Raw genomic sequence first — 72089 nt, 5'->3', positions numbered from 1 at the left:
GATCACTGTTTTATTATGTTAAGGCCTACTTTGCTTCTGAGTGTAAACTGTATGACCTTTTTGTATTAACTAAAGCAGTAGTTCACGTTTACTGACAAAAAAGGAAAGCATTTAATGCGCTTTGACAGTCAGGACAACGAAACACTTCTTCAGCTGTCAAAGATGAGTTGAAATCATGTCTGTTGTCACATTCTGAGAACGGAACCGAGCTTACAATGACTGTCCTTTTACTCTCTGGTTTTACATAGTTCTTCTTAGTCAGGTCCTTGAAGATATTAAATTCAGCCAATTAAAAGAAGCCTCAAGGAATAGTAACTAACATTATTTTCCTTAATGCACCTGTCTTTATGGACTGCAAAACCCTCTGAGATGTCATCAAACCCATCATGGGTTTGATGGATGGACCACTCGGTGGATAAGGAATTGGCTCAATGGCCTCACTCAGAGAGTAGTGGTCAACGGCTCGATGTCCAAGTGGACACCGGTCACGAGTGGCGTCCCTCAGGGGTCCGTGTTGGGCCCGGCCCTCTTCAACATCTTTGTCGGTGACGTGGACAGTGGCATGGAGTGCACCCTCAGCAAGTTCGCCGATGACACCAAACTGTGTGGTGCCGTCGACACGCTGGAAGGGAGGGATGCCATCCAGAGGGACCTCGACAGGCTGGAGAGGTGGGCCTGTACCAACCTCATGAAGTTTAACCCGGCCAAGTGCAAGGTCCTACATCTGGGTCGTGGCAATCCCAGGCACAAATACAGACTGGGCGGAGAATGGATCGAGAGCAGCCCTGAGGAGAAGGACTTGGGAGTACTGGTGGACGAGAAGCTCAATATGAGCTGGCAATGTGCTCTTGCGGCCCAGAAGGCCAACCGCGTCCTGGGCTGCATCAAGAGAAGCGTGGCCAGCAGGTCGAGGGAGGTGATTCTCCCCCTCTACTCTGCCCTCGTGAGACCTCACTTGGAGTATTGCGTCCAGTTCTGGAGTCCCCAACATAAGAAGGACATGGACCAGTTGGAGAGGGTCCAGAGGAGGGCCACGAAGATGATAAGAGGGCTGGAGCACCTTTCCTATGAGGACAGGCTGAAAGAGTTGGGGCTGTTCAGCCTGGAGAAGAGGAGGCTCTGGGGTGACCTTATAGCAGCTTTCCAGTACCTCAAGGGGGCCTACAAGAAAGATGGGGAGAGGCTGTTCAGGAGGGCCAGTTGTGATAGGACAAGGGGTAATGGTTTTAAAATAGAGGGAGGTAGATTCAGGTTGGATATTAGGAAAAAATTTTTTACCATGAGAGTGGTAGAACACTGGAACAGGTTGCCTAGAGAGGTGGTGGATGCTCCATCCCTGGAGACGTTCAAGGCCAGGTTGGATGAGGCCCTGAGCAACCTGATCTAGTTGGAGATATCCCTGTTCCTTGCAGGGGGGTTGGACTAGATGACCTTTGAAGGTCCCTTCCAGCCCTAACCATTCTATGATTCTATGATTCTATGATTCTATGATTCTATGATTCTATGATTCTATTATTCTATGTCTGTTCCAGGATCCTAGAAATAACTGAACGCGTGCAAAGAGTTTGCTCTGTACAAGTGGGCTATTCCACCAGGGAAATATTGCCCAGGAGCTGGGAAGTGCCTGCAAGCTAGCTGGAGGAAAGGTTTTCGCCATCAAGGACACCATCCTGCAGCAGCCAGACCAGAAAAGCAGAGCAGTTCAGGAACAGCCAAGTTTCTCGTGAGGAGGCAGATCCAGGTCGAGCCAGGAAAGTTGGGACAGCAGGTCCGGGTGATGATCAACAAGGTGTCTATCTGGGCTCGGTGATACCCGTAACAGACCCCAAAGGCCTGGAGTTAGAAGCAGCGACCTGGCAAAGGTAGGAAGGGCACTGGCAAGGCACCCTGAAGCTCTCACCCCGTAGCCTGGTGCACGCCCCGTGGCTGCGGCATGCCAGAGGTGGCCACCAGCACCGGCAGCCAGCGGCCCAGGGAGTGCAGCCGACAGAGCCTGTTGGTGCCCGCAGGGTTTTGGCACAAGGTCTGTAAGTGTGTAGCATGAAGCGTGAAGCCCAGCTTGGGTGAGTGTATCATCAGGTGAGCAAGTTAGCCTTTAACCTTTAAAAATACAAAAAAGTTATTTAGAGCTAAACTCCATAGTGTTAATTTAAATATGACTGAGTTCTTGCCCTCTGTGCTCCTTTCATGTGAGTAGCTACCCAAATCAATGAGGTGCTCCTATCACATTTTGCCTTTGCGTTTTCTTTTGACACGCTTTCCTCTTTGGCATGCTTTCTGACCCATGTTGGAAAGCGTAGCTCAATTCTTAACGATGTGTAACAGCAAACTGTAGTGCAGAGGAAATTATTGGAGATTTGTAAGGAGAAAAGAAGTATCTTCTGTCTGCTCTTTAACCATCAGCATTCATCTTCGTTGTATATATTTTTAAATCAATCACCCCAGTCCTTGGTTTCCCAGTTCTAAATATTTTATTTTGAGGATGTAATTTACTAACTCAAGAGCTCTATCAAAAGCTTTCTAACTTGATTACTGTCATTTGGAACATCTGCCTGACAAACTTCTGCATTAGCAGCTACTGAATGAAATGTAGGTTTTGTTCTTCAGGAGATTCATAGATTTAATTCCAGAAATCCTTAATCCATGAGTGATTTTGCATTAACTAAAGAATTATCCCTTTCCTCTTGTTTCCTTAAAATTAACTACTTTTTAATTTGTTTTTGTTTGTCTGTTTGTTTGTGGTTTTTTTAAATGACATAACAGAATATAGGAGAAAGAAGAGGTCCAGAGCACAGATATTTTTAGCTGGAATCTAATGTCAGTATTGTTGAGAGATCAGAATGAATAGCCTCATCGTTGCTTCAGATCTGGCGACACCTTCACAATTAATAGACTGTAGTCACTACAGCGAAGCTGTGTGGCAATTGACCTATTTTGCAAACAAATACATAAATGTGTCTGAGACATTTACAAGTTACAAAACTGCTTCTTGAGTTGGGCTTTAGTGCTGTAGCATCCAAAGAAAAGCGAAATATGAAAAAAAGCTGAGGGAAAAGAAAAGGTGCTTTTTCTTTTCCTTAAAGTTCTTTGTCTTTTGAGGGATTTCTACTACTAGAAGTAGGGTTTGTGTGACTATCTGTTCAATGATGGGCTGTAAAATGAACAGTTGTTGAAAGCTAGGGCCAAAAAATCAGTAATTTGAAAGAGTTTTATTAATAAAGAATGATGCAATGGAATATGCAGGGCCAAAATTATTCTCTGTGCATTTTCAGTGGGTTCAGCTGAACGGCATTGGCAGTGATACTAAGAGTTTCAATAGCTGAAATCCTTTCCCTTTTTCCTAATAATTCTTGGGGGTTACTTCAAAGTGGAATGACCATATGCATTATTCAGGGTTTAGAAAAGGAAGGGGAAAGCAGAACTCCAGTGCCGACTGCAGAATTATGGCTTTGAGCTGTCCATGTTATTGGGCACAATAACCTCTCCTCTGCAAAAATTTACAGGGAGAAGCATCATGATGACCAGCAGTTGCCAGATGTGTGAATTAGCAGTTGTAATATGAATTCTCATTGTTCAGAAAAACTTGTAGCATCTTTATTTATTAAACAGAGATAGGATGGTGGTGACACGAGGCAAGATACTGGGATTTATGGGAGGCAGAAAGAGTGATTTCCATTTAATTCTACAGATCCCCGAATATACACATTCTGAATGTAATTGTGGGAATTGCCAACAGAAGATGTATGGTTTACCTAACATGAGTGTAATTGTCACCCACTGCCTGGCTGTGTAAAGAGACTCATCTGAAAAAGCTGCTAGTGATTCACTGATGGTCCTCATTCAGTCTTGGAAACTGTTTTTACCTAGAAACAGTTTTAAGAAACTCCTTTTCTGACACTGGTCTTTGTCTACCAAAGCAAGGCAGAGATTATTTTAACTAGGTCACATGTTTTCCTGAACATCATATGGAAATGTTCAAGAAAAATACAGGCTGTAGGGTAAACATTTTATTTAGGGAGAGCTTCTTTTTTGTTTAATGTTATGAGCTAGCTGAACAAAGCGAGTGATCTCAAAAATATTTGACAAAATTTTGCTTTCTTGTATGCCATGTTTCTCTAAAGAAATTTAGTTTTTGTATAGCACAAGAGGAAGACAAAAGGTCTTTAAACATAATATGTACATCTGGAGAAAACTTACTACCTCAAGCTAGTTCAGAATACACCTGACAAATGGCATAGGGACTCCTCATCATAACAGATATATGCCAGTATAAAAATGGACTAAGACAATGGGGAGTCATACTTAGTGTTGTTTTGTATGATGAGTTTTCCAACAAAACCAGTTTGTTAATGGCAGATTACAGCTATTTGGGTAGAGGTAAGTTTCTGTTTACAAAAATTGGATTTTTGTGGCCAGCAAAACGGAAATGGGGTCTTATTGCTTATGCTCCAAAAGAGATTTTCATAGATTTCATAGATTTCTAGGTTGGAAAAGACCTTAGAGATCATCCAGTCCAACCGTCCCTAATCTCCCATTAAACCATATCCTTAAGTAGTTCATCCACCCAATATTCCTCATCTTACGACAGAATACGTTTTTGTTTCTGCAGAGGTATATGACTGATTACAGTGCTTTCACATGCCATCATGCCATCAGTAAATAATTTCCTCTCCTTTATTTAATTTATAATTCTAATGAAATGCTTGGGTAGAAACTGAGCTGAATGCATATGGCTATCTTTTTGCTGACAATCTGTAGAATTACAAGCATTTGCAAGAGATTTGTTTCTGTGTAATTCCAGGAGAGAGCTCAAATATCTCTGTGCTCCCAGCAAATGAGAATTAGATTCCTACGTGGTAGGAGACGGACTTAAGACATAGAATCATAGAATCATAGAATGGTTAGGGCTGGAAGGGACCTTAAAGATCATCTAGTTCCAACCCCCCTGCCATGGGCAGGGAAACCCTCCACTACAACAGGTTGCCCAAAGCCTCATCCAACCTGGCCTTGAACACTGCCAGGGATGGGGCAGCCACAACTTCTCTGGGCAACCTGTTCCAGTGCCTCACCACTCTCAGAGTGAAAAATTTCTTTCTTATGTCTAACCTAAATCTGCCCTCTTTCAGTTTAAATCCATTGCCCCTTGTCCTATCACTACACACCCTTGTAAAAAGTCCCTCTCCAGCTTTCCTGTAGGCCCCCTTTAAGTACTGGAAAGCTGCTATAAGATCACCCTGGAGCCTTCTGTTCTCCAGGCTGAACAGCCCCAACTCTGTCAGCCTGTCTTCAGAGGTGCTCCAGCCCTCTGATCATCTTCGTGGCCCTCCTCTGGGCTCACTCCAGCAGCTCCATGTCCTTCTTGTGTTGGGGACTCCAGAGCTGAACACAGTATTCCAGGTGGGGTCTCACGAGAGCTGAGTAGAGGGGCAGAATCACTTCCCTCGACCTGCTGGCCACGCTCCTTTTGATACAGCCCAGGATACGGTTGGCTTTGTGGGCTGCCAGCGCACATTGCCGGCTCATGTTGAGCTTCTCATCCACCAGCACTCCCAAGTCCTTCTCCTCAGGGCTGCTCTCAATCCATTCTCTGCCCAGCCTGTACTTGTGCATAGTCCTCTTCTCACTGCTCCCCACTAGTCAATCGATTTAGGCAGTTATTGCTCTTTGAGCTGACTTTTGTGGATCCTATTCTTGGGCATAAAACTCTCCTCTTACATCTTTTAAGGCACTGTCATCCAACATGATTCTGTTCATTTCACTAAGCATTTGAGCTCTTGAGCTAGGCACAGAAACAATGCCGTAGCAACTTTATTTCCTTCAGCTGTCCAGCTTTGAAGATAAGCAACATTTGCTCCTAGGCGTGATGGCTTCAAATGAAGCAGGAATTTAGATCTCTCTTGATTTATATACATACAATTTAGAAAATGGTAAAGGAGGAAGGTTATAAGTGAAAGGCCTCCAAGTAGCAGGACTTCAAAATGTGCTGCACCCTTGGAATTTAATCCAGACTTTTCCAAAATTATAGTCTCTCGGTCTCTTTGTATCCAAAATCCTGATTTGGATTATTACCAAAATAAGGATCCACTTACAACTGTGGAGTACGGTCTAGATTTTCATAGCTAATGTTTTGATTCTTGTTTTTGTTTTTTTTTTTAAAGAGTTTTCACAGACTTCATCCCACTTTCTTATAAAAGCTTACATAGCCAAGAGTAAGTGCTAGTCTCTACCAGAAAACGGTAAGGGATTTGAAACCTTCTCTTTCTTCCCTGTATCTCCCTCTATCTGGTTGGCTTAATGACCTACTGCAGTGGGATATACCATGTTTGCTGCCAATTTGCAGTTTCTTTAAAAACTTTACTGTAAAAAAAGTGGGAAAGGTATCAAAAGTTTGTAGTATGAAATGCAGCTAATGGAGATATTTAAGAGGTGTCTTTTTCAGCTACACACATGGTGTTCATTTAATTAGAACAACAATAGAATTATACTCTAGAAATATTGAGTTCTATTGCAATGTTAGTGAAGTGGAAAGCAATCTACAGTTCCTGCTTGCTGTTTTTTAGAAGCTGATAGACATAGATAACTTTTCATTTTAAAGCTCTACTTTGACATTTGAATGAATGATGTCATTAGCTTTTTATGCATCCACTGAAGATGATAGCTGGTAGTTTTCTGTGATAAAAAAGTTAGATGTCAGATGACGATTTTGATGTTCATGCCAGTTTTGCTGTCAACTTATCGATAAGTCTTGTCATTCAAATGTAATTGAAATACAGACCTGAGGGGGCTCTCACTAATGTGTATGTGTAGCATACTGTTCCTATGTACCTTTAGGACAAGAAGCTGGTAGAATGAGCTGATGCTCAGGCATTCCTCTCCAGAGATCTACGATCAAATTCATGCTTTTACAATACCAGTAAAAATGAATCCTCATACATTTGGAGTACAGTTTGGCACTAATTATTCCCTCTTGACAGTTTGCTTATGAGCTAGGACTGGTTTACTGCAGATGTTTTTGCCTGAGCTGGAAAAGCTGTGTAGAGAAACATGTCCAGTGCTAAAAAAAAAAAAAAAAAAAAAAAAAAAAAAAAAAAAAAGGCAGTAATATAGATCAAGTCTTTTACTATTAAAGTGCAGTTCACTCAGTGCAGAAAACTATTAGCATATAATATAACACAGGTGTGTTAATACATAGTTAGAAAAGTACTGCAAGGTGCCTAGTAGCAACGATTTTGGAAAAAAAACCCAAACATTTTGGAAATACCTGGCTAGCTAGACGAGTGTTTAATGATCTGATAGCTATCTGTATTTTGTTTAATTATGCTGGCATTCGATAAAATTTTTTAAAATTAATGTGCTTATGTCCTGTGTTCGGAGAAAACTTTTAAGTCATTCACCAGATTTTCAAAGGCAGCTATCTGGTAAAGCGTGCATGTTTAATTTTTGTGCTTTCAGTGAAGCCATGAACCTAACTAGTCCAATTTTTTTTTTAAAAAAACCTCTGAATACATTTTCACGTATCTAGTATAAAAACGTGTCCAGATTTTAAAGTGAGTACCTATTATTGGGCCCAAGAGAATTCCTATGTAACATGACCAGTTTCAGCATTAGTATGTCCCGTTCCAAACTCATTATTATAATTGAAAAAAAAAAGATTTAGAACGCAAGTATATTTTGGTATTAACACAGAGAAAAGAATGAATGAGAAAGGAAGAACAAAAAGAAACTTGAACGAAAATTGTGCTGATCATTACAATATGTTTTTCTTGAATCACAAGTAACCTTCTAGCTGGCTCACAAAGTCATCGATTAGTTTCTCTGCCATCCATCATCCCATACAGGCACCTTTTGCTCTTTACATTTGTATTAGTTTAGGTTCAGTAACTTCAATCAGAAAATATTACCTTAATGCCCGTGAACACTTTCATTTTTAAAGCTGTAAAGATCTGCACCCGTATATAACCATCTGATTAATATTGTTAACATAAATAGTGTTGATGTCAGAGTTTGACAATTACAGGTACCTTCCATGTAAGCTAAATTGAATGAGTTTATTAGATTTGGAAACTAATCAGTACATTTTTTTCCACATATAGTTAACAAAGATGCACAAATACCTGGCAAAAACAGATGAGTAATAAATTTTACCAGACAAATAACAGTATACCAAAACAAGTTGTCTGGTTTGGGATAAAATCGGTTTTTTTAGACAGTGTTTTAAACCCAAAGATATGTCCTTCCATACACTAAGTACTGTAAAAGACTGACAACTCTGTTTATCTGTACTCAGCATGTTGCACTGAATAAGCTGGACTCTTTTAATACTAGAATTCCCACCAAGGCATTCACTCCTTTCTTGAAAAACATGCTTCAAATAATTGAGTACTCAGTATTCAATTTGTGTGTTTGTTTGTTTGTTTGTCTGTTTTTTTAAAAGTGAACTGAACCATTTATTTGAGTTCAAAACCCAGAACCACCACAAAGAGCAACTTACCAAGCTTGGCCAGTCCTATATTGGTAACACTGTCCATACACACTTGCAAGAACGATTAGTTTTGTCAGCGTAGCAGTGTCAGTTATTTGAAGAAAAGGAGACGATGACAACAACAAAAGCGTTTTTTTTGCCAGTCTAAGCGCCCTTTTACAGGTAAGAGTTATTGCTGTATATGGTACAGCTGGCATAATGCAAAACCCCCTATTACTTACGTAATAACTATGCAAATGATACCTGAAAAGTTGGTGCGAAGTTGGGTAACACAAACCTCACGGTGTCAGGAACAGCTCCAGATAGAAACAGGTCAGTGCATCGCCTGCCGCGAAGCAGCAACGAAGACTGCTTTGTTATATTGCAAAAGCAATTCCTGACTGTTTGATTTGAACTGTGTCTTCTGCAGTCTGTGGAGAAACTTAAGGAAGACTATTTTGGTAAAAGATTCTCAGACTGTGGAGAACTTGTGGACGTTAGTGGTTCAGGAATTTAATTTCATTCTGATAATGACCTAGTTTATTTAAAACTAGCATTGCTGTTTACATCTTATAATCTGTTTGCCTAATTAAGGGTATAATGTATAAGGTATCATGTCCTGAATACCAGGACACAATCTGATGATCTTCTGATGTTACTCTTATGGTGAAATTAGTTATCAGATTATGCTGTCAGCTATTGACAGTACTGCTAAGAATATAGACACTAAATTTATTCCTAAAATTACTACTATTCATGTGCAGCTTTCTTTGGCTGTCTGCTAAATCTGTGCACCTAGTTTCACCATAATAGCATTTTTTAAGATGGCAAATTTTAAATGGAAGGACATTATTTGATTGAAATTAGTTTTGGCTTAATGAATAAATTTCATAAATACTGGTATGTGTCTTATAATTTCTTCTGTGTGTGAGAATGCCCATCAGATTACGAGTTTCATTGTTAGCTGGAGACAGGATACAAAAAAGGAATCATCATCTTTTTTTTTTAAGTAGAGAGGTTTTTTGTCTTTCCTCCCATTGCTATCCAGTATTTTTTAATTTTGAAAATGCAAACAAGACTGGTCCTTTCTTTACCTCTTTTTTCCTTCACCAAAACCAACAGTCGAAGACATTTTCTATATGTCATCTGCAGGGAATTTGTAGGTCAATTGAAATACATTCTTTACAGTGCCTGTTACAGCTATGGGAATGCTGGCGGGAGTCTGAGGGACAGTTTAGATGCTTCATGTCCTGAAAAGCTGTACCTACCTGACTTGGGGGAGGAGGATAAAATTCAGGCCATGATCTGCTTAAGAACTTTGCATTTTTTAACTGTTTCCTGGGGATCCTGAGAAAGATTTATGAAAATTAATCCAGACCCTAAATGTATTAACTGTACCAGATTCAATAGGACGAGAGAGTGGATATGTGTTTACCCTCACAGAATTTTACCTTCCTTAAATGATAATTCCAATCTCATTTTTTCAAAATAAATATTTCTTTCATCATTGACCATCCCCAGTTGCAGAGGAAAACTTCAGGATTCATATGCTAAATCTCAAAAGTATTTACCTTTATTTATTTTAATATCTCTGTCTCTTTTTTTAATACATGAGGTTAGCAGTGCAGCTCTCCATTCAGACCCCAGCCACTCTCAGCTGTCTCTTTACCCCTACTACAAGAAATGAAACTTCCCAGGCAAATATTGGGGTATAATTTTGCAGCAACACTCAAGCCCTCAGCCCTCAGGCATTCCATATGTTCATCTGGGTATGAGGGTAGGAAACGAACAAGATGGTCCAAATATTTTCTTATTCTGAAAGAAAGGCCCTTCCTGGTGTTCGACATGAACATCATTATCATTCAGCCTAACTCCAGTGCCAGTTCAACAACTCACATGTCTGTGGGAAATGTGGCATTTTGCTGCAACATGCTTCAGTGCATCTGCTGGCACCTAACCTACTGGCTAAAAGAAAACAAGCTACTGGATTGAAGGCAACACATTTCCCCTTAGGAAATACAGAGCCTACAGTTCTGTAGATTTTCCCTTTATTATTATCTTGATGCCATAAGCATCCTCTCTCTTGAGAGGACGCATCGGACAGAACTCTCTTGCCAGCCTTTGAAAATAGGTGGATTGCCCAGGCTGTCTTGGTTACACTAAAGAATACAGGGGAGTAGCTGGACTTCTGTATTTCTCTAGTGTTCACAGCTGGGAAACAAACACCTGTAGGCTGCTCAAGCCAGCTGAGTTGGAAGAGTCCTGCTGCTCCTGAAACATACTGCAGAGCTCAGGAACACCAACTGGCTGCCCTAGTAGTGGACAGAGCATGAAAGATAGCATGTCTGCATTTTCAATCCTCTAATGCTCTCTCTGTCTTAACCGCTCCACACAGAAACAATTGTCTTCATTCGAGATACTTTTACGTAATAAGCCACCATTTGGTGACTTGGTGACACTCACAAACAGGTTTTCGTTTCCTTTTTTTTTTTTTTTTTGTGTGTGTGTGTATGGAAAGGTATTTACTTGTTTCCTTATCTTTTTTTCATGTTGTTTTTACTTTTCCCCCCTCTCAATTCTGTTGCATCTAAGTGGTAGAATCTTTTCACTAGTTGTAAATAGTATCAAATAGTGTAAGGCAAAATAAATCAAAAAAAGGGGTAAATCGGATACCAACGCTCAGCATTTGATTTTATTATATTCTTTTATATTCTACTACAAGATTAAACATGCTACTGTGAATCTCAGGGTACAATTTTTTTGAGAATTATTAAAAAATGTGTTATTTACCATAGGAACTGCATAATTTTTACTGTTGAAATAAAAGAAAAGGGATCCTGAAGTATATTCAGCGCTCACTTACGATAAGATGGGCTCAAAATTATAACCTAACTTGCAAATACTTGATTCTTAAATTTGCAGTTCTTGACTAGGAAAGTGCAACTATCTGCAGAACAGAGCAACAGTACTTCCATCTGTTTGAATAAGCACTCCGCATTCCTCGCCACGCTTCTGTCACAGACAGTCATTTTGGGAACTGCATAAAGAAACAGATAAAAAAACTAGGACTGTTCAGGAGGTGCTAGACTGTAGTGATCCCTTTCATCCTTACCCAGCAGTCCTCTCCTTTCCTCATTATGTTAACTACATTAACATCTACCATAAAGCATGATGCTGGTGTGAGTGCTGTTCAGTCTTGCTGCTTTGCAAAATTGCAAACCTGCTTATTTATACTGGCAGTCCCATAAAGAATATGGTATTCAGAAATATAAGAAAATGATGAATCTTCATTTCTTTTTTTACTGCATCCTTGGTTTGAGTTTTTAAGGAAAGTCAATGAAAGTGATAATCAGAGAATCAAAAGTTGACACAAGTTCTAACGTCTTGTTAGAAAGAAAGCAAGAAAAGACAGTAGAAAGAAACAAAGCAGAAAGAAACAAGAAAAGACAGTAATTTTTTAAACTGTGTTACACCCTACTCTTTTATGCAAGCTTTGTTTCAAACCACAGTTATGACAGCAGAGAGACTTAATGATGCCCAGTGTTGAAAAAGAGTCGTCCTTTCACTATTCAGTGATACTGCTTCTGGCTGATCAAAGCTGGCATCACAAACCATTAGAGGAGGACACTGTGCAAGGAGTGTATCGAAATAGACTACAAAACAGACTTTACACAATCAGACTTAAATCAAACTCAGACAGTATGGAATTTGGTTTAAATAATCTTATACTTTATTCAAAAACTTTTTAAAAAGCAATGCATTAGAATATATGACTTAGAATATTAAAATTTCTGCTATGCTTTATACTTATAAAATGATAACCTCTGGCAGTCATTAATAAGAGTAAGAAAGCTATTTGTTAGTCAATATGCATGATATAAAGTGCTTTAATAATTCTTTTTATGTTATATAAGCGATTTTTCCTTTTAAGTGTGCACATTTTCTCTCCCTATAGTTGATCTGCTGCTAAACATTTCACAAAAGTTTGCCCTTTTCAGAATTTGACACTCCAAACAGCCAGTTTAACAAATGAAAGCATGGATTATGACAAAAAAAATCTCAGCAGTGAGGTTAGTATAAACCTCCTAGTTTTGGCTTTGTTTGGAGGGCTTTCTTCTGCTTCACTCTCCATCAATCTTGTGTTCCAGAACATAATACAGAGAAGTCCTCTGAAGAAGAGTTGTTTTTTCTTCCAACCACTATCAAGTCTTTATTGCTTAAAATATATATTCAGAAGTATATATGAAATGTAAACTACATTAAAAAAAAGATGTTACTGGCATATTTTCTCTCTGTAGAAACAACAACTCGTATCACAGTATCTTTATATGTTGAATCTTTTTTCACTATGTTTCATTCATGTTCATTTAGCACTAAGAAAAACTATCAGACTCAGCATTTATATTCCAAAATAAAGATAAAACAGATTTCAGTCATGTTTTACAGGTCATTTACTTAGAAATTGGTCTCAAGAGGTAAAAAATTATTATTCAGCAATAATGATCAAGTGAGAGAAGATACAATAATATCTGAATGTAAATATCCAATATATAAAGTATTATTCTAGATAATCACATATAAATACTGGTAATTAATCTTACTGTTTTCTCATACAGTAGTTTGCATAGACTGTCCCTTAATAGCCTATTACTAGCTTAATTAAAGTTTAATTTTCCCAGAGAGGATCATCTCGTGTATTTCTTTGGTTAACAAGACATATGCTTTCTTAGAATTATCTAAAAAATAGAGAGGATCAGTAATCGTAGATGGATTAAAACCTTCATCCACCAGTCGAAATTTTTGTTGTTTGAATGTTCCAGTAATTTCCATTTTTTCCTATAGAAGAGAGAAAGATTTCTTATTCAATAGAAGAGCTTCTTTTCTTTTTCTCACGTTCACATTTGCTTTTGAAAATGTTTCCTGTTACAAGGTTAATACTGCTTATTCTCATTAGGCTGGGCAGCTAGAACTTTTGTGCTGCTATGTACCAACACCCAGAGACGTGGTGGGAAAAAGTTACACCCCATTGCTTTCTGCATTGCTGTGCAGTGTCCCATCACACTGTCCCATTTGGTGTAGCCCCAGCCTGCTCGCAACAATCTAGCTTCTTCACTCGTGCTCATCATAAAACTACACATCATAAAGAATCTGAGAGTAAAAACTGTCATGATCAAGAACTCCTTACTGATAAAACTCAAGAAGTTATAGAATGGTTTGGGTTGGAAGGGACCTCAAAGATAATCTAGTTCCAACCCCTTTGCCATGGGCAGGGACACCCTCCACTACACCAGGTTGCTCAAATCCTCATCCAGCCTGGCCTTGAACACTTCCAGGGATGGGGCATCTACAACTTCTCTGGGCAACCTGTTCCAGTGCCTCACCACTCTGAGAGTGAAAAATTTCTTCCTTAGATCTAATCTAAATCTGCCCTCTTTCAGTTTAAAGCCATTAAAGTTCTCTATATCTATTATTATTGTCATCTTAAATAAAGAGTTGAAAGAAATTCATACTAAATCAGCCATGCTTATACTCCAAATAAAGGCGGATCTTAACCATACATTTTATAATGTTTTCCAGCTTCTTTTCAGTGTCACTGTGTCCTTCAAAAAAGCAGGGGGAGGCATTTCTAGTGAGACTCTTTCCTCTATCCTCCCTGCCTCTTCTCAGCTCCACTTTATGATTTCTCATTATTATCTTATTTTCTTTATGTTTTTATATATATGCAAACAATCTCTGAAAATGAAAAATTATTTTCTCGAACAACTTCAGAGGGCTCTTTTATCTACTCCAGATCTGCCTCTAGATTTGATCTACCTGCTTTGGTTGGTCTAAGAAACATTCTGACACTTTCTAAAGTACAATTACATGTCAGATCAAGCTCAATATGTTTTTAATTTTTTCACTTGAAGTTCTACCTACTACATTTTTTCTTGGTTAGCGACAGCAGTACTAACAGCAATTCATCTCTAACGTAGGCATTTAAATTCTAATTGAAGTTCCAGACACTTGATATCCAGGCTATGTCCAAGATTCAGATTCCCTCTTCCCTGTATGAAAGGCTTTTTTGTACATCTGTATAGTGATAAATTGACTACTGCAACATTCTCAAGTGTAATCTTGCTTGCCCGTATCAGAATGCTGCTACAAAAGGCATCTTCCTGGATTCATGAGATAGACATATATACATATTCATATATTTCAATTTCAAGGTCTTTCATAGTCCTTTCCTTTTCCCCCCTTTATTCTGCATCAGTATTCAACCTCTGACTGACCCAGGGAACCAAGTTTCATAAATTATCTTCTCTTTTCAAACAATGATTTTTTTTTTTCATATTCTCCTCAGACTTCCTTCATAAACATCTTCAAAAATGTTTTTTGGTTTGCCTTCATCATGATGTTTTCAAAACACTTACCAGAAATGAAGATGCTCATCAGACTTCACTTACAGTGATGATCAGTATTGTATGTTTTCTATACTCTCCCATTTTGTAGTCCATTGTATTACATTCACATTTTTAACTCAATAGGGGAGGGACTATTTTTTTCCCCGAACTGGACAGTTACTACAGCAAAGTACTAGTACACAAATAGGGATGACCGATGATTATGGTGGTGACAATAATAATGTACATTTTTAATTCAACTTTTCAATTTACTTAGCACTTTTTCAAATGCTTTTTGTCATTATATTACACAGAGAATAACATTTCATTTATTGTGCAGTGTCTCCTGCTTTAGCTCTACTTCTCTCGTTTCCACTGATAAAATGGGTTTGAGATTATTTTCTCCAGATGCAACTGTTCACATTTTACTCATCTCAATCTTGTTGTTTTCCCATTTTCAAGCTTCTAATCTCCCTAAATCCTTTTGTATGATCTCTTTCCTTACCCATTTGTACAATTCCTTCCATTTTAACATAATCTGCAAATTTTATTGACTTTTTGTGTAATTCCTTTCCCAGGACACCATTAATGAAGACAGGAAACAGGACCAGTTCTAAAACTAATCGAATTATATACAAACAAGCACTTCCTGTTACTCATTTAGCCATGTCTGTGTTCAAGTGATGTAGATGTTTGTATGCACTATGCAATAATGCAGCTTACCTGGACTCTTAAAAAAAGAGGACAAGCATAACTTGGTAGATAGGTCACTACTTGCTTATACATTTGCTCCAAGTTTAATGACGTATTCTGCTTTAAAATAAGAGAGGCCATTCCTGCTTTTCCTTCATGATCTGGGAAAAAGGAAGTGCAATGAGAATTTTGAAACATGAATAAAGTTGACATTTTAGTGATGAACCTTACAAAAAAGAACTGTAGTGCATTAATAAACTGACAGTCATATATCACCTTCTGAGTTTCAGTAAAAACCAGAAGATTACATTCATATTTTATATGGTATTATGTATATTTGGAGATCACTCAAGTGATCAATAAAGCAATAATGCTGTAAATGAGTTTGGCAGGTAAGAGTAAATGGAGTTCCACGCTCAATAGTAATCCATAAAAGTGGATAAATATCAACACCATTCCTCTCTCAAAAACAAGAGTGCTGAGCCTCTTCTCCGGATTAGCCAATTATGTCTCCTCTTCAGTTTTAGCCTTTCTCTCTTGCCAATATCTTCTCTCAAAACTGTGGATCTGAATGTTGTTAATGGAGAGAGAAATTAAAAGTTCTTATCTTTATAAGAAGATTTCTTATCTTTCTTTTAAACCTTTAAAGGTTTATCTGGAAAGAGAGAGAATTGTAGATCTATGGGAAAGACCAAAATGGGTAAAATATAAAAGCAATGAACTTCAACAATCAAAAATAACTGCAAGCTTTAACCATCAGCTAGTAATGACAGCAGAGACAACCTGCCAACCTTATCTTTCATCTCCTTTCTGTATTTTTTCACCAATGCTACAAATCTGTGGGGAACTTGATTTGTTTATGATTAAGTGCAATTATTAAGTATTATTAAGAAAACTCATTTATCAAGATAATGGCAGTTTAAGAGAGAAAGCAAAAGCTGCATACACAAGCAAAGCAAAACCAGGACTCCATTCACTATTTCCCATTGTCAGGCAGATGTCCTGCTACTTCCTGCAGCGCAGGGCCACACTCAGCATGTGTGGTGGTTGCTTGGGAAGACAAATGCCATAACCACAAATGTCTCACTCTCTTCCTTTCTCCAAGCTTTTATTACTGAGCATAGCATCAAATGACATGGAACATCCCTTTGGTCAGTTTGGGGCCTGCCCCATCTACCTCTGCTCTCAACTTCTTGCCTGCCCCCAGCCTACCTGCTGCAGGGAGAAAGTCTTGATCCTGTGCAAGTTTTGTTCAGCAACAGCCAAGTGCTGGCAAGTTATCAACACTGGGTTAGCCAACAGTGCAAAGCACAGCACTATACAGACTCCTCTAAAGAAACTTATCTTTATTTCAGCCAGACCTAGTACACGTTTTAAAAGAGATTTAGCATGAATGGGAATCAAGCCCAGATGATCTCATGAATTTTTTTTTTTTAATTATTAAAAGAAATTAATGTGTTTTCTTTCTTAATAATATATTTATTTTTCTCTTAATTTTCTTTTTCACCTTGTCCTTGGTTGTGTAATATATCTATTTACAGATGGTTTATGAGGCTAAGTGAAGAGTGAAATAAGAGAGAAGAATGTCTTCACACAAGTTCCTTTAGAGTAACTTTAATTGTTACCTTGTTGACATTTTGACACATGGATGTGTGGATTTTCCATGAATGTGAATTTAATAAAACTCTAAAGTTTTATTTAGATAATGTAGCTCTCACAAATCATGAAAGACAACTTTTCAAAAATACACATCACTGCAAACACATAAAAATGCATGACTCACTGGCTCATTCACAATCTGGTGGTATTTTCATTACATACATCTACATTTTATCTAGGTATTAAACAGATGAATCAATCAGAAGTGATTCATAGGTTTAAAACACAAAATAAAACAGTTATGAGGGTTAACAACTAAGCCAGGAGAAGAAAAACCTACAGCTAAAGCTTCTTTTACCTGGAACAGATACACCATACACATTCGCTTCTTGTATGAACTCCAACATTACAATGACATCAGAAACTTCCATAGTTGCGACATTCTCCCCTTTCCATCTGAAGCATATGAGAAAATAATTTAATCCCATGAAAACATACTGACACCTACTCTTTAAAAAACATTAACTTTTGTAGGAACTCTATTCATTTCAGGCTAACAACACCTCAAATTTGTTCCCACTTGTGACATTGATCCATTGATCTCCACCAGAAGACAACGCTTGCAATTCAAACAGTACTGCATATTAGCTATCACTACAAACCACAAAAAAAGCTTACCATAATCTGAAATAATGGTTTTCAAATTTTTGACATGTATCTAAATGTATCAAACGTGACCACTCTTTACAATTTGATAAATTTTTCCCCACTTCAGTATCCAACTACTTTGCTTGCAGCAAAATCATCACTAGTTACTATGCTTATTGGAAGGATCGTTCAAAGAGCTGTAATTCCTACCAAACATTCTGGAAATGAGCTATCCATCTCCACGGGAACACTTTACAAATTTAAGCCCCTATCATCCACTTCAATGCTCTTATAAACAACATCATAACAGTAACAAACTGAAAACTTCTGATTGAAAACAAACAGAACAGTATTATTATATTCTGCATGTCCATGTTTTTTAATGAAGAAACGTGAGAAGAAACAATGATTATACCTGAAGGTATCTCCAATTCTGTCCCAAAAATAAAGAAAATTCTCATGGTCTTGAACCATTAGATCTCCAGTATTAAAATAAAGATCTCCCTTCTTAAATACCTCACAGAGTAACTTCTTTTCTGTGTGTCTCTTATTGCCAGCGTAACCAAAGAAGGGGTTCTTCGCATTGACTTTGGAAATGAGAAGACCAGCCTCACCTATACAGAGAAATTGAAAGAATGTAAACCTAAGGTATCATGGCACATTTCCTGTACTTTACATTAATATTAATTTGGTAGATATGATTTTATGAGACCAGGACCAAATATGGCAGGGTTTAATACATAAGACTGAACAACTCAAACTTACCTTTTTCTACTGCTTTGTAATTCCTGTGGTCACCTCTGCACGCAAAGTGACCATAAAGACACAGAACAATATTGTCCACTCAACTTCCCAGTCTTTTGTATTTCTTCCTGATGACTCATCAAATAGTTTTCTCTCAGAACTGTCATCTATTAAGTGTGAGTTCATTGGTATGTTTACTATCCTCTCAAAGTGCACACTTTGAGTCAATATCATGTCCCACTCCCCACCCCTTACTGAATATCCAGTGATGAGTCTCAACTTCATCAGCTTCCTACTGAAAAACTAGTGTTAATAAAAAGCAGGTCTTCAACCCAGGCATTAAATCTCTATTTAATTTCTTTTCAGAAGTTCTGAGAACACTTCTCATGAATTATCATTAATGTGATATAGCCTCATTTCTTTCTTTCTGCAGTAAAATATAAAAGCTTTATTTTTTTTTTTTTGTCTCAAAAAATAGATGGGGATAGGATTATCCTGTTATGCATGTAGAGTATCAGGGTGTTAGTTTGCTGAAAGTGGCATAGTTATAGAAATTTCTAACCTTTTTAGAAGCACATTCTGAACAATAACACTTAATAGTTACAATACTGAAAGACCAGAATTAGAGACAAGAATTAAAAATATAAAAATATGCAAAAATACAAATTAATCCAAAGATATGCAAAATTTTTAATTTAAGACAGCCTTCTCATAAAAGAGCTGTGACTTTTTTTCCATAAATTGGAAGTGTTTCAGGTGAAAGCATTTAGTTCACTGGTTTAGTTCACATCATTACTGCAGCCATGATGCTCTGAAGACATAGGGCTTGGGTAAGACAAAGTCTATAGATAAAGATAATACTTTTTACTAGACTGACTGGTACAATTGGAAAAAAAACTAGGCCAGGTATCTACATAGAGCATGTAGAGACCTTCACAGGTCAGTCTGACAGCCCTACAGATAATTTCCTATATAATTTCATGTTCTGGGGACTGTATTTTCCTGAAAGTGCCCAGCTTTGATTAAGATCTGTTAGAGAATCTCTTAACTCCTTTGAAAAATCTGCTTCAGCTAAAGCTGTCTGCCTGACCTTTTAGATAAGTTTTTCTCGCTTCGGCTTCCAGGCATTAATTACAGCTGTCACCTTCCTACAGTACAACAGAGATGCTTCAGTATCAGATAAACACTTTGAAAATAGGTATAATCAAGAGATACCAGATATTTGATAAGTATTTTGAAGACAGCTCCAATCAAGCAATATCTTTTTTAAAAAAAAAAAAAAATATTGGTAAGCTTAATCAACTCACTTAGTCAGGAACACTTTAATCTCTCACCAAAAAGCATTTGCTCTAATCCATCAGTCTTTCTTGTAGATCTCTTAGGCAACCATTTCACTATATTAACCTCCTTTAAAAAACACAGATGTCATTATCTGCATATTCAGAGATAATATCACATCACCACTTTCGAACATTGCTCTTCTGTGAATATATCCAAGGATCTCCTAAGTTCTTCTGGTGTCAGCACTGCTGTGTTTAATAATACTCTGGCTTAGATCAAAAATCATATTGCTTTTTCCAAAGCAAAGAGTAATAGCTGATGTTGGCATAGTACAGTGAGACAATAGCAAGGCTCCTTAAAAAAATTCTGTGGAGCAGTTGTATTACAGTCAAAAAGCCATTATATGCTATTAATATACATACTTACCTTTCTTAACTTTTTCACACCAACCATGCTTATTTCTAACTGGTTCATCTTTTTGGAAATCATACTTGATTAAATCAAATGGGAAAAAAAGCTAAAGAAAGGAAAAAGGATCATGAGTTACTCAACTACACAGTGACATCTGGTGGCAGCACGTATAAGCAAGGAAACCTTTACTCCAGTCTTGCTCAAATAAAAGTAGAATGTAGTTTCATTTAAAACTGAAAATACACTCTATGTAAACTTACACCATTTCCTGGAGGTCTGCAACATTAAACCATTTTTATAATCTTGTAACTTTCAAAAATACTTGGTGAAGACATAGAACTGTAATGTTGTTATTTTTTCACAAATAAGTTATGTGAGTCACATATTAGCATGAAGAGGCTACATGAGTCAGGATAATAGAAGCATATGTGGGATTTAACTGACATTTAATGGCGGTGGCTGATATGAAAAACGTTCTTGGGGTCTCCTGGCACCTAAAGCAACTGGCAAAGCAAAGGTCTAAATCTCCTTACAAAGGGAAACCTGCTTGCTGTTGGGCTTTACCCTTGGTTAGCTAGCCTCAGTTCTTCCCTCAAGCTTTCTCAGGCTCTTACCACGAGCAGCAGCAGCAGGATATGTACTCCCATGTCGTTTTACATGGTTACGTAGCTACGCATGTTCCAGTTTTGTCAGGGTTAGTTCTGCATTGTTCCGAAATACTGTGAACTCTTGACTGCTGACACCGCTGACCTAACTGATCTCCTAGTTTTTTTTTTATACAGTTAGTTTTACAGCTAACCTTCCGCTTTTATAAGGATCACGGAGAACGTGACTCTGAGTAAGCTGAAGGAGAGGGCGAGATACTCTTAACACCAGAAACTGCAACACTTTTTCTTCTCCAATATACAGAGTCTGACTCTTATTTCACTTCGTTTTTATGCTGTGATATAAATACAAATTAGATCTTTGGGAAACACTGACAGTTACGGTATACCTGATACTACATAGACAACTGCGTTTGCAGTTAGTATCCTAAGGCTTCCGTTTGCCCAGCTTGGGATTCTGATTTCCCTTTTCATAAAGAAGTATATCAGCAATCTATTTAACATCTAGTCAAACCAAGGATACACAATAATCTTCTCCTGGAGAAATCTTGGTAAGCACAGAAAAAAAATTTTAAAACATATGAATATACACCTGCACTCTCCACAATAAAAAAAAGGTAATATAATTTAAGGATGGTGCTATGAAGATAACTGAAGTAAAGGGTAGGATGCTAAAACACAAACCCCTTTGCTTTTCTGCAACTAATTTGGATGAGGAGTTGCATAATTATTTTATCCTAATTTGAAATGATGCTGTAGCTGTGTCACATCTTTTTTTTTTCAAGGAAGTCCGAATAAATAAACTTGAATCAAATATCAAACCCACAATTTCAACCTCATATGGACAAACTTGTTTCACTGACTCTCATCAATGCTCACCACTGTGTTTTCCTTCTACTCTAAGTCAGAAACAAAAAGACATTTTTAACAGTTGATGAAAGGAACAAGGTCATGCGAAATCAAGTCATGATACAAGAATTGGACACTTTTTGAATAAAGTGAAGGGTTCTGTTTGGTTGGTTTTTTTAAATAACTACAGAGTATAGCATTTACCAAAGTCAAGAATTTGAAAGCCAAAAAGTTTACCTTAATTAGAAAATAATTGTACTATTATTGATTAACAGAATGAGAGGTATTCATAATAAACACAAGTCATTTTTTTCTTATGGTCTTTTCTTTTGGCTGTCTGCATTTAATTCGTGTTCTTTTTAATGTTTTTTATTACATTGATATTTACTGCTTTAATAGGTTTCATATGACAGACCAAACACAATGAATAATACAAATAATAAGAATGAAATGTTATAAAATTAATGTTATTCTGATATTTTTCTGTTTGATTAGAACAGCGGTGTTCACTGTTCAGTTACATTTTTATCTGTTCATTCATTCAGAGCTCAATAGCTTTATCTTGCCAACACATTACTCTGTATGATGCATTATTTTAAGTTGTTATACTCAGAAACTTTAATTTAGTATCTGAGATCATCTAAAAACTATTGAGACTTTTAATATTTATGTTGCTGCAGCTTTAGAGTACTAACTATGCCTATTTGAGTTAGCTTTTAGAAATAATAGTCATGAAAATACATAACTAAAAGGAGAAAACACCACATAATGCATTAGACATGCATAATGAAACTATGCCAATATACATTCTGTGCAAACAGCTGTCTCTGTGCAAACAGCTTTCTTTTCATATTAAATGAAATCACTAGAAAATGAAAGCTCCAGAGCAAAGCATTTAGTCTGGGTACAGGCCTACATTTGTTTGATCTTATTATTTAAAGTTTATTGGAAAAGAGGGCCTAAGCTGTTGAAGCATTACTACATTATTTTCACAGAGTACTACATGCAGCGTTCATCATATTAATCTACATTTTACTCCCTAAAGCATCACACAAATGTACCAAACATAAAGCATCATTTATCTAGCTGAAACTTAAAATGTTAAACTGCAACATTATTGTCTGTTAGTATGCTGTCTGGATGCTATCTAATAACAGCATCCCACTCCCCTCCTCTTTTTCTAATTGACAGGAAATATGTGAGTTTAAATATTGTTTTGAAAATAGTTTCGCAACTCCTAAAGTTTCAGATTACTGTGAATGCTCACAGACCCTTCATCAGAGTACAAAGATCACAAGCTATTGCTTTTCATTTAGTTGCTTTAGAGGTGAGATGCTGCTGCATTCTCTAGGAGAATATCTGTTTCTAAAACAAAGCATTACATCTACTAGACTTAGTTCCAAGCATTTTTAAAAAGTTAAATGTAAGAAAAATAATAAATTCTGGAGCATAGTATGATCATATCTTATAAATGTTCTAAAAATATACTTGTAATGCCTTATTTATGCTGTAAAGAATAGGTGTATGGGTCCTCTGCACGCTTTTGTTAGTCAAAGTAAAAAAAAACCTAGGAAAAAACTTTTAAAGCTATGCTTGATATTAACTGAACCACCACATATTACAATAAAATACCTTGGAATACACCGGAAGTACTCTACATTATTTCAGCCCAGAACTAGTCAAAGAGCAGAAACAACACTAATTTTCATTGGCCAACGAATTTAAGAGCTTCCATTGCTTGGATTAAGACATGTCAATGTTCTTCCTGTGAATCCAGTTCTCCAGGATCTTAAGATTTGCATAAACCTAAATTTGTTAACTTTTAAACTAAAAAGTATCCCCTCTACCACTTAAGTTCTATGACTGTATAAAAAAAGTGCATAATACTAATTCTGTGTTGCTGTGTGAAAGACAAAATACTTTATATGTTGAAATTATTTATGATTTGTTATCAGATTTAAATGTTTCTCAGCTGAAAGATGATTTTGATCCATATAGTTTTGAGCAAGAGAGATTTAGATTCCTGTAATAGTTGAAATAATTAAGTTTAAAATAATGAAAAAATACATTTGTAAATAAAATTTGGAATACTTTTTTTTACATGTTGTTTTTTCAAGTGTACTTGCCATGGGTTATTTTTAGCTCTTCTTCCAGGCTTCCTTGGATCTCATTAGTCCCATTCTCCCGTTGCATGTTCTCTGCCGTCACGCAGATTTTATTTCAGTGTAAGAAAGATTTATATACATATTTGCTAGACACCGATTACAGATTTTTCCCATATGACATTTATATAAACACATGCATAATGTATGTCATTTATAATAAAATTAATAATATTAACTACATCCATATATATGCCAGATGTAAATATTAAACATTAATATATTATATTAGATGTAAATATTAAACATTAATATATTATATTACTATGTTAATCTCTACACTATCTTCTTTGTAAAGCATTTAAAGTTTTACCGGCTAAAAAGCTATTCAGAGCCTTCTACTCTTCTGTTCATTGACTCCATATGAACATCTTTATTGAAGGATTTATTCATGTACCACAGTGATGCTTTCAAGCACACGAATCAATCCCTTTTATATAAAAAGTGTAGTGTGAAAATTAACAAGTGCAAACAAAAGTGCTGCTTCAAGTTAATATCTCACGCACAGTGGCTTCTTGGATGTCTGGCAATTGCTATAACATTCATCTGTTTCTTCCTTTTAACTTGTGTCTTCCAAATTATTTATGAAAATAAATGTGTTATGTAGAATCTTGATATTTATAACCAGTATTTGTCCACAATCCTAGGCAGTTACTGACAGAAGTTCCCTTTCTCATTCTGAGAGCTAAACTTGTGTTTTGAAGCTTTAACTTCTGTCTGGACTTCACCTTTAGAAACTGTGCCATTGCCATTACCTACAACGGAAATGGCTTCTTATTTATTTTCCTTTTCCCTGCTAAAAAGATTATACTTTGAACCTACCTGCTATTCCTCCCACTATACTCTCAACATCTGTATATATGGGTCTTTATACTGCATTTACTTCATTCCAACTGTGCAATTATGCCAGTAGAAAGAGAGCAAGTTTCCTCCTTCTCCTTTACTGTGTCACACACATGAACACACAAGCCTCTTTTCCTTTTTCTCAGTTCTTTTTCTTTTTATTCTCAGTTTAAGAAATAGGTGTTTAGGAAATCCCTAGAGAGTATGTCTAAGGGTATCTCCTCATATCGTCCCATGGTCAAGAAAATATGTTTCAAAAGCTGTTGTAGCATGTCTTTGAAGAAATAATAAAAAAAAATAGATTGCTGGGCCTTGTCTGTGCCATTCTCTGCTTTCCAGAAGGAGATAGTCTCCTTTTCCAACTTCAGATGATTCCTGGGTCAGCAAATCAGAAATAAAGCTTCTCTGCTCTACATATTGCTAAATGTCCAGGGCACGTCATTCAGACTAAAGTAAAACAAACACAACGGCTACACTTCAGAATGCATTGTTTAATAATCTGTAACCTGTAAAATGTTATTTTAAAAACCCAAAACAAATGCCTGAAATAAGTCACAAGGAACTTCTCTATGGCATTTAAATACACAGTTATTTTGTGCCACAACAGACAACAAGGGGGCCTACAGGAAAGCTGGAGAGGGACTTTTTACAAGGGCATGTAGTGATAGGACAAGGGGCAATGGCTTTAAACTGAAAGAGGGGAGATTTAGGTTAGATTTAGGTTAGTTTTCTTTCTTTAGAAAGAAATTTTTCACTCTGCGAGTGGTGAGGCAGTGGAACAGGTTGCCCAGAGAAGTTGTGGATGCCCCATCCCTGGAAGTGTTGAAGGCCAGGTTGGATGAGGCTTTGGGCAACCTGGTGTAGTGGAGGATTTCCCTGCCCATGGCAGAGGGGTTGGAACTAGATGATCTTTAAGGTCCCTTCCAACCCTAACCATTCTATGATTCTATGAATATTCACAGATTGCAGAGAAATCAAAAACACATACGAAAGGTCTTCAAACTTCAGTATTTTTAAAATAGGTTCTTTTTTTTAAAAAAAGAAAATCACTAAAAATTATGTCTCCTAATATTTTCAATATTCATTTTCTCTGAACGTCTTCTAGAATTTTCTGAAACGGTACTGTATGTAAGCCCTTGTTCATGTCAACACTCCTCTGCTCCAGCACACAAGGGAGCTAGCTGCTCCTGCAAACAAGTATCATGAAGCAGACTGAAGGAACTGCCATCCAGGGGAACTGCACCAGTGATAGAAGCAGAGCCCCTGTAGTTAACAAATTGCAGAACTGTTAATTTGAGACATGTATCTATTGCAATATTATTAATATGTCATGCTGTTCTACTGACACAAATTCTTTCAGAGAGAGAGAGACCATGTATGTCACACAACTGTAAACGCTCTGGATCAAAACATATTACTTATGAAAAAACTCCTGATGGAGCTTTGGAGCAGTCTCTGAAACCTTCTCAGTTTGGAAGAGATTTGGGCTGGTTCTATTTCCACATAAAATCGGTCATATAATCCAGCCACTGACGGCTAGACATACCATGCCCATGTAACCAAGGTGAGGTACTATGTCTCTGCACTAAATCTGGTTTTCAGTGACAACCTTCTTTCTTCCGTCAAACTCTACGGTCATAGAATGCCAAATCTGTATACATAGGGGGAAGGGTTGGGAGCCAATACACCTCAGGCCCCTCGGAGAATGGTAGTAGCTAAATAGTGGGCCTGCTCCCAAATCATGCACTTCAGCTACCTTCCTCATGACAGAAACTACGGAAATAACTGAAGACTTACTGTAGATTTATTTCTAGGGAAAAGACAGTAGTGAAAAACACAGAATAAAACTGATTTCAAGCCAAGCCAAAGGGAATGAATGGCTTTTTCTGGTTCATAAACTATCTTATGGTCTTCCTATGTTCATACTGAGTAAGCAAGGGGCTAATCCAAAATCGTATTAGCAGACTATACTGATGTTTCCATAGACTATAACAGTTCCAACTTAGACTAGTATATAAATTATAGAAGAGACGTCTAGTGGATCAAGTATTCAGTTACAACTGCATTTAATTTTTAATTGCAGTCTGCATGAGCTATTTTTCCTCTTAATCTGCGGTGATTCATTCAAATCATAAATCCAGTCATTAGAGGATAAAGCAGCATGTTTCACATGCAAAATACCCCAAAACAAACACAAACAGCACATATCTGTATAGACATACAAAGTGCCACTATTAACTCATGCAAAACCCCCACACTACTTGATTAAAAATACAGGTAATTCAATCAATAAATGGGTAATTTCAAGCTAATCCTTCATCTGCTGTAACCTTTATATGGTATTTCCAAAAGGTCAATGACTTATGATAAAACTCTGTCAAAAGTTCTGAAACACTGAAAACAAGTTTACTCAGGTTTGGAACAAATGAAAAATTTCACAAGATAGCAAAAAAAAAAAGAAAAAGTTTTAAAATAATTATAGCATGTGGCTCAGAAAAGTCTGAAATGAAAATTAGTATCAGCTCTAAGGTTCCTGGTTCACCTACTACTCCCTAAATTCCAGATTCCTGGTTTCCTATAGTGGATCTTTACCTTTCTAGAGATGTCTATCAGCATCAGATGTCCACTGTGCACGCTACAGAGCATCAGTTGTGTAGAACAGAGAATCAACAGAGCTGGTCTGAGCTCTCAACAGTTTCTGAAAAACACACTAGCTCTTGTGGTGTTTTTCTGAGTGTGTCCAGGTTTCCTCCCTGCAGACTGTGTTTCTATCCCAGAAGTGAAGAATTCATTTGGCCCTGAGTTGTAAAGTAGTCTGCGGTGACCGTAATGTGGTGACACTGTACCGAAGTTGTGAACTCTGCAACATATGCTGCCTAGAAACCTATTTGCACATCATCAGAAGATACCTCTGACATGTTTCCGAACAATATTTTTACATCATTCTCTGAAAAAAGTTTTGTCAGGACATTTTGCTACCAGTTCTCCTCAGGAGCACAAATGCCACTTAAGTCAGCAGGATTTGTGTTTACATAGATAGGTATCTCAGTATAGACAGGTAGCTCAATTAATTCGCAAATTCTGGCAATGTGAGTAGTCCTGTTTATTTCACGAAGAGTTAAAATTGGTGTAAATAACAACATAATGTTAAATATCTCGTCTCCTTCCTAGAAAGCCTTACTAAGTAATCTTTCATATTAATAGCTGAAGCTTGGGATACATGTTACTTACTGACTTCTCAAACCACTTAAGACATGGTATTAATAGAACCCAAAGGGAAAAATCTGTGACTTTCAAGCTGAAATAAATTCTTCTTCATTTACTCAGAAGGATGAAGGAAAAGCCAGCATGTGTGATCTAAATAATACGTATTTCTCTTCCCCAAGACATATAACTTCCATTGTCAAAGCTGATGAAATACAATACAGAGACCATTGAATAAGCAGTTTTAGTACCTAGAACAAACCAAATAAATATAGTAGGCTTAGTAGATAGAGAGGCATAAAATTTTTAAATTAATACCATTGGCAAATATTGTCTGTCACAATTACTCAACAGTGATTATATTTGTATTGTGTTGTCTTTGAAATTTCTGAATAATGATACAGACTAGATGTACTAGTAGTACATCTAGTACACTCAGTAGTTTGAGTTACTTAAGTTTAATTGCACCTAAAGTAACTCTTAAAGATATATCTGCCTATATGCCTTTATTTTAATTACTATTAACTCCCATTTATGCCCAATATTTACACAGTAATACGCAATACAAATATACTCTTTGAAAACAGCTCTAAATATAATTGTAGATCACTAAGTCAGATCAGGACACTGTTGTGTTTTATTCACATATGATGAGTTCTTAGGTATTGAAACAAATCCAGCCTCCTCTTTTGTCCTTTAATACAGTAGAGATTTGAAATGATACTCAGAATCTACTCAAAACTGGTCTTTTTGACTCTTGTGAACTTTAAGAAAAATCTTAAGTGTTACTGCTGAAAGTATAACCGGGTTGGGTGCTAAGCACTACCTGCAATATTTAGGCAGCCAAGATTTTACAGAATGTCAATTAAACTTGCAATAACTGAGTTAGAAAATTTACCTTGGACTTCTGAGTACAACTCCACATCCTGTCATTACACTGAGAAACACATTTACCTTCAGCATTCCCTTTTACAAAGTACAATGTAAATGAATAGTCACCTTATAAAAGAAATTGGTGCGTCCAACAGATCCAATTTTTCCTGTGTGGTTCATGAAACAAATGTTTCCTTCAGTAGCACCATAGAACTCACAGATCTTAATAGCACCAAATCTGTCTAAAAATTTTCTCCATACATCATTTCTTACTCCATTTCCAATTGCTAGTCGGACTTTGTGATTTTTTTCTCCTTCCTTCTGTTAAAAAAAAAAAAAAATATTTTAAAACATAATATACTGATAATTGAATTTAATTGTTGTGTATATTGTGGAGAAAATGTACCTTGTTTAAATACATCAAGTATAAACAACAACAAAACAAAGAAAAAAGCAATTAAGAAGTTAAAGAAAGCTGGCATAGATTGCCTACAGCTACAAGGTAGCGAACTGTAATCAAAAACCTATTATCTTGTTGAATAAGCAAATTATTTCTTGAATAATGGTTACATTAATTTATATAAATGCTACCATATTTTAAAAGTTGTATCATCTCAGTTTATTTCCACTCAGAGGAATTAGAAAACTGGGAAGAACAGAGAATGGCAGGAATTATTTCTGTCAAGGGATTAAAATCAGCAGAGATTAACACTTATTTTCTTGTGTCTTCAGACTGATTATAAGAAACAATCAGATTTCACACACTTGTAGTATCTATTCCTTCCCACACATTGCGTGCAAGATTTTCTTCAATGTTCCTTAGAATGCATTATTTCTTGATGATCTCGAGTCTTTACTGTTGCAACTGACACATTTCATTACAAGAAACACAATTGCACATGTTCATCCAGTTCAGTGAGATGCTCTAATTTTACAAATACATTCCGAAACCTTGTGGTTACATGGAGCACCTTTAAAATACAATCAGATATAAGATGAAGTATCAGAAGGCAAAAATTCTAAAATGTTGGTTTGTGTTTTTTTTTTTTTAATTTCACCTATTTTAAAATAAGACTCCCTTTTTAGTCATTGCAAGTGGCAATACAGAATGCCCTAGAAGTGAGACAGCACAAAATAAACTTAGGTACAGTTTGTTACCACATACCTTTAGAACTGCATAGCACCTTGGTACTGCAACACTGTATATACTTATATATATATACACTTACACAAACACATACAAACAGCTTTCTATACACATATGCACATATACACACATATTCACACTCTTTTTATATATGTGTGTGTGTATATATATACATATGCACATACACATACATACACTAAAGAAAGCAGATGGTCCCTATTTTTTCTTCTTCTATTCCAGTTTCCTTTTCCTCTCCCAACTCTAATCTAGTATGAATTAGGTATGTCTTTACAGGGAAAATCCATTTTATCACCTTTAATTTAGCATAAAAGCACAGTGAATGATTTCTGCGATATGGTCATCTGACTGAAACAGGAATCTTTAAATATTTTGGATGTTAAAACCAGTGAAGCTTCTACTGAGTACATAGACAGGAGTGTTCCTCAGGGGCTTACACCTTGGCCAAATCCAGTTTTTCATGAGGATCATGAATTCTCACTTCTGCAACAAAAATCGCAAGCACAGTGAAATTTTAAGTTTCTCCTCTGAATCATAAAGACTGACCAAGTTTTTTCTTCCCTCTTTAAAACCAGTAACTCATAGAAAGATAAAAAATTCCTTTATTGAGCTTCAGAGTCTTTCTTCTGCAAATTAAGTTCTCTTGCGGGAACGATTCAGCAAGGAACTCATCTATTTCACTAGGTGAAGATAGATCTTGGCAGATCACAATCTGAGGCATAATCCTGCTATTTTACCATAAAACTAAATCATTCACCAGCCTCCTTTGGTCACTAACCATTCTGCTTTTACAACAACCCAATTCTTCAATTTCCCCTTCTCTTCTACTACCTTACTTCAGATGCAAAAATCATTTCTAAACACACAAGCACATACTTCACTGACTTCATGCTAAATCATTATTAACAGGTGCTGCATTACATAGTTCAACGAAACTGACCATGGACATAGTCTGGAACAAAGTGTCTAAAAATTGCCCACAGATGTAATTTTTGGAGTGGTTTGGTTTTTTACTTCAGATACAGTATCACAATGCAACAGTGTAGATTTTCATATATCTGAAATAACAATGCCTGTTATAGTACACATTGAAAACCACTATACTCTCAAGGAACAACAAAAGTATTCTTTTTTAAGAGAAAGTGTTTCAGTGCTACTTTGAACTCTACCAGGAAAGCTTTTAACTCTTTTCACCCTCAAAAAATTGTCCACCCTCCTCAGAATATTCCAGTCAGGTCAACTTAAAACTTTTCAAAGTGGGTTATTTTCCTTACAGTTTCGCTGCTAAATGGAAATTAACGTGTCAGTAACTGAACTGCAGTTATCCCTTGCTGACACCACAGAGTTACTCAAATGTACTGCCTCTGCTAAGATATGAAAAATAGCAGAAGAAATTATTTCACAGAAATCCTTTGTTCCAGAATAAACAGAAGAGACAAATATGTGCGTATATATATACACACACTAATTAAGTGGGTCATTCCTCAGGCTAGGAACATACAAAATCTCTAGAGACCAAGTTAATAAGCAGGTGATTTTGCTTCTATTATTTATACTTTAAGAAAAATAAAAGCATTGATGGCTGTTAGCTGAAAAGACAAGCTAGGATGAACCAGAAAACAATGGCCTTCACAGATCATGTTTTCCTTTCAAAAGGACAGTTACAACATCATTTGCAAGTGCAGTTAACTTCAATACCTTCAATTCCTCATGTTATTTCAGCTGGTTTATATGACTACAGCACAAAGTTGTTTCTCTAGCAGAAAAGATGCCAGTAAACCTGACAAGTCAGCATTCTACTGTGCTTGAAACAGTTAACACCTATCAACAATACAATGTATGACTATCTCACTTTAGGAAGTTGTCGTGGTTTTAGGCTGATCCAGCAACTAAAACTCACGCAGTCTCTCCTTCTCCAGTAAAGTGGAGAGGAGAAAAATATAATAAAGGGACTGAGGGTTGAGACAAGAACAGAGGGAGCACCCACCAACCATGGTCCTGGGCAAAAACAGACTTGGCTTTCTTAAAAGCAAAACAATTTTTTGATGGTTACTTAGAAGGACAAAGGGAAACAAAACCAGTTATGTGAGAGGATAAAAAGAAACAAAGCCAGATCTTAAAAACCGACACCTTCCTCCCCCCCAACCACCCCCAGCGGCGCAGGGGGCAGGGACTGGGGGAGTGCAGGTCAGTTCATTCCGTGCTGTTACTGCTGCTTCTCTCTTAAAGGAGGAGGAGTCCTTACACTCTTTTCCCCTGCTCCGGTGGATCCCCTACTCACGAGGAAAAATCCACAGACTTCTCCGATGTGAGTCCAGCCCACAGGAAGCAATCCTTCCCCACAGATTGCCCCAGTGTGGGCTTTACCACAGTATCGGATACTTAGGGAGTTGTAGCCACTCGCTCCGGCGTGGGTCGTCACGCCGACTCCAGATGCCTCTCTGCCTTGTCGTGCGTCCCAACACGACCATCCTCAGGCTCAGGCATCTTCTCCCATGGGCTGCAAGTGGGTCTCTACTCCACCAAGGCCGTCCTGGTTGCAGGGGGGCCGCCTGCCATCTCACCACCAGCTGCAGGGGAAACTCAGCTCCGGCACACCTCCTCCTGCTCCATCCTCACTGACCTGGTGTCGATGCAGCTGTTTCTCTCAGATCTCAGTCCTCTCCAGGTGAACTCAGCCCAGTGGGCACCCCGGGAGTGGGGTGCCCCCGAATTCCCCAGCCAGCTTTGCCGCCACCATCCTCAGTGGGCAGCACCGGTCCGACGCAGGCAGCCGCCCGGCCAGGAGCCAGGGAGCGGGGGCAGTGCCCTCCTCCCTCCTCTCCTCGCTCCTGGGCAAAGCACCTTTTCTGGTTCCTCTGTCCCGACTTAAATAGGGCAATTCGCAGAGGCGCTGATTGGCTCAAGCCTGAGGGGGATGGGAGTCTGATCTGGTGGCCAGAACCAGGTCTGACCTGGTTCCAAAACCAGGGAGGTCACAGGGAGCAAAGCCCCTCTCCTGCCACCAGAACCCCCACCCCCTCCACATCAAACCATGTCAGAAGTATTCTCTTAAGGCATTCAGTCCTTTTGCACAAATGTAAAGAAGGTGCATGATGTCATCAAGAGCTGATGGTCGCAGAAAGGAAATTTTCTGAAAAGAGAAGGCAATTCACTCCTTCACAACTAAGGTAAATTTTCTGCTAGACTGCATTGCTGCAACTGCCATATTTGTGATTTAGTCAGCTCCGTCACAGTTGTACTCATCTGTTGATAGCAGACTCCCTGAAGAGTGCTGCAGGGCTTTCTGAGGAAAAGGCATTAAAATGTCATGCATTTAGCAGTCTTTCAACTGTAAGAATGGAAACTATATGTAATTCAGTCTCCCAGCAGGTTTAGTAAGTATGAAGAGAATGTATAATGAGGGAAATTTTAAACAGTGATAATTCACATTAGTTTTACATGTGAGAAAATTCATATAGCTAGTTTTTACATACTTTAACCTAAATTCTTGTGTAACTAATATGCAGCATTAATTCATGTCAGCTTCACATGTAACTAACTTCCAATGGAAAGTGAACCACAGTAAATAAAAGAGAGTTGGCCATTTTAACATCTTTTTCATGACTTGATCTATATATTACTCATCTGTATTACTGTTCAGATCACTGCCAGAGTCCAACTCCAGGGAAGGCATGTTGGTATCCATGGGCACTGTGGCCAAAAACTTATGCAGTAAATAAAATGCAATAAATAAGAGAAGGGTAGGAAAAGGGATTATAACTCCAACAAATTCTAGAAACATGGTTGAGAGATGCACTCTTAGGGCGTCCTGATGTATAAACATCAAAAATAAACTAAATATGCAGGAACTTATGCTTTAAACAGACTATGGCACCGAACAGTCATGCTTTGAATTTCTGCCATATTCAGACAGCATTTCATCAACTAGCTTCCCTTCAGTACAGGAGACAGAATTATAGGAGTAGGAGGAATTCCAAGGAGTCACCTAGTACACATTTCTTCTGGGAGACAAGCTCTGCTAGCTGTGTGCCAGTGACACCTGAACAAGCTGTGGCCCGTCAGCCAGCTACCATGCAACAGTTGGCAGGCAGCAATTGTCTGTATGCGTATTCTTAGCCCGCTGCAACAGCATAGTACCTAATTAACAGTATCTTATTTACGAAGGACTCCGTGCCTTGCCCTGGTCAACTATCACAAACAAGTTCAAATAATGTGTGTCCTGTGAAAATTTGCTCAATGCTTTGTGTTTCTGAATGTGATTAATAGATCTCTACAGATAATTAGGAAAATAAATTTTAGAACAACAGAATGTTAGAACATATTTCCAAGGTTTTTTAAGCATCTATTTATTTATTTTCCTGCACTGTGATTTTCTTTTTTTACAGAGTGATTCTGAAATAAAATGGCGATTCAGCCTATATCCACTTATTTCTAACAGTAAAGAAGAAACATTTTTTTCAATGCCTTTTTGAAGCATTATAAGCAAAAACTGTTCTTACCTTACAACTGGACTTTTCTTCAGTTCATTCTGCTACGATCTTTGAATTGTATACCAAATATCTGCACACATCATAAATCAGCTTCTGACATGCTGTTTCTCCATTTTGAGTGCTTGCTTCATTTGTACAGTAATTAACTGACAAGTCAAGATCTGCTTTATTACACTAAATACCACATACCTGGGATTTTTCATCTGCCAGTCTTTCCTCCTTAAGTGTTCTTTGTAAACTATGTGGACTCTCTACATGATTAAGCTGCTGATAAAAGAAATGCCTTTTGAAGTGTCATCGACAGTATATTAATTGATGTGGGAAGGATTCAAGACTGTAGCTATATAAAAATCTATTTAGCAGTTGCTTTAAAAGAATACAAGAAAACAAATTCATTTTCCTACTTTTACCATTTCTACAGCAGGAAAAGCCAAATGAAGAGAAGCAAAGGCAACTTCAAGCAAAGGAGGCATGAAATGTTTCCTGCACTATGGCCTTGATAAAACGAAAAACAATCTCAGGGCCTGAGAAATGCAAACATCTGTTAAATATAAAATATAATGGACAGATCACACAGGATTTACATTCATGTATTTAAAAGGATCGCATGTAACAACACATTAACCCGTTCTCTATTGACACATTAGCCTTGAAAAAAGGGGCATCAGCTAGTTCACAGACAGACTATGAGAGATATCCTACTGCCATTACAATGACAGATGTGATAAATTCTTCAAGAGGCAACCTTATATTCACTTTTCAGCAATGCCTAATTATAAACTGCAACTAGATTTTTTGAGCAAAATACACACCTAAATTTAAAAATACAAGTAAAAGAAATCAGGAAGAGTACTGAAGAGATGCACCACAAGAAAGGAAGAGGAATTCTAGGAATAGGACACATACTTCCGGTTTAGGAACTGGTTGTTTGGTATTTAGTATAGCTCACTCTCACCACGCTTTCAATAATCAATCTCCCAATAATCTAATAGGATTAGATTCTAATAGGAGTTTTCTTCCTTTAATTCTTCTAGTAGGAAATGTTTTCTTTAGCTGTACTTCTATTTCCTCAGAAAATATCTACCAACAAAAAGATGTCACCTTTGCCTGTGTTCCACGCTGTAAAATGAAGTAGATTGTTATATTTTTGATGATTGTCACAGAAGTCCACAAATCAAAACAAATTACAAAAAACTTTCCAAAGGCCAATTCAGATAATTAAAGCTCGCACAGATTATTTCTTGCGCACAGTATTCTATGAGCAATATGAAGCTTTCCTTTGTAAAAGTATGATTATGATTTCTAGGCTTCACTATCAAGACATTTTCTGCATGACTCCACTAGCCTAACCCAAAAGATGAGTGTCTAGGAAAACAAGCTGGAAGGAAGGAAATTGGTCAAGTTATATGACCTCTTAAAGACTCAGAACTTAAGTCACCATACTAGCTGACATTGCAGACAGCCTTCAGTGCTGTTTCAGGCATGGAAAACCAATGATTCCCAGGCCAAAGGAACTCTATCAACATTACAGAAGACTTTTTCAGGAAGAAAACCTACAAACCTTTACCATTATTAGTGGGAAGAATGAGAAAACAGACACAGAATCATCATGTGGATGGAGTCCAAGAGAGGTATGCCAGTACATTTAAATATCAAAAGGCAGTAGACAAAATGGATGGGATTATAATCTGCTTTTATACCCATTTAAAAAAAATAATGCTGTTGTTGTAATCATGGCAGTTTAAAACACAAAGTTTGTTGTGATATACACTATATTTTTTATTAGATCAACTGCTATAGTCTGGAGGGAAAAATACAATCTTCCAAGGTCCGTTTCTAAGCTTCATTTCAGATGTGCTGAACACATTTTTAGTCTAAAAATTCTATTTTCTCTAACTGCATGTACAAACAGTGTTCAATTCTACTTTTAGGCACTCTTAATAATGTAGTAAATCAGTAACAACTTGGATTATCTGCATATGACATATGCAAGTGGTCGCAGATTTTTTTTTAAAAAACATAGGTTACTAGAAGAATACATAAACAGTAAATCCCCTCCAGTAAATAAAATTGTGATGACATATAGAGATTATTCAGAGACTTTAAATGGAAGGTACAGATGTGGTTGTCTGTAACTGTGACACATTACTGGTTTGGAGTGTTTAACAAAATATTTATGCTGAAAACCTGCAAGGGGCTTGACAAATTTCCACTCCACATTTTAATGATAAGAGACAGAACAATTTCCAGTACAGAACATAAATTGAGCTAAACTTTAATGAGGAATAGAATGTGATGTCAAGTAAAACCTGCAATGTAGGGAAGTGACTGCTGACTTATTTTTCCTTCCTTACCTATCAAATTCCCCTCCTTCAGAGAGACCTGTTTCTAGGTGGGAGACTGTCCTATCCAACATATGTAAATCCCATTCTTACACCGCTTCCCACAACACCTGAGTCACCACCAGGGAAATAAATGTTCACTGTTTGCTTATCCCAGCAGCGTTGACTGCCCTGGTTTCTCCTTCTAAATTACTATTGTTCTAACACAGAAGAGTTTTAATAAAATAAATCCGTAAGCATCTTTTCTAAAGTCACTTCAGAGAGCTTAATCCCATCCAAATAAACCTTGGCCAAACTGGATCTAGTAGAGATTGGCTTGCTTCAGCTTAACAAAATGAAGTCTGAAAGCTGATATACATGGTCTTATACACTTGAGGTAACCCCAAGAAAATAGGAAATGTTACTGATGGGTGCCAAAGGATAACACTGGCTCAGGACCAAATGGACATAAAATGGGACAGATATTGAAAGAAAATTTCTAAGAAATGAAATAATTAATTGTGAAATAGACTTTGAAAACAAGAAGTGAACTCTGATTTTAATAGAGAGTTTACCAAGCTTGTGTAAGGTATCATAAATCATACAAGTAATGTCATGACAGCTCATGAGAGTAGAAGACAGGACATAATGATCAAGAAAATGGATTTCTAGCCTCTGTTTGTACACCACTTCAGGATTCAGGTTTCCTTTACAGAAAAGCAGGAAGGAGGTGCTACATTACCATTCATATCTTTCCAAAAGCTTCAGGACACAATGTATTATTTAAATAGCTCATTACTTCAAATTTGAAAGTAACACGCAAGTGCATTAGTGCGGATACTAAAAGGCTAGAAGCAGAAATTTTCCAGCTACTGCAGCATCCTGTGAAAGTTCTTTTTCCCATGCAGGCTAGCTGAGAAACAGTTTGAGGATTTTGTAAACTAAGACTTTATCCTGCACCTGTAGCTTGTTATGCAGTCTTGTTTATGGCACACTGGGAAAGTTGTTTTGAAATGGGTGTTGTAGCATTTAGCCAATCACTCTGGGAGGTGGATGGTCAAGCGACCAATTGCCTTGGCCATCCTTGTGAACCATAGAATCATAGAATCATAGAATGGTTAGGGCTGGAAGGGACCTTCAAAGGTCATCTAGTCCAACCCCCCTGCAAGGAACAGGGATATCTCCAAATAGATCAGGTTGCTCAGGGCCTCATCCAACCTGGCCTTGAACGTCTCCAGGGATGAAGCATCCACCACCTCTCTGGGCAACCTGTTCCAGTGTTCTACAACTCTCATAGTAAAAAATTTTTTCCTAATATCCAACCTGAATCTACCTCCCTCTATTTTAAAACCATTACCCCTTGTCCTATCACAACTGGCCCTCCTGAACAGCCTCTCCCCATCTTTCTTGTAGGCCCCCTTGAGGTACTGGAAGACCGCTATAAGGTCACCCCGGAGCCTCCTCTTCTCCAGGCTGAACAGCCCCAACTCTTTCAGCCTGTCCTCATAGGAAAGGTGCTCCAGCCCTCTTATCATCTTCGTGGCCCTCCTCTGGACCCTCTCCAACTGGTCCATGTCCTTCTTATGTTGGGGACTCTAGAACTGGATGCAATACTCCAGGTGAGGTCTCACAAGGGCAGAGTAGAGGGGGAGAATCACCTCCCTCGACCTGCTGGCCACGCTCCTCTTGATGCAGCCCAGGACGCGGTTGGCCTTCTGGGCCGCAGAAGCACATTGCCGGCTCATATGGAGCTTCTTGTCCACCAGTACTCCCAAGTCCTTCTCCTCAGGGCTGCTCTCGATCCATTCTCCGCCCAGTCTGTATTTGTGCCTGGGATTGCCACGACCCAGATGTAGGACCTTGCACTTGGCCTGGTTGAACTTCATGAGGTTGGTACAGGCCCACCTCTCCAGCCTGTCGAGGTCCCTCTGGATGGCATCCCTCCCTTCCAGCGTGTTGACGGCACCACACAGCTTGGTGTCATCGGCGAACTTGCTGAGGGTGCACTCCATGCCACTGTCCACGTCACCGACAAAGATGTTGAAGAGGGCCGGGCCCAACACGGACCCCTGAGGGACGCCACTCGTGACCGGTCTCCACTTGGACATCAAGCCGTTGACCACTACTCTCTGAGTGAGGCCATTGAGCCAATTCCTTATCCACCGAGTGGCCCATGCCTCTCTAGTTTAGAGAGAAGAATGTCGTGCGGGACAGTGTCAAAAGCTTTGCACAAGTCCAGGTAGATGATATCCGTTGGTCGACCCTTGTCCATCGATGCTGTCACCCCATCATAAAAGGCCACCAAGTTGGTCAGGCATGATCTGCCTTTGGTGAAGCCATGTTGGCTGTCACCCACCACCTCCTTGCTCTCCATGTGCCTTAGCATGGTTCCCAGGAGAATCTGCTCCATGACCTTGTCAGGCACAGAGCTGAGGCTGACCAGCCTGTAGTTGCCCGGGTCCTCCCTGTTCCCCTTTCTAAATATGGGGGTTATGTTCCCTCTCTTCCAGTCATTGGGGACCTCGCCAGACCACCACGACTTCTCAAATACAATGGCAGTGGCTTGGCAACTTCATCCGCCAGTTCCTTCAGGACCCACGGATGGATCTCATCAGGTCCCATGGACTTGTGCACCTTCAAGTTCCTCAGATGTTCCCGAACCTGCTCTTCAAGTACAGTGGGCAGTGGTTCATCCTCACAGTCCCTGCTAGTTCTTTCCACAGCTTGGGTGGTAAGACAAGAGGCTTTATCAGTGAAGACTGAGGCAAAAAAGTCATTGAGTAACTCAGCCTTCTCTATGTCCCGGGTAACCAGAGCACCAGTATCCTTCTGGAGGGGGCCTACATTCTCCTTGGACTTCCTTTTGTCCCCTACATACCTATAGAAGCTTTTCTTATTGCTTTTTATATCCCTTGCCAAATTCAATTCCTTCAGGGCTTTAGCCTTCCTCACCTGATCCCTGGTCACTCGTACAGCTTCTCTGTACAGCTTCTCTGTATTCCTCCCAGGCTATCTGTCTCCGCTTCCACCCTCTATAGGCTATCGTCTTCATTTTCAGTTGGTCCAGGAGCTCCTTGCTCATCCACGCGGGCTTCCTGGTCTTTTTGCCCAACTTGCTCTTCATCGGGATGCACCTCTGCTGAGCTTGGAGGAGGTGCTTCTTGAATGTGCACCAACTTTCCTGGGTTATATATAACCATGTTATATATATATGGATTTGTAATTAATAAATGGCTGATGCTGCTGCTGCCGCTGCTGATACTGCTGCTGTTGGCGTTGGCATTTTCTCCTGGACCTGAATTCTGCGTCGTTCTTCTCTCCGTCCCCGGCACGGCGGCGACGTTTGGTGACCCCGATGTGATACAACCGCAACTGAATTTAGAAGGTACGTGCTCCCCCCGAGGCTCCGGGGACAAAACTCTAGACTGGGAAGATGGGGCAAAGCTCCATGAAAGAAAGCACGATACTTTCTGCCTTCAAAAATGTGATAGCGATCGCGGGAGCTGACATAAGTGATGAAGCTCTCTGTGAATTGCTAAATTGGGCAGCACAACATGAGTTTGTAGCTGATCCGAACACTGCCCTTAACCCAGAAGCTTGGGAACTGTTAGGGGATAAGTTATTTCATGAGACTGTGTTTGGAGATAAGAGCGTACTCAACCTGCTACGTACGTGGTGGTCTCTATACAGTATAATGCGGAAGTGGACAGCAGGAAGAGAAGGAAAAGAATTACCGGGCTCTGACCAATCTGCGGGTGAAGGCTCTGAAGGGGACGATGAGTTATTTGAGGGATCACTGACCCCGGACAGCACAGGCAGCGTACCCGCCGTGTCTCCGCTGCCCTCGGGGACTGAGAGACTCGCGGGGACTGCACGGAGGTCCTACCCCTCCCCGTGTACCCCTCACCAGTGGAACAGTTAGCAAAACTAACCGGTCAAAGCAAAGCGTTGGAGCGTCCCCCACCCTCCGCCCCAGCGGCCCCCCCCTCCTCCTCCGCACTACGGCCGCCCGTACAGCCGGCTGCTTCAGTGACTGCAGCGGGATCTGTCCTTCCTACGGCTCCGCCACTGCCGCAGCCAGGCACGGCAGCCGGGGTTCTACCGCAACCGGGAGGGGCAGGAGGTATCACGGCGGCGGCGGCTCCGGCGCCTTTGTGTCTCGCGCCAGCATCCGCGCATTTCCCGGCGCAAACGGCGCAGACGCTGGAGGCGGATTTCTCGGCACACCAGCGTACGACGCTCTTGCGGGAAATACTACAGCATCTACTGGTGCTGATGGAGGCGGTGCGACAGGCACCGAGTGCGGGGCCAGCAGCCCCCCGACGACGGCCCCGGGCGCGGCGCCGAGCGCAAGCCGCAGCACGGACACTGACGCCGCCGCAAGCCGCAGCGCCGCAAGCTGCATTGCCGTGCGTAGCTCCGCAACCGTCCGCAGCCTCCGCCGCTACACCGCTCGCTGGCCCGGCGCCTGTGCCCTGCCAGCCTTCCTCATCCGTGCGGCCCGACGATGCCAGCAGTGTTACTGCGGACTCGCTTACTACACTGCGGGAAACTGTGGCTCAATATGGGCTAGGGTCTCCTGAAGTCATGCAGATTATTAGAGCGCTGAATACTGAGCTGCTTCCTCCATTTGATAGTAAGCATTTAGGTCAGGTATTATTTCAACCTGTACAATATTCAGTTTTTGAGGCCAATTGGAGAAGGATGGCTGAAAAAGCTGCAGCTGGGAATATGCAACTGCCTCCAACTGATCCTAGACATGGAGTTTCAGCAGATGCTCTTATGGGAGCTAATGCCTTTTCTGATCCTGATCTTCAAGCCACCTGGCATCCTCAGGTCCTTGAGCAGGCTCAGAAGATTGGTATGGGAGCCCTATTAAAAGGTATGGACATGGCTGCTCCTAAAACACGATATGTGAAAATAACTCAGGGGCAGAAAGAGCATTTTTTATCTTTCGTGGAACAGATTGCTGCAGCCCTCGAGAAGCAGGTCGAAGATGAGACCTTGCGGCAGCTGTTGTGCAGACAACTAGCAAGAGATAATGCCAATGATGAGTGTAGAAAGATCATAGATGCTTTGCCAGGGGAACCCACACTAACAGACATGGTTGAAGCCTGTTCCAAAGTGGGATCTGAGAATCCTAAGTCTGCTCTGGCTGCAGTTCTGCGGCCTATTCAATTAAATTCTGATCGTGGACTAAAAAGGCAACCTAAGGCTGAGAGCAAGCAGAAACAGATTAGGCAAAAGAAGAAGAATAAGGAGAACAGGGAAGCTGCTCACTGCGAGAGATGCCATAGGCCAGGCCATTTTGCAAAATACTGTCAATCTATGTACCATGCCAATGGTCGACCCTTGACACGCTCGGGAAACTCGACCAGGAGCGCAAAGGGGATGTGTGCTCAGAGACAAATACTTCCCCAGGACATGGCACCGACACAGGCCTACTCAGCCAGCTTAGAGCCGGCACCCAGGGATCAATCGGAGTGGATGTGCACACCGCAGCAACAGTCATCTTAGAATCCTGTCATGTTTATAAGGTTCCCTTGGATGCATTCGGGCCCCTAGGACAGGGGGCACAACTGTCTGATCTAGTGTCACCACTCAAGGGATCTTTGTACACCCAGGAGTTATTGATGCTGACTTTACAAGCCAAAATTTGCTTTTACTGTGCCTGCAGTTAACAATGCCGAACCTGCGAAGAGGTATCAATGGAAGGTTCTACCTCAGGGCATGAAGAACAGCTCGACTATCTGCCAACGGTATGTCGCTCAAGCTTTGTCCGGAGTCTGTGAGCAGTTTCCTGAGGCATACTGCTACCATTACATGGATGATATCCTGGTGGCAGCATCCACCCAGGACGAGCTGCTGAGGATACAGCCTCAGCTGCTCGCTGCTCTGCATTCTTATAGATTGCAAGTTGCTCCGGAGAAATTTCAACAGCATCCTCCTTGGAAATATTTAGGAATCAAAATTCTGGATCAAACTATACAACACCAAGAGGTGCAATTCTCGGGTTCTATTAAAACCCTGAATGATGCTCAGAAATTGCTGGGTATCATCAATTGGTTACGTCCCTATCTAGGGCTAACCACAGCACAACTTTCCCCGCTTTTTGATATTTTAAAGGGGGACCCCGAGTTGAATTCAGCTCGGAAATTGACTCCTGAAGCGCGACGAGCGCTGGAGGAGGTTCAACAGGCTGTTTCTGCTCGTCAGGTTTATCGAGTGGATCCCTCCATTGATATCACTGTTTTCATTACCACTCCAGATTTTCATCCTACAGGTATCATTGGCCAGTGGAATAAACAGTGGCCCAACCCTTTGCATATTCTGGAATGGGTCTTTTTGCCACATCAGCCAAAAAAGACAGCATCCACATTGTTTGAATTGATCGCTTGTCTGATAATCAAATGCCGCCAAAGGTGTTTGCAATTAATGGCAGCAGATCCTGCGACAATTGTTCTTCCAGTACAGCAGGAACACTTTGAGTGGAGCCTTACTAACAGTGCTCCTCTGCCAAGTGCGCTGCAAAACTTTTCGGGACAGATTGCTTATCATCTGCCCAGCCATAAATTACTGCAATTGGCAAAATCGACAAGCTTTACCTTGCGGCCAAAAAATAGTCGGGTGCCAGTGCAAGGACCCACCGTCTTCACCGACGGGTCCGGGAAAGCTATTGTTACCTGGAAGGAGGAATCTGAGTGGCAGGTGCTGGAAGGCCACGAGTCAGGCTCAGCCCAGTTGGTTGAACTGAGGGCTGTTGCCATGGCTTTTCAGCAGTTCTCTCAGGTACCTTTGAATTTGGTCACTGATTCTGCCTACGTAGCAGACATAACCCAACGCTTAGATTGTTCACTTTTGAAGGAAGTGAATAATGCGGCTCTGTTTTCACTATTGAAAACTTTGTGGTGTGCAATTCAAGCTCGAGTTCATCCGTATTACATTTTGCATATCCATAGTCACACCAGCTTGCCAGGTTTTATAACAGAAGGCAATGCCAGGGCTGACATGCTAGCTAACCCTGCGTGGGTAGCGCCTCAGCCTGACAAAATTGCGCAAGCCAAGGCATCGCATAGTTTTTTCCATCAAAGTGCGCACACCCTGCAGAAGCAGTTCCACTTAACGCCCACTGAGGCTCGGGACATTGTCAGCGCTTGCGCTGACTGCCACGGACTTGCGGCACCTCTGCCATCGGGGGTAAACCCCAGAGGCCTAAAGGCCCTGCAGCTTTGGCAGACGGATGTAACGCATGTTCCTGAATTTGGCAGGTTTAAGTATGTGCACGTGTCTATTGACACTTTCTCCTCAGCTATGTGGGCGTCTGCTCATTCTGGGGAGAAAAGTCGTGATGCCATTGCCCATTGGAAACTCGCCTTCACGGTCTTGGGCGTGCCTTTTTCTGTGAAAACTGATAATGGCCCGGCCTATGTCTCACAGAAGACACGGCAGTTTTTACACCTATGGGGTGTAAATCATACCTTGGGTATTCCGCATTCTCCTACTGGCCAAGCCATTGTTGAACGCGCTCATGGCACTTTGAAGCGTGTTTTAGATAAACAAAAAGGGGGAATGCATGGAGAAACCCCACAGAGTCGCCTAGAAAAAGCATTATATACAATTAATCATCTTACAGTGCCACCAAATTCAAATAATCCTGTTATTCTGAATCATTTTCTTTCGTTGCAGTCTTCAGGCGAGACGCACCTGCCTCGAGCGAAAGTCTGGGTACGGGACCTACTCACTAAGAAGTGGGAAGGCCCGTGTGAGCTTATTGCTTGGGGTCGTGGGTATGCTTGCGTTTCCACAGATACTGGGGTACGATGGCTACCTGCAAGATGCGTTCGCCCTGACCTGCGGCACCAGAAGCAGAACAGGCAACCTCCAAGGCAACCTTCAAATGACGGCCAGAATGCGGATCATTCGATTGATGATCCTCCTGATGACGACCAAGACATCGACCATCAGCCCGGTCCTTCTACAAGCAGAGACTGAACTTAAAGTTTCTTATGTTATGGAGTCAGAATGTAGAGCCCTTAAGGCTATTTAGAATTAATGACTGGACGTATAACTGGGTTTGCTATATGTGTATCTGTATATGTATATGGCATTGCTGGAGAATCTCTCTGCCTACTTTAAATTAGTCTTAAACAAAAAGGGGGAATTGTGAATACAAAAAGGCTAGAAGCAGAAATTTTCCAGCTACTGCAGCGTCCTGTGAAAGTTCTTTTTCCCATGCAGGCTAGCTGAGAAACAGTTTGAGGATTTTGTAAACTAAGACTTTATCCTGCACCTGTAGCTTGTTATGCAGTCTTGTTTATGGCACACTGGGAAAGTTGTTTTGAAATGGGTGTTGTAGCATTTAGCCAATCACTCTGGGAGGTGGATGGTCAAGCGACCAATTGCCTTGGCCATCCTTGTGAACCATGTTATATATATATATATATATACGGATTTGTAATTAATAAACGGCTCATGCTGCTGCTGCTGCTGTCGGCGTTGGCATTTTCTCCTGGACCTGAATTCTGTGTCATTCTTCTCTCTGTCCCCGGCACGGCGGCGACACATTAGGAATATTTTGTATACATTTTAGAAGATAAATTTTAAATGTGTTGCAACTATCTAAGGAAAATACATCCACAGATTAGTAGAGAAGTATTTCCAAGGCCTTTGCTTAGAGAGGAAACAGGGAGCCAGTCTATACCTTACTTCTGAAATTTGGTAGATCACTAATAGAGACTTTGAGCAATGTCAGCCAGCAAGATCAAGTTATTAATTTTCTGAATATTCTATTTCACTGGAGTCATGCTAATATCTTTGAGCAGGATCCATTTTGTAGCTATTGAAGGCTACTAGCCATCAACTCTGGCTCCTATACTTTCACTAAGATCAAAAGACTGCATAAAAAGATCTTGGTAGAGGGCAGGCATGAGGATTACTCACTTATTCAGGAGCCCAGCAAAATCTATTAATGTCTCATAATGCAAGGTCTTTGTACTTGTATTTAAGGAAAAAAGATAATTTCCTTTTCTAAGAAATGTTCTTTCCAGACAACAGGTTAGTAAACCAAACCATATGCAGAACAGGTTTCAGAAAAATTCTACTGCAAAAGAGTTTTCAAGAGCTGTTGCAGATGTGAGTGGGAGGCAGGAGGATCAAACAAGACAAAACTAATCAGAAAAGCTAAGCCAAGAGTTTCTATGCTACCACAGAGACTTGCCAAAAATTCTCTTCCAAATCTACAACATAAGAAGACACACTGTGGCCTCCAACTATTAGAAATACACCATTTATTTCAAGTTTAGTGTTAAAAAATACCCCAAGCACTTAAGATAATTGCTTTGGTTTTAATCTATGTTCATTAGAAGGGCTTTATAGTACTCTGAGCTCAAGAACACTGCCCACATAGTATCTTCATACAGCTTTAAAACTTGTATTAGCCATATCTTTCTCATGCTGCTAGTACATCTAGTATTTCCAAGTTAATCAAACTTAAAGAGAGGTAACAACCTGGCAAATTATTTCACCTACTTGAAAAATAATATTAGACTGCATAACATATTTTAAATCCTTCCACTTACTTGTGTGAACATGTTTCTCTTCCAGTTTGAACATCATAAATACTTACTATTTTTCTTCAAGTATCTAGCTGTCAAACTGATTCATTTTATAATTTAATTTTTTCTTTATAAGGTACACTAGATTTCTCTTCAGCTAGCTAGCAAAAAAAACCAAAACCTACAAAGCAAAACAAAAACCTGTAGCCTCACAGAGCAAAAGGTTTAGACATGCCAGCTCCTAGAAAGTATCCACATAAATTAATAAATAGAATAGTTATATAGGCTTGGTAAGAGTTTGCTTTCGAAAATGAAGTATATTAATCTATCATTCTTACTTTAAGATACCAAACAGGATAAAATGGGTAAAATAAAATGTTACACTCTAACTGTATAGTTAAAGCACAGAAAAGGGGAACAACTAATATCTGAGGCTGCAAACACAGTAAAGCTGGGCAAGTGTTGGAGGGAAGGGAGATGCCTTTGGGGAAATCACGTTAGCCTACAATGAAGAAAAATCACAATTTATAAAATCTAGGCCCTTCATATGTTTTGATTTTCCTTATGATCTTTAACTTGATTTTTTGTTATCATGTAACTTTTTGTTTATTTTATTATGAAGTTAAAAAGTAAAAAAAAAAATATTAAGAAAAAACCCCACACAATAAAAGAAACAGCGAAAGGTGTCACTATTCTGGTTTTGCATCACAGCCAGTGGTGGTCACTGGGACATCAGCCATGCTCTCTTTAATTCAAGAACATTCCCTTTGCTGAGGCATGCATGGATAGTGCTGCAGGATCTATGACCCACCACTGCAGTACTTAAACACCCTTCTGAAAAATCTCAGGAGAAAAAAAAATCCAGTGCCTTATCTACACTGACCTTTTCCATTCCTTTGTCAGCTACTTAAGATATTAATAAAAATTGTTATTCTGCTGGAAAACAAGACTGATTTGCACTCTCTTTGAATAATTAGAACACTGCTTAAGAAGGAGGTTATTCTAGAAAATCATAAGGACTTGGATTAGAAAAGAATTTTTGGATTAATTAATTTGAATTATTGGCACCATTTCCTAAGAGGTGAGTCATTTCAATAAAATTCACTGAAAAGGAAATAAGCCACTGATTATTTTTTTTGCAATCACAAAATGAAATTATGATAGAGGCAAAAGGAGAATGTTCAAAGAGATAACAAGTGCATTGCATTCAACTCCTGTACATTTTCACACATTTCTCTGTGTTCTTCTAAACCTTTTGTTAAATTAAAAGAGGGTATAGTTCTTTTTGCTTAATGTTACATAGGTACTTGGAAGCTGCTATTTATGTTCATTTCGTATTCAAAATTAAAGCTGTTTATGATCATAAGTAACTGTGTAAAGTTATTTATTAAAATACTTAATCCGGTAAGATAATGTATGATGTACCATTTAGGATTTATCACTGAAACACAATAGGACAACCTGCAGCTCATAAATAGATGTAAATTGCCAGCATTAGCAAGATGAATTTTAGTTTATACTGGATTATAAACGTTTTTTTCATATTCATTTTGACACATTTACCTCAAGCATTTGAGGACAGAAAGTTGGGTTTGCTACGCAACAGGTTATATCCATTCTGTTTGTATTATTCCATACATCTTGAATTAATTCCAATCAATTGTAGACATTTAGCTTAACCTAAACATCGTGAGTTCTCTCTCTCGTCAATGGGTAAATACAGAAACACACCAGAAAACAGCCAGATCAAAAGCTAACTCAGTTAACCTGAGTCAGCTATATACTTGGTAATTATAACAGGTTCAGCACACTTCGTACTTGATACCATGTAGATAAACCATCACACTACTAACTGCCAAGGGAAAAGATGTTTCCAAGTTAGGGCTAACAGTTTCAGAGAGGAAGGTCGCTTTAACAAAACTAGCTTTGTTGTCTGGAACAGCTTTTTAATTGGAACAAAAGGCATTCTTCCTTTGAGATGCTAACCTAGACAAAACCGCTTCCAAATTTTAAAATATGTTTTGGATGGTCTCAAAACAAGCACATTCCACAAGCCAAAACAATGCTAAAACATGATCTACAAAACTTGAGACCTCTGATATAATTATGTGCCAATAAACAAAGTTTTGAAAATTCTGAAAAGACATCGGAACAGTAATCCTGGTTTTCTGAACTTAAATTGTGAAACTCTTAAATAATATTTTCTCACCCAACGATACTGAATGAGGTTTTAGTCTCAAAATCTTTTAACACCTTCCTGGTTCAACCTATTTGGGTTTTTTACAGTCTGTTGATCACCAAATATTTGAAGAACCTCGCATAAAAAGAAGGGCAGAGAAAGAGGTTCAGTACAGTTTTATCTCCCTTTTAACATAACCGCATGAAGAACAATAAATGTACATATCACTTACAGATGAATAGCCATCATTTTGGCTCCACTTACCACTGGCTGGCTGCAAAGGTAACGGCAAAGTTCTCCAATGTACTGGATGACAGTCACATTGTACTTTTTGCAGTCACTCCAAAACTGACTAGCTGAGAACTTCTTTTTTAACACACAGGTCGCACCTTTATGGAAACAGTAGACAATGAAATGAAGCATTTTCTCTATATGGCAGCTTAGCTAGTTATGTTCACTATTTCCACAAAATAGAATATAAGAGGAAGTAAGAGCAGCCTTGTTCAGAGTACTAGATGGTATCTAAGCTGTTTTATTACAAGATGTGCGTTCAAGCCTGGCAGACAAAGAAGGGAGATGAACCCAGTCCTCTCCTTGGCGAGACAGTAAAGATAAGAGGCTAAAAGCAAGAAGACAGTTTCTTTTTGGTGATGGTGTAACATTATTCAAAGGAGTTTAACTGAAAATATGCAGAAAATTCAGCCTGAATTAGCAAATCATTTGGGTATCACTGAGACCTCATTTTTCAACAAAGAAAGTATTCATCAATGCAGATTCAGACAGAATTAATGCATAATCCAATGATCCTTCCCTTGCTCTGACTTGTCCTTGATGCTTCAGGAAATGGGAAATATTTGCCATTAAGTTCCAAATAAGTCTTTTATAACAGAGTCATTGAGGACACCTACATTGTCTCTGTAAAATATTTTATTGTCTGAAACAAAACAGTACACAAATTAAATGGAAAAAAGTTATATATCATCTAATGATATATGACAAAGCAGAATGTTTACTGTAAATCTATTTGTAAGTCTTTTTAAGTTCATCAAAATATATTTTAGCTCTGTTCCACCGTACAATGCTTAGTCTGTACATATACTAATGCACTATACACACTGTGAAAATATTATGTCTTTAAATTCCTTTTTACCTAAACAGAAACTAAAAACATTTGTGACACAAATGACTATAACTAACTCTTCTCCAGTACCACAAATAAAGTTTGTAAGAGATCTTTCACTATTATAACACCCCCCCATCTCCAAAAGACAGAAATATAAAGCTATTCCAAAAAGACTACTCATTTGATTTCTCTAATGGCAGTGAACCTGTGTTTTATACATTTTAATAATAATTGTCTATTAACAACACAATTAAATGAAACAAGCCCTACCCAATTCAACGCATCCACCAATGCCAAGAAGAGATGCTGCACTGTGATAAAGAGGCAGAGTAATATAAATGATGTCTTCTGCAGTAGCACCAAAAGCCCACAGTCCAGCAGCTCCTTTAAGAACCTGCATGTGACTGATGACCGCGGCCTTTGGAAGACCTGTAATGAAAACACAAAACCATGCATAAAGTCTCTCTTTAAGAGAACTAATTTTCTTTTTTCCTGTGTAAGGTCTCTAAAATCATAAAAGAGTCAATTCTTCTGTAACCAAATTTTCAGCCATCTGTTTAGATGGCCATTAATAGACAACTGGCTATTTAACACAGTATTGCATGTTTGTTCTGTAAAAATGAAGATACATAAGCCAATTTGTAACCTTGTCTGTTAGTTATTTAATCTGACATAAAGTCAATTCAAACAGGTGGAAACATGAAGAAACTCCATGGTTAGCATGCAATCAAATTATATAAAGCCAACAAAAGGCCAAAAGCATCTACTCCACATAAAGACTTGCTTTAAAATAAAGAGGCATCACACTAGATCTCTTTCAGGCAAAACTCATAGTGACCGTAACATAATTCAGAAAGGTATGGGATCTACACAAAGTAGATCGTGTAGCGGCTGCTTTTCTAAGATGTGTGCATCTAAATCTACTGATTTGTTTTAGAGTGCTATGAAGACTATGTAGAATTAGGAAAAAAAAAAAAAAAGCCAGCAAAAAGTCCACTCCAGTTAGGTCCTTCTTAACAAGCTCCTTCAGGTTCAGCACAGAATTTATGTTCAGCAACACGCAGACTCCTATGCAAGAGCTTCTTGGGCTACTACTCTGGTATCCATTATTCGAGTAGGGGATGTGCTCCTGCTTCACATATGTTCTTACGTACATACACAAATTTCACACAGTCTGAGTCCTGATGATGAACAGTGAGAACTGTTATGATTTTTAAAAAAATTTAATGATTCAGAAAGTTTTCTCACCTAGTCTAGCAAAGCTACTGTTCATTTGAAGACTTAACTAGAGCTGTTAACTGGAAGTGTAATCTGTGGAGATTCTAGTTACACTTCAAAGCTATTCTAAAACCCATCACACCAAAGAGAAAAGGCAATAGGCCTATGTCGCCAATGGACAACTTACAGCAAGAAGTGCTCTACAGAGTCTTGAGTTTTCTCCTTCCGCCTTCACAGACAAGACTGTGCAAGATACTTCTTTCTTTTAACTAAGTTTACCAGTCATTGATTTTAGGAGCAACATTATGCTCTTAACTTATCAAAATGTATGGAAAATGCTCAGTTACTTTAGATTAGAATTAGTTATTCCGTACTCTTCAGACTAAACAAGCCTTATTCTTTTAGTTACATGCTCTATAAATGAAATCCAATGTAAATTAATGTAATACATACAAGCATTCAAAAATATCTTAAATTCTACATAACTAAAATTTGACACTTCACACAGATATTCTGAATGCAGTTGTAAAAACAAAATCCTCCTACCTGGAGAATTCTATAATATGTTTTAGCTAAAACTCCTTACTTTTAACCAGCATTCTCAATCATATTTGTATTAGTAGTATTACAAACATACTTGACCTCTTGACAGTATTTATACCTTCCTAATTTTTTTATTCTAGACTCAAATTTTTATTTCCTAATTTTTCCATAGAACCCGAAGCAAATAAATTAAATAATTATTTGCATGAAAGAACAAAACCATAAAACACATCTTCAGACGATCCGAGGGCAGGAGCACCACTCCTATGAAGACAGGCTAAGAGAGTTGGGGCTGTTCAGCCTGGAGAAGAGAAGGCTCTGGGGTGATCTTATTGCAGCCTTCCAGTACCTAAAGGGGGCCTACAGGAAAGCTGGAGGGGGACTTTTCACAGGGCCATGTAGTGATAAGACAGGGGGTAATGGCTTTAAACTGAAAGAGGAGAGATTGCAATTAGACAGAAGGAAGAAATTCTTCATTCTGAGGCACTGGGACAGGTTGCCCAGAGAAGTTGTGGATGCCCCATCCCTGGAAGTGTTCAAGGCCAGGTTGGATGAGGCTTTGGGCAACCTGGTGTAGTGGAGGGTTTCCCTGCCCATGGCAGGGGGGTTGGAACTAGATGATCTTTGAGGTCCCTTCCAACCCTAGCCATTCTATGATTTTAAATCTCCTTGTGACTAAAACTGTCATGTTCAGCTGAATGAGAACGCCAATCTGCTTATCTTAACAACATCATGCTGCTTCTCATGTCAGTGATCATTTTTTTTAAAGTCTTAGCTTCTTAGCTGCTGGAGCACTGGTAATAAATTCAGCCATCTGTTTCGAAACTAAAAGGCTAGTAACTTAATCCTATTTTCTGTCTCTACAGTGACCTGTATAGAACCTGAGTGAAAAACACCCAAACCTCTACTTGCTTGTTTGAAGATTGTTTCTTAAAGTTACAGATACAATGTTAGGTATATTAGCTAGGCAGTGGTATGTGATCACAAAAAAATATTTATTATCATTGGAAACCCATTTGCGAAAAAACAAAACATTTAATAAACACCTTAGCTGTCAAGTAATGAAAGGTGAAGCTTCTCATAGTATTTACACAGTGTGACAGGAAAAAAAAAGAAGCCCATAAACCAGTGAATATAAACAGTCACTGACAAAACACATGCTTATCTTCTACCATAATGCTTCTAGATAAGAAATATGATATCCTACTATGAAAAGATGAACCAAAAGTTTAGAGTTTCAGAAAAACAAGTTTATAGACGAAAGCTGAAGGAAAATACAGATTCTTTAGCAGGCACATACCTGTTGTTCCTGAAGTAAATATATATAAAACAGACGACTTGAGGCTGTTGGCAGAGCGTCGACTGATTGGAACAGGGTCTTCAGATGCTGCCTCTATTTTGTCTAAAAGTGTATGTACACTTGGAAAAGTGGGGTGTTTGGTCATTATCCAAACACTAACATGTTTTTGGAGGTTAGGAAGAATTTCTTCCAGTGTTCCAAGCAAATCTTAAAAATTAACATAAAATAATGTTAGTTACATTATGTCCTCACAAAACTAGTGAATAAAGTATTTTTCCTCTGAAAGTTTTACTTTTCATAATAGAAAGAAGAATGAAAGTCACCTCATGGACATAAATAAATTCAATAAAATAATAATGAAACAGAACAAAAAATTCACTTAAAACCAAGATATAATGTGGTAAAATCCCTGCTGATCCCACAAGGCCTAATTGTCAACTAGCTGTCAAGGCAAAATGGTGAGCCTTGATTAATAGCTCCTGCTTCTCACTTCATTTTGGATAGCCCTTGGTCATTGCTAAGACCAGAACCAAGTGTAGTTAACCTTCAACTTCAAATGAATCACGGAAGAAGTCTGTTGAAGATGCAAGGCAAATATATACATAGCTGGTAATTACAGTGCAGGTTTCCCTGAATGCCCTCAATAGCAATCTCTCATTGAGCTGTATTTTTTTTTTAAAGCACAGAAGTGACTAATTTAAAAACAAACACACAAACAAAAAACTGTATCATGTACACAAGTAAATGAATTTCGCAGAACAGAAATACGATACAGGTCCATGGCTTATTCAGACACTGCCAAAGAACCACATGGCTATTTATGTACTGCTTTGAGTGTCTTAGATGCCTTATTGAATCTGATTTTAGGTATGTCAGACACTTCTATTTTCTTGTAATGACAAGTTCATTCACTGTAAGCCATTTCTTCTACTGGCTTTTACCTGGACATAAATACAAACTCACTTTTATAAAACAAAAACAGCAGCATAACTAAGATCTATTTGGTTGGCTTATCAGGAAAGAAACTGTGAGAGAGAGTGTCAGATTAAACAAAATCAAAAAACATAAATAGAGGCAAATCCTTAAACAATAGATTTTGTATTTATGTTTATATTTCTAAGCATTTTTAAAATCTGTCATTTCCTCAGAACACTGCACAGGCATTAAACTACTAATCCAGGAAAATTCTGAAGAATAGGAATAACATTGCTTTCATTAGAACTACTCATATACTTAAAACTTAAGTGCTTTGCTGGATCTCAGCCTATGTATTTAATCCTTAAAATATCCCTGGGGTATAAATTTATGTTATTATCTCAGTTTTTATAGATGAATAAACAAACAAAGTTGACATGACTCACTCAGAACCTCATAATGAGGCATTGGCCAGAGCCAGCATTTGAAACCCTGATGTCAACTCCCAAGTTCATTTTGCAAATATTAAATATGGATACCATTAATAGAACTCCCTTGTATAAATTTTACACCAAAATAATGGAAGATTTTTAATCTTTCAGAAAACAACTTTCCTAATGATGGACTGCTGCATATACTTTAATGAATGACATACCAATCTCTATTGCTATAGCAGAGATGTAGCCTACTGTTTTCAACTAAACATGTCTTACAAACCTGAAGCCTACAGAGCACAAGTTCTATATGTTTTATGAATGTTTACTAAATAGATCCGATGAAGCGTGACATTCAATTTTTGGTGTTCTAACTTCCTTGCACTGCAGAATGATTTCAGAAAGGAATCATCCAAATAATTACGAAAATCTGAAAGACATATATATATATCCTGTTTGAATCATTGGAGTACAGTCCCCTTCCACTATACAGAGCAATAGAACGAAAAAATGTGAATGAAAAATAATGTTAAGGACAATAGTGTTACCTGCAGGAAACCCGATGCACTGAAAGTCAAGGTTCACTGGCACACTAATTCTGTTTGTTGTCGTATTAAAAAATTAGGGTATATTTTTCAAGTAATAAATATGAAAATACAACAGTATCATTTGTAATGAAAACCAGCTATTAATAAACCAAGTGTGACAGAATAACTACATACTTATTACCTTCTAATACTGATTTTTGTCTTCCTATATGTCTCCTAAGTATACTAATATATATGTCTCCTAAACATACTAATGATAGTTTGTGTAGATACAAGTCAGGCTGAGAATCTAGCTAAAGAAACACAGGTGTTAGAAATGGCTGGAGCAGCATTTCTGTTCTCAAAAACAGTAAAAGCATATAGCACTCTCTGTCATTCTTTATTGGTGCACTGACTCCAACTACAGTACCAGTAAAGATGTTAAAGACTGTTAATTGTTAGGGATTGTTAAGAATTTCTTGACTCCTTCAGCTTCCAGTAATCATTTGAACCAGACTCAGCTGTCCATCCTGTGTAGTGTCCTTACCAGATAACAAATGTGATACACAAATATTGAGAAAAACTGCTCAATAAAAGTCATCACGCAAAATTATCCTGTGTAACCAAAGTGTCATAGTAAATTAAATTCCATCTATTGTTTAATTGAAAACCATTCTCTTGCAAAAGGCCTGGTAAAAAAAACCTTAGTGAGTATCACCCTTTTAAAGTACTGCAGATACCTAAGCAATCATTACAGCATTTCCTTATTTTCCATTGATAAAATGGAAAATCACTTTGAAAGTCATGAAGATGAAGCTGCATTACTTACCAACTTCCAACTTCTCCACAGAAGACATTTTTGTTTAGGACTGCACGATTTGAAGAAATTCACAAATATTTCCAATTTTTAGTATTCCGAAGTTCTAGATAAGATGTGCACCAAGTTCTTTGTATATTTGAGTAACATGAAGTGCAAGTTTGTCAAAAAGAAGAGGAATTACCTCTTCTTTTTCTTTTTCCCTCTTTTCTTTCCTTCCTTCAAAGGAAGAATGATGGCAACTATTAATTTGAACTCTACAGACACAATTATTTCAGATTCAAGAATGACAGGAGAGCATAGCTCCCTTTTAGCAAAGTGAAACATATTAACTTTAAATAATTAAGATCAACCTTCAAATTAAACATACACACTGTTTACTGTTTCTCTAAACACTCAAAAAACCTATGGTTTTGTTGTTGTACAGAGGTTTGCTTGGTTTTTAACTTCTATTGAACTATGAATCAATTATAGAATAGAATTTTTCTTCTGTGCTCAGAAATCTAGTACTTGGAACAATATGTGAACAGCTTGTAATTATACGTTATCTTGAAAGAAATTTCTAGCTAGATAGCAAGGAACAGCAGAAATAATAAGTGATTTCCTGAATAAGAAAGAGTAATTTAAAACAGCTGTATTCAATGTGCCAGAAACCAAAAATTACTTCTGGAACACACAGGAGCATGGGGTGTTTGAAGATAATTCTCAGTTGTACTAATATATTTCCAAAGAATAATTCAGATGATAGTCAACTAATGTTTTGTTCCATGAACAAAGAACTTCTGCACCAGACATTGTGTTAGGGCTCATTGGTCTTTACATATCATCTTGTCCATGTGTCAGGAAAAAACAGCCCTCTTGCAGGAACTATAGTTTTGATTATTTCTAGATGCACCTGTTCGCATACTTTACCATACAGAAAAGCAATTATAGTAAAGCAATTTAGCTATTTAAGCTTGTGGTTTGTCTCAAGTACTTGTTTGCTTTTTACACTATGAAAGTATATTCAGGTCTTGGTTTATTTATTTTGGAAGAAACGACTGGTTATCTGAAGTTTGGTAATGTAGTCAGCAGTTCTATGTGCATTGTTTACATAGTTTGTATATGAATTTTCACCATTTGCTAACTATTTGGGTTCTACTAGGAGAAAAAAATAAACTGCAATTGGTCGAGATGAATATTCTTCTCCGCTTTTTATGCTTTTTTTTCCTCCCTCTTGTTTTTAAAGCATCTCATTATTCAACAAAAAGTTTGTGAAACTGTTACATTAAATTCACATGAATACAAAACTCAGTTACATCTTTTGAGAAAGCAAGGAAAATACGTTTTGAACTACTGTCATAGACTGCAAGTTGCACAAAAGGTTTTTTATGTTATTTTCTAGCAAAGAAACAATGCAGCCTGTTGGCAAGGACACAGTCCTACACTGATGAAAGGAATAAATCAGATTATGAGATCAACATGTACTGAATGGAAAGTTACTCGGAAGGAAAACTGTATGAAAAAGTTGTTACATAACTTTGATCTATACTCTGGCTGATACACTCAGTATGCCACGGCAAGTCGAAACTCGTCCCCACACTGTCTGACCTTGGAGAATAATTGTTACTTGTATCTGATCCCCCAGGCGACTCCTTACACTCAGCATTTGTTCTCACTAAGGAACAATAACAGAACTTACAAATCAATTGTGCCTCAAGATCAACGTTGGTATCTTGTAATGCCACTGAAGGCAGTAAAGGTAGTAAAACAGAAACTGGCTTGGGAATCACAGTTGGCACCGTTTTCCACTCAAAGGCCATCTGTGACGGAGTTGCAGACCAAGTAAAAGCAAGTGATCAAAGAGATATGGTGTCTAACAGAGCAGATAAGAGTGCCTTCAGCAGGTCTTCTATGGTATCCTTGTCTTAAATGCTTAGGTCTAAATAGCTTTTTATTCCAAATAGCTAAGAAAATATGTTTTTTATAAAATCCATTATTTTTTTAACCCAGTGACTAACATATAAGAGATGATACTGCTACTTGTATATGATACCATATGACCTTAATTCACAAATACCTAAAAAGACTTTGTCTACTCTCTTACTCAAGGATGTAGACACATTTCTGTATGACCTTTACTACTGCCAGCATAAACCCTGGTTCTGAGCTCAGATGATGAGACGTTCAGAATACGCTCAGCAGCAGCAGAAAGCACTGCTGGTGCAAGAATAGAGTCCTGGCCAGGAAAATGCTATACTTGCACAGCTGGGAGATGTAATTCTGTACAGAACTGCAGAATCACAGGATGGCTGTGGCTGGAAGGGGTCTCTGGAGGTCGTCTTGGTCCAACATCCCTGCTCAAGCAGGCCCACATAGAGCAAGCTGCCCACATGTGTCTGTATGGTATGTACACTCCACAACCAGACATCCTACTTAGAACTGAATTGTTCTGAGCAGCAACACACTACAAACACACTGGCAAATTCCATTTGTACCTTTCTGATGGGTCACTAGATTGTTAAGAGTTGTTTAACAGTATTGCTGTTACACGGGTACAAAGGATAAAATGTAATCCCTTGTTCAAGCAAGATTCCAACGAACAGAAATATTCTCTAGAAGGGACACAGTGCCTCAAAAGGTGCCTTCATTTTAAGTAGTACCTTACTCCTCTCTTTAACAAGTAGTTTTAAAACAAATAAGGGTGGCATAATCGGGAAACAAATGTAGTACGGACAGATACCTTTTAAACACGTCAGGTTGCTGTCTAGAGTAATGCTGGCATTCTGATAGACAGGCATACAGCTTCTTTTTATTTCCGAGTTCCTTGTTTACTTACATGTTAGTAACTGCTGCTTTATTAAAAATGCAGTTTTAAACTCCAACTTTTGAATCTCTTTCAACAAACATTCCCCAGAATGGGAGTGGTGGTAGACAGCGTTTCTGGGAATGGAAGTGTGAGAATGTTACATAACAAATTAAAGCAAGAGCTAAACGCTCTGGGAACACTGCAGACAAATGAAAGCAGCTACAGCAAAAAATCTCTCTCTGTCACACAGGCAAGTGGAAATACTGGAAAGGAACACCAAGGTTAAATATTGGCAAATCAGAGCATCTACATTTGCCTTACAGCCTGCAGTTGGATGAGAAGGAAAAAAAAGAAGTTCTTAGACTGTGCTAAATGAATAAAAAGTACGTTGCCGTCATAGAAAAAACTCAGCCTTTTAGAGATATTAATTTCACATAAGAAACTGACAAGAGAGAGAAATTTTGAAGTTTTTATAACATATTTAAGCCTTAAGAATAAAACGTTCAATTGCAGAGTGTTCATAGAATACGTAAGTCAAAACCAAGTACTATTTAGCACTATCGGAAGACTCCCATCTAAAGTTAGAAAAAGCGATCAAAATATTAGAGAGTTGTCAGACCAGAAGAAAGTCTGACTGCAAGTGCTGAAGGAAAGACAAGATGATACTAATTGGATCGGGTTACTAAACCACAACCTCTGAAAAATATGCAGGCATAAAACAAAACAGAAGAGCGCAAATTCCACAGTTGAGAGTGATCTTGCAAGAGGCAGCATGAAAGACTGAACAAGGTGTGGAAGAAAATGCAACCATAAATAGTACTCAGCCTTTTTGGATAGAGGTATCACATTTGTAAAAAATAAAAGCGTTTGGGAAAAATGACAAGATGTACCAAAAGAAGCTGCAAGATGCAATCATCTCATGCAGAGCAAGGCTACACCACCATTCCAAGCAGGGAAGATTTAGCAATAAACAATTATTTGTGGGAATTGCTCCAGATATCAGCAGAAGATGGAAGGTTCCCTTCAGCACAGACGAAACCTTAATACTAAGTGGATTTGAATAAAGGTTCCTTATTTAATGTGCTATTACAGACAAGAATTTCAAGAGTAAATTTGGTCTTCCTGAGCACAGACAGTTAACAGTCAAATTGTTAAGAGGACAATTTCTGCTGTGCTGCAGTATATCAACAAGATTGAAGGTCCTCCAAAATATCAAAAAGATAGTTTTGTAACTGTTACAAGAAATGGAATTGCTAAGTCAGGCCTGTATTTGCTTGGGGAGGGTGAAAATCCTACATATTTTGGAAAATTAGAATTTCCACTATCCAGAAATAATACCATTACATACTAATCTCTGATTAAAAAAAAAATCTTAGTTGCCAAACATGATGCCTGACTATGACAATGACAGACATTAGACCACAGGTTGATTGTTTTTAGTGTAGATATTTTGAAAAAAAATATACTATGTTCAAACTGTGTACGATGCTGTGGAAAATGGTGCCACAAGAACAAAACAAAGAAGAAAGTTCAAGTCATGCCTACCAGTAAGGAAGAATCCCTTGAAACACAAACTAACACTGGACGAAAAGATGTTTAACAGACTTCTGAGAATTATCTGCCTGTGTAACCTCAGTGTTAAATACTGCCTTGTAATTTTTATAAACATTAGGGGAAATTATTATGTACAATAATTACATATAATATGTTTTGATTTCAAAAGTAGCATGAGTTAGTCCTCACAGTCACTGAATGGTATATGAACCTTCAGTTGCAAAACCCAGACTCCTTTGGAGAGGTTCCTTTTCCATGTGGCCAATAAACAGGGACATAACAGAACTTCAACTTCTTTCACAGATACAGATAAAAAAGAGCCTCCAAGTCCCAAAGAAGAATACCATCACACCTTAATCCAGAGACTAAAACTCATGAATCAAGTAAGAAGACCAACACATAAAAGATCAGCTTAGAGATTAATTTGTTGGTGTCTCTGTTATGCTATCCGTCTGCACATAGCTCTTCTGTGAGCAGAGGTAGGTTCTTAGAACAAGTTAGTTCAACACAGTTGCTCTTATCATCAACTGCTGGTAACACATTAAAAACGGAGAAGCATAGACTCCGTTCCTGCCTTTGCAAACGCTTGTTTCATTCATTAGTTAACCTTTCATATTAATGAAGATTACTCTTAGATATGAGTTTGATCCAAAGTTCCCCTTCACCACAGTCAATAGCAAGAATTTCCTGAAAATTCCTTCCATTCCTCAATCTATGTGCTCAAAAGCATATATTCATGAGAAGGTGTTAAATTAGATTATTTTTTTTTTATTAAGTAAGAAGGCAAAACTAGAACCTGTCAGTTCAGAAGCATTGTTATCATATGTTTGGGGATTGTATTTACATGGGGTTTTGTTTCATCAGCTTGCTTTAATTACCAAGCACTCTTAAACCATTATACCATATACAATGACAAAATTTGTGATTAAAAAATATGCAAGGGAAAATCTTAAATACATTTTTGAAAGCACAAATTTGCAGCCGCAGAGAACAGATGGGAGGAAATTCAACCTTTTAGGTGTTATGGATGCAAAATGCCACAACCTGTGTAATAGGAATAAGGCAAGAAGTTGTGAAATAGAAATAAGGCAGAGAAGACTTGAAATAATAATTTTAGAGAGGCAGGAAAACATTAATAGTTAATATTTTTAAATACTCTCCTCCAACCAAATGTCAAAGTTCTGTGTGATCTTTTAGCGTTGCAGGTTCACTTGGACTTGATCATAAATGCTGAGGCAAGTTTAGGTTTTGGATCCATCTTCAGTTTATACATTTCTGTAATTGAAGCCAAATTTTAATGCACAATACATAGTATGCCTACATCAAGATTTTAAATTATTTTGAAGCACTTAATAAAAACGTAATACTTTAGAAACTTAAACACACACTATTATCTCCTATACAAACACAGTGATTTCTTCTACAATCCAATGCCAACAGTAAGTTGGTTATCACAAATCAACATCCTATGTGCTATGCCTGTAAAAAAACCTCTCAATTTTATCCCCTGGAAGACTCTCATACCTCTGGGAACAGTTGTACAGTGTGAGCTTTGACCTTCTGGTTTGCAGTGGTTTTGATCACTAGAAAGATGGGGAGCTAGTACAGGAGAAGAATGACTTAAACAAGATTAAAATTGACTATTTAAAAAGGAATGGGAAATTATTCTTAATAGATCACTTTAATCGTTTCTGAGACACATTAAGTAACCACTGAAGCAATTAAACGCTTGGAAATGGCTGGGTTTAGACGTTGCAAACCTTCCTGCAATGCACGTTTTTAAAGAAAAGTTCAAATGGATGTCCCTGAAGCATGGATATACTTGATTCTGCCTGAAAGGCTTAAGCTTTATGATCTCTTGAAGCCCCTTTTAGCCCTAGGTTTCTTTCATTCTGTGAACATCTGTAAATCAGGTTTTCAGTAAAGGAGCTGGAGAGACACACACCAGGGAAATGTACCATTAAAAGCTTTGGATGTGCGAATCGGATGTATACCCTACCTGCTCCCACAACGAGTATCTTGGGTTCACAGCTACTGACACAGTGCAGGAGAGATCTGGAGCGGACATTGAAGTTGAGGAAAGCCACCACGCAGCCCAGCTTGGCCAGTCCAAACCACACATGGATGAAGTCTGGCTCATTGCCCATCAGCAAGGCCACCGTGTCACCCTTCTTCAGAGCCCCGTGGTGTAGGAACACCTGCGCTACCCTGTTACTCCTCCTGTCCACGTCCCGATAGGTGTGCACCTTCCCTTCATAGATGAGGAACGGCTTGTGGGGCTGCTTCTCAGCCAGCTTCACAAACTTGTCCAGGACGGTGACAATCCTCCCTTGCAGCCGGAACATCTCCACTCTCAGCCCATACATCAATACTTTCAGCAGGTATCTCAGGTCAGCCCAGAAGTAGGGGAAGAGGAGTTTCTGGATGAGGTGCAAGGAGACAAGCCCGGCAGCAGCGCCCGGTACCCAGGAGGGCAGCATCGGGAGTGGATAAAGGTCGTCCTAGCCGCTCGTGTCCCTCCAGCCAGGAGGCCGGACACACGGAGCGGGGACGCAGGGAGCAGCCGGGCAGGTCGCGGAGCCTGCGGAGAAAGCCGGTAAGCGCCGAGGCTTCACCCGCTTTCTCCGCCTCCGGAGAGGTGCGCTGCCGCCCTGGGAAGCCCCCACCGCGTCCCGGTCAGGCAGCAGCAGGGCAGGGAGAGCCGAGCCGCCGACGGCGACTGCGAGCCGCGCACCTCGGTCCCGCCGCCCGCTTCAGCCCCGCCACGGCCGCCGCCGGGAACCGCCCGCCCGCTTCAGCCTCCCCCCGCTGCGGCGGGCTCCGCACCTGCGGGACGACACGCCCCGGCGGGGGAAGCGAGGACGGGCACGGCGGGAGCTCCTTTCCTCACCGCGAAGGGCTGAGGCGAGAGCCGCCCCCCCGCGCCGCACCCCGCGCCCTCCCCCGCGCCCGCGGGACTCACGGACAGCACCGAGCTGCTGGCGGGGCGCCGGCGGCTGCTCCCTGAGCCGGTTGCATAAGGCGCGATCTGCTGCCTCACCCCACCCCCGGCGGCGGGAGCCCGGGAGGTTGGCTCCTGGGTAAGGCGGCGGCCGAGCGCAGGAAGCTTTGCCCCGGGGTGGCCCTCGCCGCGGCCGAGCGAGCGCCGGGTCACGGTCCCTGGGAGGGCGGCGGGGCAGGCAGGTGGCCCCCGCCGGACCGTTCCCTCGTTACTTGCAGCGGTTCGGCCCCGGGTAGTCAGTGGTCCCTGGAGCTCGGCTCCCGCACCGCCGGGGCCTCGGGAGCAGTTTAGACCGAGGAAACCAACGTTGCAACTAGCCCGGGTTCGGGAAATACCTTTGTGACCCATTCAGTCCACCTGGAAGCTGAGGGCTGGGCCGAGTACTCAACGGGTCAGTGCTTCATGCGCATGTCATCTTTGCGGTGAAGGGGAGAAGTGGTCACAGCTGGGCACGGTGCTGATCCCGCTCCTGCTGAGCTCTGTCACTCCAAGCACTTCAGCACACTGATGGCTCCCTGCCATCCAAATGCATCCACCGCCTGGGCTCTTGGTGAGACACATAATGTGGTTTTCACGTGCTTTGGTGCAGCTGAGTCTGGAGTTACTTGGGCCCTGAGAAGCTGAGGTCATTTTACAAGTGACATACTTTCTGCCGTTGTGTTGGCTGCAAACAATTTGGATTCATGACTCTAGTGCATCGTGACAAAAATATCAGAAGGTACTTCCTTATTTCAAAACTGTAGCCTATAGTAAATGCATTTTTTTACAGGATATAAAAGTGATTTTGAATAATTCTGAATTTTCTAAAATCGTAAGACTGTAAGTACTGGTAGTTTACAATATGAACTCCTCTGCCTGCCTGTTGCCAGTATCACACCAGAATAATCGAGCCTTTTGTCATGTTCCACACCCCGTCCTATTGTTTGCCTTTTGTTCTGGGCTAGTGCTCCACAGTGTTATCTTGGCTAGTGCTCCAGAGTGTTACTGCAATATCTGCAAGAATGTGCTTCTCATCCATCCAATTGGGACTTCAAATCCTTTTCCTCCCCAGAATGGTACGTCTTGATTGTGAGATCTGAAAGGTGACAATGTAGCCCTTGTTTCCATCGCCTTATTCAGATATGAAGCCACCCTGCTATGTCATTTGTGCACTTTGGAGTCAGTGAGGGATGTCTTCCTTCTCTGGACAAAGAAGAAATGTATACACCAGAGGATACTTCTTCCAGACTCTTCTTAAATTTTAGGAGGGAATCCTGTATCTGAAAGGATATGCTAACCTTCTTCTTGAGACTCTAGCACAAGTCTTAGTAGAAATTCTGAACAGAGTAGTAAAGCCTTAACAGTAAATGCAACTTGTCACTCAGTCCTTCCTAGAATCCTCCTGCACTATATCCAGATGTCTCAAAATTTCTACTCTTCTGGACACTGCTTGTGTTTCCACACTCAGAGCATAACAGCCCTGACAGACTTTTGTTTCTCTAAAACACTTGCCTGCTATCCGATTCATCCAGCCTGCATCTAGCCCATTGGCTCTGTCTCCCGTTCTGCTAAACCCCCACCCATTCTGCTTTGCTACCAGTCTACAGCTTCTTCTCTTTTTTTTTCCCCTCCCTTTTTTCCCCTTTTTTTTTTTGTCTCCCGCTCTGAATATCAGTCACTCTTTCAGCCTGTGAATCATCCTATACTATACAGATTTTCTTTCTAGGGCAGAAGCAGTTTGCATACGACAATTTAAATGTTTGAATATTTGAATATTTGACAGTTATGGTTTAAACATTTCATATATTAAGCAAATGCCCTAAATTTGTCCAGAGTTTTCCTTACAAAACTTATAACTTATTTTGAATCATGGCATTTTTCCTGCAAATCTTGCTTTGTCTATCTTTGTCGGATTTCCTAGCTAACACAGTTCACCTCAGCAAGAAGCTCCTGTCAGCTTTCTGTCCTCCTCTGCCCAAGTCTTCCTTTGTATGGCTAAGGACCTCCTTAGCCTCTTTTAGACCCTTGTGACAAACCCAAGAAAATAGGTATCAATGAGATTTGAACGGAAATGTTCGCAGGTGAGGAAGCAACAGCTGCGAGAGAGCTGAAAGGATGATCTGTACTGATAATGAAGAACACGCAGTTTCCAGGTAATTGATAAGGAATGTATTGTTTCTGGCAAGCCCAGGAAGCCCACACTCAGGTTAAACCACAGCACAAGTGACTCTTTAAGGGACAGACCTGCCCTCTCGCTAGAGAAGGATGACAACAACGTTTCAGCATATCACATATGCCATTCTCTCCTGTTATCCAATGAAGAACTCGAGATGTAATTCAAATGCTGCAAATGTATTCTTCAAATTATCATCTTATAACAAGATTTTTCCCTCCACAGTAAATGTGTTACAGATTTCTGTTCTACAAACTCAAAAACTTGTAAATCACTCTCAATCACAGTGTACTCTGCCTTCCTTAGTATTTGAAAAAACAATGACAGAAGGACAGTAACAGAAACAATAGATCATTGATTTCTCAGGATTTTTGGCGTATGTTCCACATCCTACAGTCGGAGAATTGGTACTTTGTTGCTTAGAGAAGACTTGATTCAACCAGAGCTTTTGAAGGTAGATTTTGTACCAATCTGCCACTAACCTTAACAGGAAAAGTTCAATTTATTCGTTTTTTTTTTTTTTTTTTTTTTCTGCCCTTGAAACTTGAGGAATACCAGGAATAATGGAAATTTAATTCTGTCCATTTGACTCAAGCCAAAACTCAGCTTCATGGCAAAACTCAGCTTCATGCTCATTTCTTCTTACAATTTGAAAAAAAATTTTAGCTTTTGTCTTAAAACCCTGGGAATCGTATTGATACCTGAAAAGGTATCAAGGATGGCCATCTTGTTAGTTTCTTTAGGTATGTGTAAATCACCTACTGCTGACTAAACCCTTCATGAAACTCTTACACAAAAACTTTAACCCCTTTATTGTTGGGTAACAGCATGAACTGTCTTTCCTGTGGTCCTGTATGCACTGAGAATTGAGTGAGAGGATCAGGGAAACAGATTAGCTGAGTCAGCAACAAACACGTTGAGAAGTGGGAAGCAGCATCTTCTTATATCACTTTTAGAATCATAGAATGGTTAGGGTTGGAAGAGATCTTAAAGATCATCTAGTTCCAGCCACCCTGCTATGGACAAGACATCTTCCATTAGATCAGGGTGCTCAAAGCCTCATCCAGCCTGGCCTTGAACACTTTCAGGGAGATGGGTCATCCACAGCTTCTATGGGCAAATCGTTCCAGTGTTTCACAACCCTCTTTGTAAAAAATTTCTTCCTTATATCTAATGGAAATCTGCCCTCTTTCAGTTTAAAGCCATTGCCCCTTGTCTTATCACTAAATGCCCTTGTAAAAGGTCCCTCTCCAGCTTTCCTGCAGGCCCCCTTCAGATACTGGAAGACTGCTGTAAGATCTTCCCCAGAGCCTTCTCTTCTCCAGGCTGAACAACTCCAACTCTCTCAGCCTGTTTTCATAGGAGTGATGCTCCAGCCCTCGGATCATCTCTGTAGCCCTCCTCTGGACCCGCTGTAACCACTCTATGTCCTTTTTATGTGAGGGACCCCAGAACTGAATGGAGTACTCCAGATGGGATCTCAAAAGAGCAGAGTAGAGGGGCAGAATCACCTCCCTCGACCTGCTGGCCAGGCTTCTTTAGATGCAGCCCAGAACACAGTTGGCTTTCTGGGCTGCAAATGCACATTGTCAGCTCATGCTCAGTTTCACATCAACCAACACTCCCAAGTCCTTTTCCTCTGGGCTGCTCCCAATCCATTCTCCGCCCAGCCTGTACTTGTGCTTGGGATTGCCCCAACCCATGTGCAGGACCCTGCACTTGGCCTTGTTGAACTTCATGAGGTTCTCACAGGCCCACCTCTCCAGCCTGTCAAGGTCCCTCTGGATGGCATCCCTTCCCTCCAGCATGTCCACAACACCCCACAACTTGGTGTCATCTGCAAACTTGCTGAGGGTACACTCGATCCCACTGTCCATGTCTATAACAAAGATGTTAAATAGCACTGGTCCCAGTACTGACCCCTGAGGAACACCACTTGCTGGTCTCCACTTGGACAACGAGCCGTTAACTTCAACTCTCAGAGTGCAACCCTCCAGCCAATTGCTCATCCATTGAGTGGTCCATCCATCAAATCCATGTCTCTCCAATTTACAGACAAGGATGTTGTGCAGGACAGTATCAAATGCTTTGGACAATTCCAGGGAGATGATGTCAGTTGCTCTCCCTTTATCCACCAATGCTGTAACCTCATCATAGAAGGCCACCAAATTTGTCAGGCAGGATTTGCCCTTAGTGAAGCCGTGTTGGCTTTCACCAATCACCTCCTTTTTTCCCATGAGCCTTAGCATAGTTTCCAAGAGAATCTGCCATGATCTTGCCAGGCACAGAGGTGAGACTGACTGGCCTGTAGTTCCCCGGGTCTACCTTTTTTCCCTTTTTAAAATGGGGGCTATGTTTCCCCTTTTCCACTTGGTGGGAACTTCACTGGACTGCCACAACTTCTCATATATGGTGGATAATGGTTTAGCAACTTCATCTGCCTGAAAGTTTCAATACTAAGAAAGCTCCTTGCTGCTGGGACATCCCTCCTTTAGGTCGTTGTGTAGTCAAATGTTAAATCATGAGTGTTCTTAGTTTGTCAGCTCCAACCACAGAGACAATCAGTTTCACTCCAAACTCTATGGTTTTGACTAATTTTTGGCATTGTAAACTGCTATGTAAATGTGCATAAATAATGAAAAAAGGGAAAGACTGAGCTTTAAGGAAGATGTATACTTACATGTTGGTTTGAAAGAAGATAGAGGGACGTTGAAAAATATTCTTTATTCTTTATTTGAAGAAGGCAGAAAGAAAGCAGAAGGGGAGGCATTCTGCTGTGTACTGTGAACATGACAAGAAATACGAACAAGAGTCAAATCTATGAAAAGCTCTGAGTATACTGATGAGTGTGAAAGGAAAAGCAGTATGTGATAGGTAATTGATAGAGCACAAAAGGAAGATAAATACAGAATGGCCTGCGGATGAGAGAGATGTATGTTAAATATACTGTGCTGTGAGCTGAAAATTGGACAGGTAAGTGAGCAGGAGATTGCATTTACTAAGGTGACTAATGACTAGCCCATCGGCAAAGACATTAGTCATGAGAACCGAGAGGAAGAATTTTGTGCTTTAGATGTTATCAGAGCTGCTAATCTCCAAAACCAGAAATGATGAGCAAGATCCTGACATAAAGACTCTGATACTCTGAAATACTTATTTCAAAGGCAAATTGTGTTTTTGTGATCTCTGAATTGTCCCTGTTTCTCTCAACTGTGTGCAGAAATTATATCAATTCTCTATACCCATTATCCAAGCTTCTTGAGAAAGTTAACATTAATTTGAGGAAGGAAATTTCTGTAGTGTATGAGTTGTTTTTCAGTGATTTTCTCATTTTAGAAAAATGGATAAACTGAAGCAAGAAATTTCAGTAGACAATGAAAAAGTCACAGAATTCAGGTGAAGCAATACTGGAATTGGATTTGATCCCTGCCTGTGCCAGAATTCCTGTGTGATACTGGATTAATCACTTACACCCTCCTCAAATTGAGTGATTTAGCAAGCTACATGACTAACTTTAGACTTTAAGACCGTCTTAGACTCTTGATTTGGTGGTTACTCAAAGAGCTATAGATTAAGGCATAGGGAGCCATGCTTTGTATGTTACACTAAGCGGAATGGTGAGAAATTGAACTCTTAGAAATTGTCAGACTCATTTGACTGATTTTTCTAAGTCAGATTCAGTGCGTAGGTGATCTCTGAGGTAGATGAGTGTCTGCATGCGAGCATTGGCTGGAATGGGAGCTTGCACCAAAGACGACTGAGTATCCCTAAGGGAATTTAGAGTTGCTTATCTGACCAAATGCTGATGTCTAATTTGGGATGAGTTGAATTGCTTGCTTGACTATCCTGACAAGGTCTCAACTTAAACGTAACAGCAGTGTAAGAATGCAGCTTATATGCAGGCATTGTCTATGCTTTGGGCTTAAATCAGTCACCATGATTAGGGATCTAGTGCTGTTCTAGGTTCCTTGGCAATAAATGCTTGACCTGTGGATGCCTGTGCAAAAGGTGCTGAGATTTCCAGTCGTAATTGCCAGAGTCATGCATGCCAAGTGCCACTTAAAATGCCTCAGTTTAAGTGGCTGGTCTAGGCCCTAAAGTTAGGACAGCTAGATTCACCTTCAGTATTTTTGCTCTCTACAGTTTCATTTTTTATCCAATGGAGATGTGTGCCCATTTAATAATACTTTTTTAAATGTAAATAGCATAGGATTTGAAAGGCTCACAGTGAAATTAATAATTTTATTTTATGTTAACAACTTAATATCAGCAGTGAAGATAAAATTTTTTGCATGCAAGGGTCAATGAGTGTAGCACAAACTACTTAAAGTAGTAAGTTTAGTAAATATGAGCTGCTGTGTGCGTTGAATAAAGCAATAGTTGTCTGGGGAAAATTGTATGTTACTGTAAGAATAAAAGTACTAAATTTTGTAAATGTAAAGTGGTAAAGGCTTCTTAATTAAGCCTTTAATTAAGGCTATTCCTAAGGTTAACTAAAAAAAAAAATCTAAAGCCTCATACGTTTTTAATGTAGTGATATTTATTTTTAATAAAGCCCTAAAAGTATAGCAAGACATTTACCCATTAATCGGCTTCTTGTTACATGTCGTGAGGTAGAATCTGTTTTACTCTTGACGCTATGTAGAACGCATAAACTCATGCCACAGACAAGCCACTGAGCCCTGAATTATTTAGTACACTATAATTATTCTGCTCAATTTCCCTTCAACAGAAAATGTTTTGATGCCTGAGAGTATGGTATGACCCAATAATGAAATAGAAAGGAATTTCTTCTGGTGGAACTCAGATAGAAGAAAAATTTCTTTTTGAAAAATGTGATTAGATAAAACTAAAACATTTCCTTGTAACATCTCAGTGTTGCAAGAAAACACGCACAAGTTACTGAAACGTTTCTGTAGTGTAAAACCCGTGTAGTTTCAATACTATCACTTTGATACATTATGCCTTTTAATATCCAGATAACAAAATAGAGCTGCATGTGTGTTTGCATTAACTCTGAACCTGGCTAATATTCCTAAGGGAATTAGCTTGTGCTTTTTTAGTAGCATAAGCATCAACAAAGTGAATTACTTCAATTTTTGGGAAAAAAAAAATGTTTTGAATAAGGTATTTTATATGTATGAAGGTTTTTTTCCCCAGGGAAAATAATAGCATACATTTTGAAGTGTCAGCTGTTTATTTCAATTTTTTTATTAATTTTAAAGTAGTGACTTTTCTTCTGGAATAAAAGTTTTCAATTTTACAGCACAAAAAGGTGAAGCAGAAGTTCCTAGAAGAAAAGAGTGTCTACGACTTAGAGATAGACAGCTAGCTTGTCAGATTGTCAAAGGATGCTGTAATATGGAAAAGGAAGAAAACAGGTTCACAGTCTGAAGATTGTCTTGCAGATTGTTCCCACTATTGAATTCTTCCTTAGTATCTGTTGAATCCTTTTCTATATTTTAAAAACTAGACACATATAATGTAGAAAATCTATATAAAAACAAACATACCTGCCTTGCTAATCAAGTATAGGAAATGGCACTGACCTGTTGAAGGGACGCTTCCCTTACTTGACTCTTGAAGACAGCTAATTATTTGTAGACAAAGATCAAAAGTACCTCTTAAATGAGTCAGACGAAGATTTTAATCTGAATATAAATCCTTTAGAAAGGATATTCTGGTGCAGTTTCAGGTGTAAGGTACGCAAGAAGTCTGTTTTAAAGCACAGGGAAAACCCAGACAGGACGTGAACTGAATGAAGACAGAAACAGACTTCTTCTTAGTCTGAAGTGCCATTATTTTCACATTCTTTAAATACATATTACATTGACTGCTGGTTTAACTTGACTTAAGTTATGGGTGATTTGAAAGTACCTAACATATAGGCATTCCACAACTTAATTTTTGGTTAATCTGATCATTATTGTTCTAGATTACAGATACAGAGCTTTGTATCCCAACTCGTGTTTTAAGAGATGTCAGATAGTAAAAACATACTTCTGTGTGATCTTATCTTGGCTTGGAATAGGATAACGTAGGAGCCTACCAGAAAGTCTTCCAGTGATCACCAGGGAAATTTTCTGGCATGTTGGCCTGTATCAAAACAGCACAGAGCACATCTGAGGCATGAAGATCTGGAGCAAAACTGCAACAATGAGTAAATATGACCAACTGGCTCTAATAAATCATCTCTGAGCTAGATGTCTGCATTTCCATTCTGTTTGCTTCTGCTTTGTGGGTATGTGCTAAGGAGACCAAAGTTAAATTAAAAAAAAAATTATTTCTAATCAGGGTGTTTTAAGTAGCTACCAGGTGGAAGTATTCAGTCTTTTTATTATCCTGGTGAATTTCTAGGTGAAAGGGCTGCCAGAATCATCCTTCAAAGGATTATAACAGCATGTTTGCCTTCTGTGCCTTCAGGCATGCCTAAAATAGTTTTCAACTTGCCCGTTTTCTGAGCTTTTGTGTTTCCATCACAGAGTTAAACAGTATGCCAGAGAACATCTGTCCCTTATTTGTGCTTTCATTATTTTGTACTCTGATTGTGTTAGAAATTTTACCTGATGACTCTGAAGACAGTATTATCAATGTTAGCTGATGTAAGAGTTAGTGACTGTGGCCTCTTCTCGCTAGCAGTACTTCCCTGTACTTGTACTCCCATTTCTGAGTCTGTCCCTATGTTTTAAAAAATGGTGTCTTCTATATGGAACACCACTTTCAGAGATACTTTGTCATCAGGTATAACTGTGCTGTATGCCAAAATACTGATTCCTTTAAATTCAGTAGCAAAAAACTTTTGCTCGTTTTCTTAGTTTTCTCCTTGCATGCTCCTTTTCTGCTGTGTGGAAATGAGGAGGGAAAACAACTCTCTTGAAAGCCCAAGAACCAACTTACAACAAGGGAGAAAAGAATTTTAGGTGGTTAAGAGTTACAGGTACTTGTACTTCTCTGCACATGTTTGGGCCATTTCTTCTGAATCCTGGAACCACAGTCATTTTGTGGTGCGAGAGACTCATTCCTCAAACATCTCCTACCTAGATCCTGGTAAATGCGATTGTAAAGCAAACTGGTTTTGTATTAAATCTCCTGTATCGAGTTGATGTGCTTTTTTTACAGATAATAACAGTTTGTGGCATAGATGAATTTCGGGCTTGCTTGAAGCAGTGTTTGACACGCTCTTTGTGCTCCCCTTTTTTCCTGGTACTCTCCTTTCCTCCTTCACAAGGCAGCTGACTCTGAGAGAGGA

At 39.2% G+C, this 72089-nt stretch overlaps 1 protein-coding gene across 1 annotated transcript; it reads right to left on the bottom strand.

Moving 5' to 3' along the window:
• Positions 1-13120: 13120 nt before the first annotated feature.
• Positions 13121-62167, bottom strand: SLC27A6 (solute carrier family 27 member 6). Its single transcript, XM_086629113.1, has 10 exons — positions 61687-62167; positions 52653-52859; positions 49862-50020; positions 48733-48857; positions 28883-29077; positions 20236-20326; positions 18200-18398; positions 17495-17592; positions 15568-15698; positions 13121-13297 (listed from the first exon to the last, which is right to left on the bottom strand). Exons 1-10 carry the CDS (start codon positions 62165-62167, stop codon positions 13121-13123), a joined length of 1863 nt encoding a protein of 620 aa, XP_086485239.1.
• Positions 62168-72089: the final 9922 nt, after the last annotated feature.

This window comes from Tauraco erythrolophus, chromosome Z, assembly GCF_009769465.1.
Source record: "Tauraco erythrolophus isolate bTauEry1 chromosome Z, bTauEry1.pri, whole genome shotgun sequence".
Classification (NCBI taxonomy): Eukaryota; Metazoa; Chordata; class Aves; order Musophagiformes; family Musophagidae; genus Tauraco; species Tauraco erythrolophus.
Note: the sequence above shows the minus strand (reverse complement) of the source record. Positions and strands in the feature narration are given on the sequence as shown.

What these genes read in the sequence shown, in the direction of transcription:
- SLC27A6 (XM_086629113.1), bottom strand. Translation starts at nt 62,167, where the DNA reads ATGCTGCCCTCCTGGGTACCGGGCGCTGCTGCCGGGCTTGTCTCCTTG. An exon ending in GCACCAATTTCTTTTATAAG is followed by an intron (nt 20,327 to 28,882) that starts GTGACTATTCAT and finishes TCCTTTCTTTAG; the next exon opens with CTTTTTTTCCCATTTGATTT. An exon ending in GTGTGAAAAAGTTAAGAAAG is followed by an intron (nt 18,399 to 20,235) that starts GTAAGTATGTAT and finishes TTCTCTGTATAG; the next exon opens with GTGAGGCTGGTCTTCTCATT.